Genomic DNA, 72,089 nt, shown 5'->3' with positions numbered 1-72,089 from the left:
ACTTAAAGGAAGATGGTATGATTTCACTCTCGGCGAGCAGATGACCTGAATTTTGTTTTGCTTGCCTTTTGTCGCGGTGATTTAGGGGTATTTTTCGGCTTGATAGCCATGGAGTGTTGAGGTCAGGGCGTCATATATAAACCCTCTGAACTTGCCGCACATGGCAGGGTGACAGCCGCACTGTCCGGAACTTGAAAAGAAGTGGCTCGTGGACCGTCGTGGCCAAATGGTTCTTGCGGAACAAGTTAAAGGCTCCGGATTAATGTCACAGCCATGGGTCACTCGCTCATTCTTTTAGTTCTTTGTAACGTTCGCCTATAGTGCACTGCGAAATGTTTCTATCCTGCTCGTTAAAAGAGACGTTTCATGTCTGTTTCATTGTACAGATGCGCCAAGGTTAGTCACAGGTTAATATATACGAAGGCTTTTAAGAATGCTCTCATTTTGTTCTCTTTGCTCTACACGAGAGGTGCGCATGAGCGCAAATGCAACGCCTCCACACTCGCTTGCAGCGAAATTTTATATATATATATATATATATATATATATATATATATATATATATATATATATATATATATATATATATATATATATATATATATATATATATATATATATATATATATATATATATGTATGTATGTATGTATGTATGTATGTGTGTGCGTGTGCGTGCGTGCGTGCGTGCGTGCGTGTGTGTGTGTGTGTGTGTGTGTGTGTGTGTGTGTGTGTGTGTGTGTGTGTGTGTGTGTGTGTGTGTGTGTGTGTGTGTGTGTGTGTGTGTGTGTGTGTGTGTGTGTGTGTGTGTGTGTGTGTGTGTGTGTGTGTGTGTGTGTGTGTGTGTGTGTGTGTGTGTGTGTGTGTGTGTGTGTGTGTGTGTGTGTGTGTGTGTGTGTGTGTGTGTGTGTGTGTGTGTGTGTGTGTGTGTGTGTGTGTGTGTGTGTGTGTGTGTGTGTGTGTGTGTGTGTGTGTGTGTGTGTGTGTGTGTGTGTGTGTGTGTGTGTGTGTGTGTGTGTGTGTGTGTGTGTGTGTGTGTGTGTGTGTGTGTGTGTGTGTGTGTGTGTGTGTGTGTGTGTGTGTGTGTGTGTGTGTGTGTGTGTGTGTGTGTGTGTGTGTGTGTGTGTGTGTGTGTGTGTGTGTGTGTGTGTGTGTGTGTGTGTGTGTGTGTGTGTGTGTGTGTGTGTGTGTGTGTGTGTGTGTGTGTGTGTGTGTGTGTGTGTGTGTGTGTGTGTGTGTGTGTGTGTGTGTGTGTGTGTGTGTGTGTGTGTGTGTGTGTGTGTGTGTGTGTGTGTGTGTGTGTGTGTGTGTGTGTGTGTGTGTGAAGCGCGGGACCAAAGTGATGTGCTCACTCACAAAGACGACGACCGAGGAACGCGGGCACGACGAAGCGTTGAAAAAAAGGATGACGCTGACAAAGTGAATACTGCACGGCTACTGAAGTCTTAGCGTCGAGATCAGCCCATCGCTGTGCCGTTACATTAAGTACATCCCCGTAACATCTTGGTGGAGGTGCGGGTTCGACACAATCTGACGCTGGATCTCCGCAGTGGCCGTCACCTCGGAACCGTCACGATGACAACCGACGCGGCTCCATCTACCTCCGCAACTCCAACTGTCGTCGTAGCCCACCCCCGTGACCCTGGCCCATTCTGCGGTACAGATGAGGTCGATGTCGAGGACTGGCTTTCGCTTTATGAGCGTGTTAGCCAGCACAACAGGTGGGACGCCACGCTGATGCTGGCCAATGTCATCTTCTACCTTACTGGCACGGCACGCGTGTGGTTCGAAACATATGAAGCAGATATACCCTCCTGGGATGTTTGCAAACAAAAACTCCGTGACCTGTTCGGAGAACCGGTTAGCCGTCAACTCCCCGCCAAGAGGGACCTCGCCACATGTGCCCAGACATCTACCGAGCCTTATATTACGTATATACAAGACGTTCTGGCCCTCTGCCGAAAAGTTGATAAAGACATGACAGAACCTGATAAGGTGGAGCACATCCTCAAAGGCATAGCCGACGATGCCTTCAATCTTCTACTCTGTCGGGACTGTTCTATGGTTGACTCCGTTCTGCAGGTTTGTCGACATTTCCAGCAGGCCAAACAAACGCATTGCACATCGCTTCAATCGGCTCCCCAACACTGCCCCTAGCTCCACGTGCGAGGATCTGCCGACCCTAAGGCAACCTTCCAACACTGAAAATGTGACACCCAAAATGTGGTTCACCGAAAATGTGAATATATATATATATATATATATATATATAGGGAGGGGGTTGAAGCTCAAATGGGTCCGGTAGGGCATAGACTTAAAGTAGTTGACACACGGTAGAAAAAACAACACTTTATTCCGACGTTTCGGCCGGGGTCCGGCCTTTGTCAAGGAATGTACATTCCTTGACAAAGGCCGGACCCCGGCCGAAACGTCGGAATAAAGTGTTGTTTTTTCTACCGTGTGTCAACTACTTTAAGTCTATATATATATATATATATATATATATATATATATATATATATATATATATAACATACTTAAATAGTTAAATATCTTGCTCGATCAGAGCTATAGGTTTTTCGTGGATATTTAATTCGTTCGTCAGGTTCTTAATGACCTTCAAAAAAAATTCAATAATCGGAGAAATAACCCTGCAAGACTTTGCCGGAATCCTAACGAAGTTTACGTGCTTTCCAGGACCGGTGATGAAGAGTCACTCGTTGCAACTCGCGAAAGTGAAAACAGAGAAAAGCTACTTCACAAGACCGGGCCGTTTCGGCAATATCGCGCTGGAAGTGACCGCTCAAGGTAACTGCACATAGCTTCCAGCAGTGTTTGTGTCCTTTTCTGTACGAGCATATACACGGGCAGTACTGCTGGTGAATGGGGTATCACAGCTCGGCTTTCCTGTCTTCGATTAAGACCATAGGCATACGGAATATCGCAAAAAAACTTCATATGCACTTGCATGTACGAGCTGCAGGCGTTTGTTGTTGCGCTCTTCGTGCGGCCCGAAAGCAATCACGAAAATTAAAGTTGCAAACGAATTGACCAAGTTTCAATGCAGAAGTGCATGCAACGCACGTTAGCCGCGAAGGCAGTCCCTCGCCAAAGGTTCTGCTGGTCGCGCTTAACGCCGCTACCCTTTTTTCTCTCATCTTTATCTAACCGCAACAATCATGTGAAAACAGGTGCCATTTTCTTTGTGTGTGTGTGTGTGTGTGTGTGTCTCGTGGCGCAGCCAGTCGCACCACGGCCTGAAGGAAAAAATTCGAGGACACCTTGGCGGCTAAAGTGATGAAAGGCGAAAGCCTGAGTGCTGCGCCAAATTTGCGCCTGTCCTAAGTGCAAGCATTTCGGGGAGATAACATCAGCTCATTAGCGACGAGATCGCGCTCCTTGTATTTTCGCAGTTCTACGTTTGTTGTGTGGTTGATTTTGTCGGGTGTGCGGCATTAATTAGAAATTAATAATTATTTGCACAACTGCCACTAATTATTAATTATTAATTACGCAATCGGCACTGATTATTAATTACTTGATGATAAATAGTCATTAATTTGTAATTGGTCATTGCTTGGCATATGACCATATAATGCATGCATTCGCGCATACTTTGGTGGTGCTCTGTAATTGGTCGAGACCTCCATGACGTCACCCCGTCTCGATCAGTCAGAGCCGCCTAATTGTTATGCTCGAAAATAATCGAGCGCCGTGCATCCAATGCAGACGTCTTGGGCTTTTGCCTGCACCCCGAAAGTCACTGCTGTCGCCAGCGCCGCCGCATCTGCACTGACATCACGGGCTGCGCTTGTCTATAACGTGTTTGATCTTCGTGATACGGGGTCAATGACCCTTTATTTTTCTTCGCATTTTTTTTTTTCCCCAGAGAGCCGACAACCAGGATGAAGTTAAAGCTTGTGCCGGCTGAAAAAAGAACGGTGAGCAGTCGGAGGCACTGTCTCCTTGCCCAAGCATGACTTTTCAACTAGTCCACCACTTTGTTATTCAACATTGGCGCAGCTTTGACCTCCAAGCGTCTTTCCCGTGCAAATACTCGGAACAGGCTTCGTATAAAACGTCAGATATGCATGGGTTCCATATCAGTCGGCGACATGTATACCTAAGCGTGTAAGCTCATTTATCTCCAGTCCCGACATATTTAGTAATTATGCACGGAATCGCTTTTCAAAATGAACCTGCAACGATGCACGTGTACAAGCGCAAGCATATGCGATTGTGCGCATTTACATAACTGCAATCTCGCGGACTGGAAGATGTACCGATTAAAGAGTACGAACTGACGGGCCATCATTCCGTACTTTCGGCTAGCTGTCAAAGACATTTGCCTCGCACTGTACCCTACCAGCGCATAGCCGCACATAGCGTGCTAGGATCGATGTTCCACACGTGGCCCGCTTTGTTTGTTTGTTTGTTTTCGCGAATATGTGCGCACAGTACGAGTGCCACGCGACGGAGCGTTCATCAAGGGTAATGCAGAGCACTTAGGCGCTGCACTGGCAAGTGGGTTTGTTATATATCGACATAGTCTGACGTTATCGCGTCTTTGCTATCTTGCCCGCCGTTTGAAAACTATGTATACAGACGTAAATAGTGACAATGTTCGTGATACTTTCTCTCTTTTTCATTAGGAGATCTCCATGCTGACCGAACTTTAAATAAGAAAGTACGCGAACAACGAGGTTAAAAAGGATAAACTACTTTAGTTAGGTAAACTGAGTGCCCACTTCGTTTGGGTAAATACGAGAGAAGGGACATGGTTAAGCTTTGAACCCCAGTGTTACGAGAAAAAAAAAAAGAATAACAGTGCTCATGGGAATGCACGAGTCTGTGAGCTCACAGTTGAAAAATAGTATGTGCGTTCTGTTGAGACGTGTTGTTTGCCATAAAAAAGGAAAGGTATGTTAAAACGAATGTTTTAGTTTTCTCTTTAGGTGAGAGCAGCTTTTTATGCTATGCAGTGAAGGCTAAAGAGGCGTAGCTTTCTGTAGAGTGTTACTGCGCCAGGTAGTTGAGTCTGGCCTCAGTGGTGTTGGTTGCAGCTTTACATTGGCATTGAAGTTGTAATCTTTGAGTTAACTATACACAAATGCATTCCTTTACACCCCTGGAGGTCCATGCGACCGTAAATAGGCGACTAATTAATAGTCCTCACGAAGGACTTTTTCAAAACAAGCGCATTCTGAAACCGCGCAGGCAAGCGCAGAGACGCGACATGGACATGCCTGTGGACAGGCTGCGCAGCCATTGGTATTCGCACAGGGTGTTACATGATATACTGGTACGTTAGCATCGTAGTATATTCTTGCTTAATAATAACGTTCAATATTCCGTAATGATATGATGTTCCAGAACAAGATCTGCGAAATTTCTGGAGGTTATATTAGGCGGAGTGAGCTTGCGTTCCGACCCTGTATAGTTTTATTTCCGAGTATAGCATTTCTATCTGAATATTCGTTCTTTGCTGGGAAGTGGCCAACTCTGTGTCGAACAAAAATATATTTCGCTATATATGTGCTGTCACTAAAATCGAAAAATTCGTTTCAGCATAATATATATGTCCAGAGAGAGAGAGGCGAATGCCATAAAATTCCCCTAATAAAAAGAAAAAAAAAGAAGTACGCTTACCACTGCTATTATTTTACTACCACTATTGCAGGCTTTGCGACCTGATCTCGTGTACACTGCGCGCAACATCAGCGTTAGCCGACGCAGCTTCTCCAGCTTCTGTTAGTAAGTTATTGAATTTTCGGCGGAAGACGAATTTCATTAAAGCCGTGCTCTGGGGCCGCAGCGGCGGCGACTTCAAAATTTTCCCGAGGAACTTGCGCCCATTGGACCGTGCAGGCGCAAGTGCGAGCGCATAATCTCGAGCCCGCATCGGCACTCGCTCCGCTGCGCTCTCTCTCGGGAAGAGTTTCGCCTTATCTCGTATGCGGCGACGGTCCGCGCCACGATTCGATGATTCGACCCGCTGCTTGAAAAGGACGCAAAGTGTTCAAAGCAGCAACGCCGTCTCGCCGCCAGTTCTTGTTATCCTTCTTCTGCTGTTCTGTCCGCTGCACAAGGACTCCGGATCCAGAACCGTTTCAACACGTCGTAAAATCGAATCAAGCGGCTGCATAACGCACGCGGAAAATGTGCGGCTCTGCGCCCGCGCGCCCACGTTGTCACCCCGACGATGGGGGCTCACGCATTGGACATATCCTTCTGCTCTCGCGCGTGCATCTAATGACTGCTGTTCGCGGCGATTTTCGTCTGCTCGCGTTTTTCTGCGAATTATATAGCCCGCTTTGGACTAGCTGACGAGCATCTGTGTGTGTTCTGCAATCCAAATCCGCTCCCGTGTAGTTGGGCGCAGCTACTTAGTTGCTTGCTATTCTCAGTTGCATATATGTTCGGGCATATCAACCGGCGAGAAGCGTTCGTGCAAGCGCTTTCGATTGCGAATAATTCCGCGTTGCACACATCCGGACTGGGTCGAGTGATAAAAGATGGTCGTAAGCAGGACCAGCGCGCCGCATGGCCTGTAATTGGAATATTTCGTGTCTGGGCGCGGACACAACAAATAATTGGTCTTAGTCGCGTATGTCACGTGTAACTAGCTTCATTACACTGACTTCATTAGTGCTATTTTTCTGCATAAAATTCACGAAGCGTTTTTTTTTTCTTTTTCAGTGGCACATATATGTTTAAACAGTCTGAGCAACGGGTAATTTCAGTGAGCACACGGCGCTGTTAATTTGGGTTCGCATTTATAGTTCTCAAAGAAAATTATATGACTTGCTGGTAATCCATCGGACGTTCTGTGCTCCTTGGAAATCCTTGAGTGATCTTATGATGCTTTTCAGAGTGTTGTACCCGCACCACGTTGAAGCATATGAATAATTTCACAGGGACCGCCGTAGCAATCCTATTGTTTTCAAGCACACCGAACTCCCCACTTGACCTCGTCCAGTCGTACAGATACTTAGGTATCACCACTTCTCATTATTTATCTTGGCCTTTGCACATGACTAACCCATGTCTTCGGCGAATAAAACATTAGGTTTCTTAAAACGTCACCGGCGGGAAGCAACACGTCAAACTATGCAAGCATGCATTTCGAGCTTCAGAACTAAACTGGGATAGGCCATCAATGTCACCATCAAGCATATTTAAACATTGTCATCGAAGCTGTTCAAAACAGGGTCACCAGGTTCATTCTCCCATACTCATACGACGCGAGCAATCATCTCTAAAATCGCAGTCCGGTTTTCCTAATAATTCTATTCGCATTGCCAGTCTTTTCTTGTTTCACAATTTCTTTTTATTCGCCACTAATACTAACCCCACCGGGGTGGTGCAGTGGTAAGACGCCCGACTACTGTCTGGAGTTCCCGGGTTCGAACCCGACCTCGGCGGCTGCGCCTCGATGGAGGTGAAACGAAGTGGCGTCCGGTTGCTGTGCGATGTCAGCGCACGTTAAAGATCCCCAGGTGGTCGAAATTACACCGTAGCCCTCCACTACGGCTCCCCTTTCTCTCTTTCCACTTTCACTCCCTTCCCTTACGGCGCGGTTCAGGTGTCCACAGAGCAAGTGTGACAGATACTGCGCTTTTCCCTTCCTGTGAACCAACCAACAACCCGGCGAAACGAAGTGGCGTCCGTGTGCTGTGCGATGTCAGCGCACGTTAAAGATCCCCAGGTGGTCGAAATTAATCCGTAGCCCTCCACTAAGCCCCCCCCCCCCCCCCCTTTCTCTCTATCTACTTTCACTCCCACCTTCATCCCTTCCCTTACGGCGCGGTTCAGGTGTCCACAGAGCAAGTGTGACAGATACTGCGTCTTTCCCTTCCTATGCACCAACCAACCAACCAACAATGCAACTGCGTTCTCCTACAACGCAGATCCCATTGTATCAGTCACCCTCTTCGAATTTTTCGTCCACGTGCCCTTACTATACTTGCTGCATTATCCAGCTCGTTATATATATATATATATATATATATATATATATATATATATATATATATATATATATATATATATATATATATATATATATATATATATATATATATATATATATATATATATATATATATATATATATATATATATATATATATATATATATATATATTTTTTTTTTTTTTTTTTTTTTGAGCAGCATCTCACTGGAACGGCCTTCTCCACCATATCACGACCATAGCGTGTTCATCAACATATTTGTGGGCTGCAGATGTCTGTGCTTTAACCAATCCATTATGTGACACCACCATCACCACCAAAGGGGTCTTTAAGGAAAACGGAGTAAAACGAAGAGAACTGAAACTTGTTCTCAAACGTCGCCATTGTATGTTGATACCTCCTGGTAAATTTTACGTCAAGCGAGGTAGAGAAGTGAAGACAGTGTTCATTTATAAACATACGCTGTCTCACAATGAGACGTCGACGACAGTTTAATGCATACACAGAAAAATTCGTTAAATCGCAAGTGCTTTTGAGAGCAGACCTGATAAAGCGGATGTTCAAAACAATTTCCTTCATTTACTCCTCATTCTTCTTCCGGTCTAAACGAGGTTAATGACAGTATCGCACGACGACTTTCATGCTATCCACTGGTCGTATAGCTCGCTCTCTTTTATCTCATTTTTAATTGGACAAATAAAAAATGGCACCATGCACATTTTCCTCTTTGTTCTAAGTCTAGAGTAAGCAGGTGTCAACTGAGTTAATTTGACTGTCGCTTAAATTGGTTTGTGTCTCGTACTATAAATTGGTATTTGCGAATTACTAGGCTTTATCTACTCTCATTTTGAATACATCGCTATGGCATATATCCTGCCGGTTCACATTCAACCTCACCGTGGCTAGTTGTGCGACGGTAAGTCGGCATGTTTTATTTAGATATAGGATATAATAAACCCTACTTCTTACACGAGTAGCTTCACGCATATACTCTGGCTCGTGGAACTTGAAGGAGTTAAAAATTTCGAAGTCTAGGAGAAAAAATACGATTTCTACGATTGCATCACTCGTGTTCGAGCTTTCGTTGTTTCCGCTTCGGGTTGGCACAAAAAGAAAGCACTGATCGCATATGTCTCGCTTTTGCAATGTCTTGTTGGCTGAACGAATTAAGTGCCGCATTTCGGTTATCGTGCTGCTGATGTCGAAAGCCTGATTAAATGGATTGAACTGGGCTCGAGCAATAAATAGCGAACGCATTTTTTGCTCGACTCGAGAAATTCCTGGGCTCGGCTGGCGTTCCCTTTACGATGGGCTCACTGAGCGGCACCTCAGCAGTGCAGTCACAAAGGACAAACGCTCGTACGAGTACGAATGCTTTCTCGAGCTAAAACCTAGCAAAATTAGATGTTCGATCCAGCCGAAACGAGATTGAACTGTAATCACTTTAGGTACAACTTTCACGCTGCATTGGAGTATGCTTTTACCACAATTCGAAATAACCAGAGGCGGCTCTACCAGGGTGGTGGTTGTATAGTTTGATGTCTTCTTACAATGGCATTTTCCAGATTAACGGATGGCGCTAAAAGCGAAAATGAAAAATATACGTAAAATAAAGGAACATGTTGAAACCCAGCTGAACATTGGAAAGCGGCGGAAATCAAATTTGTGCCATTCGATGCCATGGTTTAAGCATTAGGCTGTAGTCGTTCACGAAGGGACAGAGGAAAAAACTAATGCCCGCCGTTTTAGCTTTCGCCTCTGTTTCTATTTGTTATAACTTTTCATTTGTTCCTCCGCCGTCTCGGAAATTACAGACACACACACAAAACGTGTCTGTTTCCGTTTTTCACGGCTACAGGCAACGGTAACCATTCCAGACAACCGATTTTTCTCTGATGGGAAAGCGGAACAAAAGTGAGAATATTTTGGTCGAAGCACTTTCTGGAGATTAGAATTGTACCTCGCAGACCTGAAGCTTTTAAAAGCGATCTCTATGTGTTTTTCAGTGCGTGCACGTGATTGCCAGCCAAAGGGTAATGTGCCTTTTATGTCCATCATACCACGATCGGGGTTATTGTACAATGGTTAATTTTATTATACTATACCATAATGCATGCAATGTTAGCGAAGAGTTCGGCAGAATTCTTTCTGGTCGGGTGACAGGATAGAACCGCAGAGTGGTAAAGAGATGGTGAAACTTGTCATTATTAACTTTGATCAATGACTACGCTTTTTTTTCTTTGATATATTTTATGATATGATATACTATTAGGCTATCTGCCTATGCTGTGCTACGTGCTACCATTCTACCATACCATACTGTGCCACCATAGAATACTACACTGCACTTGACTATACTTCTATATTATAATGCATTATACAATACAATACTGTACTTTACTGTACTGCACTCTGATCCCGATCCCATGGCGTGCTTTACTATCTTACATATACCGCGCAGGGGCGGGGGAGGGGGGGCGTGTGGTCTCGACCCCCCCCCCCCCCCCCCCCTCTGAAAAAGAAAATTCTGGCTAAGCCACTGATACTACGCATGCTGTACATTGTCGGAAGACAACAGTATTTCCCAACGATATTCCGGATATTCCCAGTGTCTATTTCTACCCGCGCATGCTACAGTGGACATCCAAAGTACAACGTGCAATAGCTATACCTTATCCGGCTTTACTCAAGCGCTGTATGTGTGCAGGCGCTTTGTGATGCAATTTATTGGGGAAAAACGCTTGTTCTCGTATTCGAAAACTGGTCTTCGAGTGCAGTAACAGCGGGGTAAAACGCACTCGCGTTAGTGACGTAACCGCCACACACACAGCGTGTTCGATCCCAGTGAACTTAGTTGCAAAGCCGTCAGGAATGTAGTCATTGTGCAGCATGCATCAGATTTATTCTATCTAGCATATTATTCATATTATTCATTATAGTTTCATATTATTCATTAAACATCATACTTTTTCACGGAACTGCTATAATAGCTGCAGGACACCACTTATCGGATTGTATTGTCTGCTCATGTCAATGACTTGGTCAGTCGTGTATGTGAATATTAATCTGTTTCTTAATTTTAATTGCCTCTTCAATTTCTTCTGTTAAATTGAATATGTACTGAACTGTGCCGCGCTGGACATTAGTGCACGTACTATGTCCCGCTCGATCTACTCAGCAATACAGTACGATGCAAAACATACCTAACTGCGCCAGACCAGAAACCGATCATACGACTAGGCTGAACGTGCTAGCGATAATGCGCACGCAAGGGACAGGTAATGAGCGATCAACTCTGCTCGCGAAGGCCTCGTTGTTGGCGTCGAACGTGAAGCATCGGTGCGTTGCAGCGCGAGGACGCCGACTGGCTGGCCAAGCATCACGCCTATTACGCCAGATCTCCTTCCTGACGCCGGCGCACGCTCCTCCTCCTAACCTGCAGGGGTAACCAACGCACGCATCGTTACGGAGAAGGGAGCGAAGACGCAGCAGCCAAGAACCGGCGTGTGGCATTTTTCTGTTTGCCTGGCTTTTACACACACGGTCCTAGCGCACGTGGTCGCCGCAGCTGCCAGGCCGTGCTTCCTGATTCGATGTGGGTTAATGCGCCAGCGCCAGTCACTTTCGAACCAGGTCCCAGGTCAATGACATCCGAGAAGCAGAGCCGTTAGGCGCGGCATCCAGTCGAGACCGGTGGCGGAGGCAAACAAGCCGCCTCTCCGCCGCCGCAAAGGGGCCGTATTTTTAGAGTTTCTTCTTGGCCAGATAGGTTTCAGTGTGCGCCTGGAGAGCGGCCGGTCGACGGCTAACGTTGGCCGTTCACCGCTTCGTGGTCGCTGTTTGCACACGTCGGAGCTCTTCCTGAGACTTGCCGCGAGTTCTTGGTGCGGTGCTCGCAAACTAAGTGCAAGGGCACGGTACGCTCTCGCAGAAGTGTTTGAACGTCTGAGACGAGGAATTCGTGGTCGGAAATTTACTACTCGGCTGCAGTTGGCTTCGCTTTCGGTGTGAAGGTTCTTGAAGCAACTGATCTCAGGCAACGGTGGCAACTCAAATTCAGTGAGGATCTGAGCCAGCAGACGCAGGATACTCTAGCTTTAACACTGAATATTTAAAACCGCTTTGCATTGTTGCGCCGCAGTGTTATAGCCGTTGTTGGTTAGGGCGTTTTGGAGACCCTTCCATGGCGCCTACCCGTTGGCCTCAAGAGAAGCAGGAGTATTCTGCGTACCGACACAAGCTGGCAGTCTCGTTCTGGTGCATGTCCCCGAGTACTGACAAAGGGTTTAGTGGGTTTGTTCGTGTGCTGTGATTTTAATCAGGCGCGACGATACGCGTTGTTCACGTTCGGTTCATTTTATGAGAGAGACACAATATAATGGAGTCGCGTGACATCATGTGACAACAGCTACTATGGCCAGTCCGCGGCGGCCCTTGTGTTACGCTTTCGGCATTTTTCTTTTTTTTTTTTTTCGCCGCTTACTGTTATCAGAGTCACGAAATGTACTGCAACTCTCTTATTAGCCAAAGTTGTTTCCTGCTGATCTCGAGTGCCGAACTGTTCCACGAATTCGGAGCAAAACACCTATCATTTCCCTGTGGCTTCGCTCTTTTTTAAAAGTAGTAGAATTCGTGACACGCGACGAGAGTGGACAGGGAGGTGAAGGGTCGCTTATTAAGTTCTTGCGCTTACCCTTACAAAATATGCCATTACGCATAGCCATCATGGCAAGCGTCGGCGGCGAGAAAAAAAACAATGCACGGAGACTCGACGACTCCTGAATCATGACCTGTTTGGAAACTAAGGATGGAAATTAGTAACGAGCCATTAATTTCTATCGATGCGTGAATATCGCGTACAGGTAATCAGACAAAAAAAAATATTTTTTTCTCTCGTCATTATGTGAGTGCGAAAGTCCCTGCCAAGGAGAAGGAAAATTTACCTAGTACAAAAATTTGGAAGAAAATTGCATTGTATGCATCGGACTATATTACTAAAAATGCCTCCAGAATGCGTATGAGCGGGCCTCTGTAAACACATCCGCGCAATTCCGCTGCTACTGCGCAGGTCACTGAAAGAGTGGAGTGAGCCAAACCTAACATAACCGCATTAACTTCACAGTCCTCTACCACATGTAAGCAGGTCTTTCATTGTTTTCCTTTTTTTTTTTTATGGGATATAAACTCACAATATGCGGTGTCGCAGGGAGCGGGTCGTGGGCCTGTCCCAAGTGGCTTTCAAACCATTGCTCAACCAGTTAATGTGCGTTCAAGCCGTTCGTTATACGCTGGCACGAACTCCGATTGCACTCCACTGTACCGCTCCTCAACCGACGTTGTCCAATTTTCCTCCGGCGAACGCGGGCACAAATTAAAATCGCGATTTCGAAAACACACATCGCCGCTCGTTACAGGGCCAGACTGACCCAACCCGGGGCCCGGTCGATTGTGCAGTGTTGCGTATACGGGCGTTGCCATCAAAGAGCTGGTTCTTTCCAGCAAGAATGACGAACAGCGTGTTCCGGCCGCGGCGGCTAGCCGGGGCCTTAGTGCGTGGGAAGCGCATGCCAATTTGATGAAGCCCGTTCCGATTGCGACTTTGGTCTGCGGTCGTCGGCGTCTTCCTCGTCGTCACGACTGGCGCACCCGCTGTGTGACAGATGAGCCTCCTCCTGCGGGGGCCGCCCGGGGCGCATGTAGCGGAAGCGGCCCCACCACTTCCCTTCCTCGTGTGCCGTTGCCCCCGGCGACGACGCAGTGCTCAGTCGTGACAGCCTCGCCTGCGGAAGACTTGCCACAGATGTCAACTGACTAAGATGCGACGTTCCTGCGCCAATGTCACCTTTTGAAAGGAAGCTATCGCGCGGGCGGACTTGTGAGTTTAAAGCTGGCGCCGATATAAATTGGAGGCGCTCTGTGATAACATGAAATTTTCAAACCGTACTGACCCCCCTATTTTGTATTTCGGCGATGCATGTTGGGGAAATGTATTGTGAACCCTTCCCCCTCTCACTCTCAAAACTACCCTTTCAGTGAATAGTCCAGGAATCTACCCCTGGCTAAAAGGCACCGTTGTTCTTTTATTTTTCATTCAAAGAGGAAAGGGGGGGGGGGGGGGTAGCTTTAATTACACCACACCAAAAACACTGATGAGTGCCTGAGATGACATGGCTTATGATGAAAACACAAAAACGGAGAGACTGTCAGGAGCCTACGATATAGATTAGCATCTTGGCTGTTGCCGAGAAGGGCTTGGTGTGGACCCGTCACATACGCACTGCTGACGCGTCTTGTTGGTGCTTGTGCGCATGGTCTTCGGAATGTGGAAGAAGAACATCCTGAAGAAGCGCCTAGCTTCAACAGCAAGGGCTGTCGGCAAACAACACATAGGTGCGTATCTTGGCATTACATGGCGGAGAATTACTGAAAGAAGAGTGTCGTCTAATGGCAGCGTCCCGTCAAAAGCAGCGGTAGTGCGTCGCCTGAATCTGTCTGCTTGTCGATGTATGTGGGCTCAGTCGGTTAAATGGAAAGCTACTGAACCAGTGAATACATACCTTTCTCGAGATTTGTTTATATATTGATGTTCCCCATGTACTCTACTTTTGACTACTAGCGTATTGCTGCTTTTCACAAGCACTTCACAGCTCCATTGCAGATTTTGCCGTAAACTGTGGGCCAAGGAGCAAAGAGAAGACTTGAGTGCTGTTCTATTTGCTTAATGGAACGCGGTGATAGCGCACTTGGTTGATTGGGGTTCTTAATGGTTTCAAGGAAACCTGCCACTAATTTTTACGGATAGGCTTTTCGAGATATTTGAATAAAGCCTGTGCAGCACAATTCCACCAGTTTTGGCGTACACCAGTAAAGAAGAATATAGCGTTAAACAGTTTACGCTGGACAAGTAATTTATGATAATTAACTTTCAGCTCTTACAGTTAGCTGTCTATCAATTAGGGATTAGTAGCTGGATATTATTCGTATCAGTTTTTTTAATTTCGAAACGCCGTTACCCTCGGCGCTGTGGTTCAACGAATTTTCTCGAGACAAAAACGCGCGCTGTATCCACCGCGCCCAGTGCCGTCATTCAACGGCACAAATTTCACCTCACCTTCTCTGCCCCGCGTAGAATCTCAAAAATATATATATTTTTTTTTTAAATTAGTGGCACACTTCCTTAAAAGCACCTCATACTTGAAACTAACCTCATATAGAACAATACCTTCTCCTCTTCTGAAGAAGCTCATATAAAACGACATCCTCTATTCTGAAGAAGTCTGTAAAGTGAGTTTTTTGGGAGTCGGGATTGTATCGTATAGTATTGTTTCCTCTTGTACATTATGACATCCTTGTTTCATTCCAGGGTTTGTAGCTGCCGATTACTCTGGTTCTCCTCCAAAACAACTTCTCATTATCAACACTCCCTGTCTACTCGATAAACCCAAGATAATAACGTAGCATTTGCAGAAGGGACACACGTCTGCTCTTAGATGATGTACAGACGTGTGACCTGTGAGGGACTGCAGTCCTCGCTGTTGGCTGACAAGCAGCGCCTCCGCTACCCATCTCGTCATGTTTTCCAATCAACTTGTTCCGTTAACAAGAATTGGTTGGCGGTTTAGCTCATGGCATTTCATCCAACAGCAATCGTACGAATGAATTCTGGCCGCATTTTCACGAGACAGCCGAATCACTATGAGGAAACCGGCCATTTCGTTTTGCTCCATCAGGCGAAGTGCATTTTGCATATTATGGGAAAAAAAAAAGCACGCGACCTGAAAAAATGGTAAATTACGCAAACGATACATCACGGAAGGATCGATATATTCACTTCCTTGATTATGCGAGGCGACAGCTATTCCTAGACGGAAAGTTCAAAACTGCATACGCTTCAGCATCATTAGAGAATGTCCTTTCTCTTTTTCGCTTCAGTCATCACAAAAATGAGCTTGCCCAGAATGCCGCAAATGTGGAATGTTATCGTCAGCCCTATAGGCACGTTTTTCAGCACGTCCTTGTTTGCCCTGCGCGTGGTAATTACGTCCCAGATTTTTGAGACCCCACTGCTTGCGACACATTCAACTGCAGTAGTTGTTTCCGAACGAATTTGTTTTCTTATTTCGTGTTTACGACAGCTGTGCGAAATGTTGAGGTCTATTGACGATGTTCCCCATAATCTCACTTACGGCATCACTAACGAACACGTCTCGTAACGCTTTCTTCTGTTCGCCCCGCAGTGCTGGTGCAATGATAGGGCGCTCGACTACTCTGCCCAACGAGGCGCGATCGAATCCCGGCCTCGGCGGCCGTTTTACGATGGAGGCAACTACCAAGGCACCCGTGTGCTGTGCGATGTCAGTATACGTTAAATAACTCCAGGTGGTCGGAATTTCCGGAGTCCTACACTACGGAGTCTCTCATAGCCCGAGTCGCTTTGGGATGTTAAGTTCTATGAACGAAACGAAACTTCCTCCTTTTTCACGCGTCTTTCACATAGTTTCATTCTTTCAGCCCAAACGTTTGCTGGACACGGTCGTTTTCATTTTACATGGATTCAGCGTGGGGTACACGACCCTTTTATCCGGGTTTCTTCGTTTCTTTTCTTCATTCCAGTTAACTTGCGTCATTTGCTTCGACCAAAATCACGTGTCGACGGGACATAAGTTTGCTGCATATTCAACGCGCGTGTCCGGCTTTTTACTGCAATCCGAAGCGCACGCGCTCGACTGACCGACTTGCCTCGAGAGGAGCTCTCAGCCTCAGCACGCGCTGCTGGATCGATTTCGTTAGCATCGGCCCTCCAGCCTGCCAGAGCCAGCCGCTCGATGTATATGTATATACTGTTGGTTACACCTGCAAGCACCGCTCTACTTTCCCCGTCGCTAGAAACGGGCTTGCCTCGCGAGAATTTTGTTTCTCATCTTCTGGTCCACGTACCACTCCGTTCCCCGCTCCCTCCTCCGTCGCTGCTCCTCGCTCCCCCATTTCGTCCAGTCCGCGCACCGGAGAGTCTTCGCAAAGCAGCGACGTGGCCTTCTTCGGAGCGGCCCACTAATCGGCCTTCGAGAGCCCCGCTATACTGCCGAGTTCCAAATTCGAAGCGCGCCGTATTTATTACAGCCAGGCCACGTTGCAGCCGTGGCTGACTTCGTTCCACTGTCGCTCGCCCGCAAAAGCTCGTGTATGGCCCGCCGCTCTGGTGCTTGCTTCAAGATGGCAAACGGAGCCGCGCCGTGGCGCGGAATAAACAGCCTCTAAAGAAGCCTTGGAGCCACCTCCATCATGGATGCGAATGTGTGCTCCACGCCTTGGCCACGAGCGGAATTGCGCGTGAGGCAATAGGCCTGATCATCTAGATTCCTGCCACATGGGTCTGCAGCGTCTACGTGTATGTGTGTAATGACCGCGCCCGCGCGAACGCCTTCTGGCCGACGATGCATTGTTTGTTGTGCGGCCAGCGACACAAACGGAGAAAGCCGTCCGGTGCAGTAGATGCGAGGCTCTTAGGCGCGGCGCAGCTGGCCATGATGTCCGTGCTCTTTTAACCGCAGCGTTTCGCAACTGGCGACTGTCGGTTTTTCTTAACCTCGTTTCGCGATACAAGAACGGTCGGTGCGTGTGGCTGGCATGCCAGTACTGCTCGACCGCCCGGCCTGCGCTTTCACTTCCTTTCTTTCTTTCTTTTTTGGTAGCCTCGATTTGTAAACGGGCTCGACGGCTGGCAGAAGCCAAAACTTTGGTCTTCATTGTTTGCACACGGCTCTAACAATATAGTATGACTCAGTTTTGAAAGCAATTCACTAAAAGAAGGCCAAGAAGTGATATGTGGACTTAAGGACGCGTTTCTTTGAAAGGGAGGCCTGTGAAAACATTAAACGAGACAGCAGAAACAAAGTGAAAGCTTGTCGCGAAAGGTGAAGCAAGGAGTTCCAAGCTTCTTTTTTTGACGCCAGTGTTAGAACATATCATCACCTTGTGCAGCCCATCCAGTACTCCGTTCTTCGTCGCATCCGGAATCTCGAGTTTCTCCATACAGGCTTTTAACGTAGCGTAGAAGGAGATAGTACTTGTACATGCTGGAGGAACATTTTGATGCTTACCTTTGAGGGCACAGTACGAAAGACACGAAACGAAACAAAAAGAAAGCAGTCGAAGAACAATGCGTAAGCGAAGTAACATTTTATGAAGTTCTCTTGCAAAAAAAAAAAAAAATAGTACAACAATCAAAGCACTCGTACACTCATACGTAGCATGTCTGCAGCTAGCGTTCTCTTTCGCTGACGTCAGCGCGTAGGTTGACATCCACGTGCGAATGCACGTGATTCCAAGCACCCTATCAAAGCAGAAACCATTAACTAGCTTCTACCAAAGCCGTCAGAGCCACCGCCGCCGCAGCGAAGCTGGCTTCGAGGGTACCAAATGCAAGTTCGCCTCAGCATGGCACTGGGACGAACGGACAACTCCTAGTTTGTCGTTGGCAGGCCACTGCGCTGAGAGTCGCTTGCATCACATGCTTCCATCGGGTGACATAGATGAGCATGCAACGGCCTCGGCCTAAGCGGCACGAAGTATGCAGTAGTATTTACAGGATACAGTGCATTTCGAGTACTGTCCAGGCGTGAAGCTGGCTGCATTAGTTTTCTGAGATTCATTTCAAACATCGCCGCGAACCACTCTCGACAATTCCGAGGACAAAAATAGTGGCATGGAGAAAAGCTTAAGGCACATATTCGGTTACCATCCACGGCCTGGTATTAGGAGATGCTTTTGGGTTGAGGAAGGAAAATTCTAGCTCGAGTTAAGTTCACTCGTTCAACTTTCAAGCATATAGACTTATTCGCTGTTACTGAAATATCAATGACGTTGTTTGTATTCTCTTAATGAACGGCCGACATCCCGAACCGTCAATCTGCTCTTTGGGGCCCTATTCAAGAAACCTGCCTCCTATGAATTGGGTGTGTCCATGGTATCTGCATAACGTTCCTTTCTTCTCTGTGACGGACACTCTCATGACTTAAGAGCGGGGACTTTGTGCAACAAATAGTCGACCTTCTTTGCTTCTGCACACGCGTTCTTATTTATGTTTGGCCTTCTAGAATGTGCTGGCGTAGCGCCACAGATTGTTTTGCCGATAGTGCATACAGGAAGTTGCGGAGTGGAGGTCCAGCACGCTCTAGTTCCGTGGAGAATTCGAGGCGAAACGACAAAGGCTATACTCTCACGCGCTGTTCAGGCAGCAGTCGCGATCCACGCTGTTGGTAGAGACGACAGCTGCTGGGTTGTTGGCCTTGTCAAGCCACGTTAGAAAAAAAAAACACAACAAGGAAGCTGTTGGCGACTGGGTGTGAGCTCATCGACCGCTCCGTGAAGCACCGCTGACACACGACCGCCACGGTCTCACTGCGCGCGAAGAGAGGGGAGGAATTAGTCTCACGACATGTGTTCTCGTGATCTCGCGTGCGGGTCACCACTCATCGTCCCAAGGTCGGTCGTGGCCGGCCTCCGAAGAGCGGGGGTCGCGGTCTGGAACCGAAGCGACTCCGACCATGCGCTGGCTTGCTTTCGGGTGTCACGGCAGGTGCTTCAGTGGCGTGGGTGTCCTCGGAGGTGGCCTCCGTCTCGGAGTCCGCTGCAACTGCTTCCTCGTGCTTGGAGGCTGTCTCTGTGGACGCCGCTGAAGCCTCTTCCTTGTTCTCGGGTGTAGTCACTGGCGACGACTCCTCGTTCTCTTCCGGCTTCTCTTCTTCCTCGACCTTCTTGGCTCCGGGACGATGGCGGCTGAACGGGGCGCGGGGTCTGGGACCTCGGTTGGTACGTCCAAACAGGCCTCCAGAGCTGGGCCTTCCAACGGGCCGCTTTGGCGCTGCCGTTGTCGAAGACGCCGCCGTCGAAGACGTGCCAGATCCCCTCGTCCTGCCAGCCTTTCCGCCAAAGCGGCTGCTCCCTCCGAAACGCTTCTTACCGTTGCTTGCTGGCGCAGCGGTCGTCGTTGTGGGCTCTGCTTCAGCTGGAGATGTGCTCTCTTCTTCCTCTGGCTCTTCTTCTTTTTGGTGCCGCGAGTGAATCGGCGAAGGACGCCGGCCTCCAAACTGCAGACGGCCCGACGACCGAGGAGTCGGTCGGTTGCGCCGCAGTCCTCCCAGGGGTCTCCGAGTGGACGGAGTCGTTGATGTTGTCGATGTAGTGGACGTAGTATGCGACTTGCGAGGACCATGTCCTCTGGCGTGGGGAACTGCGCCATGAGCTCCTCCGAACCTTCTCCTGTTTCCGAAAGGCCTCTTTGTCTTCTCGGTTGTTGTCGGTTCCTCAGTAGTAGTCGTCGTGGGCGCCAGTGTTGTCGGTGGCTCTGTCGTGGTCGTTGTTGTTGTCGCGGTTGTGGTCTCTACAGAGGTTGTCAGGAGGTCAGCTCCTTTCCTACCGCTGATCTCGTTCACTCCCTGCGCATCCGTTGGTGGCGATGCCGTAGATACGGGGGCACCTTGAGGCGTTACGAGACCTCGTACCTCGGGAGCAGGTCCAATCGGAACTCCAGGATCTGGGACTAGCTTTGCACCCGTGAACTCCAAGTTGGGCGGTCCTGCAATAGGCGGACGTTTGGCCTCGAATGGTTGGCTTGGAAGTAAGACGTGCGTGCCTTCGGATACTGAGACTGAAACAGAGACTTGGGTGACTGTTTGCGGAGCCGACGTGACTCCGGCTGCTTGTTCGACAGGGAAAGCGGCAGGCGGCGCCGGTTGTTGTCCTGATGGAGGACTTGTCGTGACCGTTTTAGGTTCGAACCGATTCTGCGGGTTTGGTGAAGCAAGCCTCTGGCTGGAACCCTTGCCTTTGAGCTTGGAGCCGTCGGTCTTGTCAAAGCCTTCCAGAGTCGGCACGTCGTCGAAATTAAGAGAGAGATTGTTCTTCTTGTTGTCGTCGTCGTAGTAATAGTAATAGTAGACCACGTATTCGTCTTTGTCTTTGTCCTTTCCCTTAGCCGCCTTGTCCTTGGCCTCGGCCTGCTTGCTGGACTCAATTTCAGACGCAGGGGACTTCTGAATGACCTGGGCAGGTGGCTGTATGGAGCCGACAATCTTTCCTTGCCTCAGGGCATCCTCAGACGACGTTGACGAAGAGGAGACCGAAAACGACTGCCTTGGGAACGACTGGAGCGCAGGAGGAGGTTGCGGCGTGGTGGACGGTGCGCTGGGCGCCTGCTGTGGAAACGCAAAGCCTAGGTTGGGTTGCTGACTTCCGCCAGAAAAGCTGAACTGCTGGCGCTGCTGGGGCAATTGAGACTGTCCCTGTTGCTGAGGAAACTGCTGTTGCTGCTGTTTTGGATTAATGAACGACTGTTGCTGGTGTGATTGATGCTGCGGTTGATTACTGAATATTTGTTGCTGCTCACGGGGGAACTGTTGCTGATGCTGTTGAACTGGAATTTGAGGCTGAGGTGACTGTTGTGGGTTCTGCTGCTGGAATTGCCTGAACTGCTGCTGTTGCTGCTGTTGCTGCTGTTGCTGCTGTTGATGTTGCTGCTGTTGATGTCGCTGCTGTTGATGTTGCTCCTGTTGCAATTGCTGCTGTTGGAACTGCTGCTGAAGCAACAGCTGCTGAGAGGAAAGTGGCTGTGGCTGACGACTGAACTGTTGAAACTGCAACTGCTGTTGCGGTTGCTGTTGGGGTTGTGGCTGCTGCTGTGGTGGTGGCTGGAACTGGTGCTGCGGCTGGTTGCGCACTGAGAACTGCGGTGGTTGGGACTGCTGCACCGGTTGGGCGAAATCATTCGCGAATCGGACCGGGCTGTTGGGTGGCTGGGGCTGGGGTGGCGGGCTCGCGTGTGGCGGTAGCGCCCGCACGAACACACTGTAGTTGGGGTCGTGCGAAGGGTCTTGCGGCGGCCGCGACTGGCGCCTCATCCGCACCGGTTCCTCAGCCAGGGCTGGAGCGGTGAGGAGAGCGGCCATCGTCACGAGTGTCCACCTGCAAAAACAAACGCACCAACATGTTGTAGAGTGTATCATTTCCCTCCAGAAATAACTGAATTCTTCGCCAAATATTGCGGTTTTGTTTTTCTCGCTCGCATGACACTATATATGGTGTGGGAACACCCCTCGTCAAAACATTACGAGACACGAGATCGCTGAGGATGGCTATTTTTGTGTAGTCATGGCGCGCATTCCGAAAATGCTAGGAGTTAAGTCTGCCGTGTTTGGGGCACTTAAGCGCGAGTTTCTGTTTACATACAGTAGTCAAACGGAACTCACTTTTTTGAGGACTCGCGCTGCCGCAAGCCATAAACGCTGGTTGTACTTTACGTATGTGAAACTGTGACTGAAGTACGTTACGTCACATTCACATTTGATTTGAAGCAATTGGAATTTAATTCCTTTAGTCGTTTATAACGTCTGCGTGGAATAACCACTACATATAGTTCCTTATTTTAAACACCGTTGGAGGCATTGAAGGTCCTTTTATTTATTTTTTTTTTTCATTACAGTATAAACGGAAACCTTAGCTGTATAACCAATTTCGATTCCTGCTTCGCTTTGAGGTTACAATCCGTTAATACGAGTTAACGGCATGTACTCGAGTTCATAGGTATGAGTTTTAGAGGGAAAGAATGGAGAGGTAGTGAGTAGTCGCGAAGTTAGCAGTCACCATCGGGAATGACAAGGCCAGCGCACCCCAGTAGCCTACGTCACGACTATGGAATGCACCGTCGTGGATGAGTGAATTAAGCTACAAAAGCAGGTCTTAGTGCAGTCATATGTTTCTCTGCTCATTTGACCGACGCCCGCGCACGCAGTTTCATTTAATGACTCTTCGCTGTAACTGTTCCGAAAGAGAGTGATGGACCGATTTTGCCAAGTTCTAGGTGGTGCCGACATAACCCGGCATTAATGCGCCATTATCATGCATGCTTAGTAACAACAATGCCTCACGTGTTTAAATGTCAATACCTATGACGCCTTGGTATAACTGCCATTCGCACTTTTTTACGCCAATATAGGAGAGCAATAGTAGCGTAGCATTTCTCTGTACGTCATGACAAATTCATTGCAAACATGTGTCGTCACGCCGTTCGTAATTCTCACCTGATGTGATCATAGCGAAACAGTACTTTCTTTGTTTCTTTACAGGATTACAGCTGGAATTGACTAAGCTACCGTTAAGTGCAAATATTGCGACGTAAGGACGCCAACGCTACCTTTGAAACAGCCACGTCCCAAATAGCTTATAATTATTAGGACCTAAATCTTGATAATCAAAGATAACCTTCTGGATTGGACTCCGCAATGCTGATAGTTTGGAAAGAGCGCCTCCCAAACTGCTAACAGAAAATGGTTCGCCATATGCCGTTACTATCGAATTCAAAATCTTACATCATACCACGATCAAACCCCGCCGGGGTGGTGCAGTGGTAAGACGCCCGACTACTGTGCCGGAGTTCCCGGGATCGAATCCCGGCCTCGGCGGCTGCGTTTCGATGGAGGCGAAACGAAGTGGCGTCCGTGTGCTGTGCGATGTCAGCGCACGTTAAAGATCCCCAGGTGGTCGAAATTACTCCGTAGCCCTCCACTACGGCTCCTCTTTCTCTCTTTCCACTTTCATTCCCACCTTCCTCCCTTCCCTTCGGCGCGGTTCGGGTGTCCACAGAGCAAGTGTGACAGTTACTGCGCCTTTCCCTTCCTGTGAACCAATTTAATTTAATTTACCACGATCAAACGATCATACCAATTAAAACCATCAAAGCTAACATCCAGGATAATTGATTAGAGACTGGCAGAATGAAGGTAAAAACTACCGAAATTGCCCAGAAGTTGCGGCAGTCCCAGGTAAACACGCGCGCACTTGCATAACGTTCCTCTTTGTGCGCTAACATTTACATGTCGTTACATCACGAGCAATCGAAATGCACATCTAATCGCTTCAGGCAGCGATTCCATTGCGAAGCTTGTGTGTACGGTGCCCGCATTAAACCTTTCGCATAGGCTGTTCGCAAACGACCATAGAGTGGGTGGAAAGCGCGCATAAAGCGAATGAGTGGAAGTTTGGGTTCCCTTAAGGTTATGCGGTGCAGCACGTACCTTAGACGACCTCGTTCAAACATGCGCTCAATCGCAACCATGGCCCGTGACAGAAGAAGAAAACAATTGCTTCGTGATGCGTGTTGTTTGTTCGCAACTTGCGAAATAACACGTGGAAAAGCATTACTGTCAATTTGTTTCTTGTGGTCTTGTCGAACTCTTGCTTTCGGGGCAGCATGGCGGCTGGTTTCTGTCATTGCCGCGCTTTTGTTCATGTCCGAAGTTGCGTAAGACGTAAGCTGAGTGGTTCTTGGGATTGTCTGCGCTGCTTTGAAAGCGGGTCTTCGATCTGTGCAGCTGCGCGGAATTGCCGAATGCTTCTCCTTGCGCGTGACTGCACAGTGTTCTCTGGAGTAAAGTTTGGCCATAACGGTGTAATGGCCACCTAATGGCCATTTCTTGTCAGAACTGCTTCTCGCCCTCCCGCGTGGCGCAAAGATGGCCGGCGATTTTAATGACCATCCGAAGTGTCTAGAAAAGACGCAGCTGAAACAACTGCGAAGCTTGCGCATTTTTTTGCTTGTTTGTTTCATTTGCATGGAACTGCAAACACGTTTCTAATTTTGGAGTTTTATTTATGCCTGAGTGGCCGCTGACATTTGCTTCCGAACCAGCTGTGGGCGCCTTGGGCATGTGCTCTGTCTGTCGCGGTAAGTGTGCTGTGTTTGCGTATGATCGAATCAAACCACCGAAAAGAGGAACTAGTTTGCACACGTTTGGAGTTAGAACGTCTTATAACAGAGCGTTCCTTATCATTTTGTTGTTGGTCTGTTTACCCAGGTTGCCTCGCCAGTCTAACTTAAGCAGTTTTTGAGCCTGACTGCCCCCAAAAAACGCGGTTATTTTCGTGTTTTTCTCCCTTATCAGGTAAAACGTTGCTGTACGTATTCGAGTACAAAGAGGGGGATCTCTGAGTGTCACATCGAAACTAGTTGATTGCTAAGAGAAGCTCCTAAGGTAAAAAAAAAATAAAACTTGTGATTCTGAAAATCATTCGGAAGTCAGGCAATCCGTTAAGCACATGATCAATCAATCAACATACTTGGAAAAATCAGGCGCAAGCAACTGCTTGCATAGATATAATGGGATAGCCATAACACTGGGTCGAAATATTTCAGCATATCAATTATTATGCGCAGATGCTTGAGCAAATAATCAAGTGCGCGTGTACTATCATATAACTGTTGAAGTAGAGCGCTCCCAGTTTTTCGAAAATATATCACCTTAAATGTGCAGACCGCTTATTCGCTATGTTGTGTCTAGTAAGTAGCTTCAGTGATCGTCTAACGAAACTGACCGCATCAGATTAGGAGAGATATTCGAGCAAGGGAAGAGGTTGTCGGCGGGCATAATTTCTTAGAAGGGGATGATATGGCGTCAACAGGCGTGGAGGTCACAGATCGCGCAGGAGAGCTTGCAGCTATCAAGCATCAAACTGGCAGGACGCCCGGCAAAATTAAACTTGGCATTTGCTAGCAGTGCAGCTGGCCGCAGGGGGTGCTTGCCACTTCTGATTTCCTTAATTGGCGAGGATGTACTAATTACGTAAAGGATGTGCCAATTGGCACATGGGAGTATCCGCGCTTTTAGCGATGGGCGCCAGATTATTTAATAGGCCGCTGCAGTGCTCGCATGCTTTCGGCGGCGGGATTAATTATTTACTGTCGGCTCCTCCGTGTAAGTTCAGACCTTTCATTCGTGCCAAGCAGCATTTACATAGCCGGCTTGTAAACCAGAAACAATGTGAAAAAAAAAAAGCGGGAAAGAAAAGAAAGATCAGGAGATGACGTCTCGTAGCTCAAGTTAGCGCCTATCGAATGAAGCTCCTGTTATTGCTGACTTGGCAACAACAGTCTTTATGGTTCCTCCCTACCACACCTTGCTCTCAGTTATAGAACCGCTATAGCAGCGTGCGTTCGGTCCTGTCGAGTGCAGAACTTCGGATGGTTCCAAGAAGCTGCAGCAATGAAGCAGGAAGTGCCGCATTAAACGATCTCAACTCTCCAAGGCCGTGTAACGGCGTCTATCGATGGTTGCGTGGTCCTTGTTCGGCAGAAGCTTCTGCAACGCTGTTTCTTGAGGCATTTCTTCTTCGCGTGCATTCTTCAGGACATCATCCGGCCATCACGAATTCCACCCACGGGCGTGTCTGCTGCCTTTCAGGTTGCAATGTTTTTGGCAGCGTGCTGACGCCAAACGCCGCTGATGACGCTGATGAGGCGTCATACGGTATACATGATAAGGGAGCAGGTGCTTCTTTAGTGAAACTCGTCGGGGTTTAAAGCAATAGGTGGAGAGTCCACATGGGCAGCTATAAGGATCTTCTTCCCGAAGGAAAGGCAAACATATCTCGTCCCGGTTGGTACCAAGAAATTGGTTGTACGGACTAAGCGATGCAATTTTTTTTTTTGTATTTTTTAGCCCAGTTCGACGACTCTGCTCAGAAGAAGTCGCCAGCCTTGGGAACAAAGACGTGACCAGGGAAACTTTAGTGTTACGGATAAAGCGAAGGCTTGCGTTAAAAAGGTTTCTCGTTTCGCAAGTTTCGATACCTGGAAAACCTAGCTTGATTTTGAAAAATGCTACACCATAAAGAAAAAAAAAAGGAAGTGAAGCAAGTAAAGATTGAATAACCGCGAAGAAAGTGAGAGAGAGAGAGAGAAGCTGAGGGACGGAGCCGTACGAGTACGGTATTCAGGAAAGCGAATCTATATAAGAGCACGAAGTGCGGGCGAGCGAAATTTATTCTTTCGTAAGAATGAAACACGGAGAAATGTTTCTCTTTTGCCTGGCAGGCATAAAAACGCATTGTTCACACTACATTCTTTAACATCCTGAGGGGCCGCTGTTGAACAAAAGCTTTGTCTTAACGCGCCCCTAAACTTCCACAAAGCGGCGCACTTTTCACAAAGAATATGAGCCGCATTCCGCTTGCCTTGTACGCTCTTGTTTTCTTAGCAGCGAATGAGCCGGTATGTTGATTAATAACTTTCCTAATTTCCACGCTCTTAACGACGCTAGCTTTTCTTTACTCTAAATTTTCCTTGCGGACGGTTTTTCTATGTTAAACAAAGCGTCAGTTCTCTTGGATGAGGTCCGAAAGTAATCAGGAAAAAAAGTTACTTTCTGTTTGTAACAATCAGTACAGCGGACATTTTAGAAGAGACGAGTTGAAAAATAAGACGGATACGTGCGAATGGCTGCCTTCGCTTGGACATACGAAGCTTAATGTCTGCAAATTTTGCAAACGAAGAAAAAAAAAAATCAGAATTAGCGAAGGGGGAGCCACGAGTTGCTTTTTTATCGCTTAGCTCTTAGTCCTCGAAAGGAGTGCGCCATGAAATATGAAGCATGAAGCGTTGCGAGGGGAAATCGCGTTATTCACAGTAATACTGTACCTGGCACGCCTTTGTTACGCTTGTAGCTAGCCCACTTCTGAAACTTACAAGAACGCCGACTAATCTGGTCGTTTTCGTTTTGCCGCTTTTTCTTCTTACTGTTCTGCGATAAGCGCGCTTTTGCGCTCTCTTTTTTAAACTCGTGATTAACAGCTGCTACACAGACGCGCAGGCCCTCCACAATTGACGGAGTGTTATTGAATTGCATTTCTTCTTGTTTTAATGCGTTTCAGAATTTCTATACTGCGCGCTCGCCTTTGAGTTCCAGTTTTCAAATCTTTCAGCTCTGTTAAACATCAGATTTTGTCAGCACACCTTGATCAAGGGTTTAAATCTAGCATACTTCCATCGTGGGTTCTCTATTCGACAGCAGTCTTTTACTGCATTTATTTCCATTATATTTTAATTTTACTGCATTTTAAGTAGTTGCATAAACTTTCCAGCCGATAACTTGAATCCGAACAGCGTACCAGAACTTTCGCAAGTCCTATCGAAAACCTGTTGGACAAGTTCGAAATGTTTTCTAAAAAATATAATAAAAACAAATTTTAAGTAAGACTCATGGTGAGAAAAATATGGCGGAGGAACTCAGCACGTGCATTGCATTTAATTTTCTTTTGATGTTGAGTTCTTCTCCACGAAGAAAAGTTAAGCAATCAAAAGTAATACCAGACAGACTTGTTTCCGCGAAGAGCGAGACGAGTTTTGCGCCGACAAGAAAATAGAAACACGAAAGAACGTACTTATACCTGCATCGAAAGACTTCGTAGTGAAAAGATATTTTGCGACAATCAATCCCAGTTTCAGCGGAACCCAAATTCTTCGCGTTCTGTTCTGTGCGGCTTGTTTTACGTGAAAAAGACCGCCATAATATTTATTACCTCTGAATAATAGAACGGCTGCGCGAGCGCTTCAAATGACCTGTTTGAAGCGGTGGTTTATAATTCAAACTACAGCCTGGACGTCGCTTCTGTCGCTCTTTGCAGAAAAGAATTGTTTGTGCTAAATCTCTCCGTATTACTCATTTCAAGGTTTGTGGAGATGTAATTCCTCACCCGTGCTCTTGGAAAGCCAATGGTAAATGGGAGGAGGTGCCTGCAGTTTTCAGTCGAGCTCTGGTTACCTAGGACAGGCCCAGCTTTTATGTTGTATAAACGTATAAAATTTTACGCCATCCCAAAGCCTCCTCTATTTTGAGATGCCTGGCATATCGGCTGCGCTTCTGTTGTTCACCTGGTGTCGCCACGCCTTCCGTCTTCCGCGAGATGGCACTAGCATCTGGCACTACGTGCATGGATACACTATTCATGCATCGTTGGCTTCGGCGTAGAAAGGCATTGCTCCTGTCCCTCCCGGGAGGATTTTCAACTCTGCAGTAGGAGAAATGGTTTTCTTGTAAGGCTTTCAGACACTGTTTGTGATCTAAAAGGGCAAGGTTTCATAATAGAAACAAGCACGTTCATTAAGCGATTTAAAATTATCACAGTGTGCATTCAGTGTTGCAGGCAAACAACTCCTCTGTTCCGATGCGCTCGCAGGAATTAGCCGGGAGAGATGGACACCTTAATGAATGCAGATGTTTGCCTAGTAGTTAAGCTAACATGCTACTCCTCGTGAGGATGAAAAAGAAATTAAAAAAAAATAAAAAACAAGTTGCTCATATATTCATATATAGTGTACTCTCAGACACAGACACAAACGAGTTTTAAAGAGTGTGCATTAATCTGTGTCCTTAAGGTAAGTAGCAAATAAATTATGTTTCTTTGCCTGATATTGCCTGTCTATGCCAATTCATTAATAGCCATTCTCGCTGGTATCGGGGGACTATATCGTACTGCTTCTACGGTTGCTACCGGACGAAAAATATGTGGCTGGCAAGAAAAGCCAGCAAAGCGTTTGCTATCACCGTATTGGTCATACGATAGCTAGTCCAGCCATTAATGGTAAACGCTGCGTAACGAGCTTATGAGACAGTGCCGACATCAGGTGTGAAAATACCTGGCATTTCACCATCACAGGATGAGCATGTCGGCGTCCACTTTGCTGCTGATTATGCACATTTCAGTTCATAATGCTCCTGTACCTTCGCGGCTTCGACGACGCTGACTTGAGGTACGAAGGGTACGAATTGCCATGACGTGCTTACGCATCAAGTTTCATCAGTTGTGCTGCTTAGGGTCTCTTACCGGAGGTCGTCGTAGCAAAACGGAGGTTAAATCTGAGTAGGTCGATGTCGACAATGGCGGCCAGTTCTTTGCTGATATAAATTTAAGCCCTTCTTCACTGGGCGAACGAAATCTATTGTTCTGCGCTAGCTATCTTGGTATAAAAGATGGCCGTAGTAGTGCTGCGTGTGATTGCTTGCAACGCTTAGCTGTCATTATAAGGCTGCATATTCATGCGGCAAAAAAAGGCACACGTAAAAAATTAGCGCACAATGCAGCGAAACGAAAACGTTAAAAAAAAAAAAAACGACCATGTGTTCTCCTAGTAGGGTAACACGCGCGCTGCGCGGGTGTTCGGAGCGGACGGTAATAGAGTTACTATGTAAGCTTTGCCAGAGTTGCGCGAAGGTGCCGCATAAGCAACCAAGTTGTGCAGCGAAGCCATACACCGTCTTCGTCGGAGTCGAGCAGAGGGACTGGAAATGCAGTGGAGAAGTGATTGCTTTGGCTGTCCTGATCGAAATAAGTCACCGTCGCCACAGCTCGCACATAGCGCGGCACGTCGTCCTCGACACGAGAGATGATGCAATGCAACCGGAGTTCCCGTCGAGTTGTCTTCGCGGTGGTACACGGTTGTTTGGCGGCGAGAGAAACGGAACGCGCAACTCTAGGAAAGCCTATATAGTAAATCTAGGCAGTGTGCTCCCTGAGCAGTGTCAGAACACTGCGCCGCTCCTAGACGGAAGCGCGCGTAAATATGAAATGGCTGGCCGGGTGACTCGGCGCTGACGCGCCAGGCATCTGGTTAATGTGGTTATGCATGGGCCATACGTGGTAGTACCCACACTTCTATCTCATCTTTGTTCACTCCCTTCATACCATGCAATGAGAGAGAGAGATCGGGCTGCTCCTATCATATCTTCACACCCTCCTTCTTGTCTTGGATACTTTAGCAGTAAGAGCGGGCCCTCTCTCGGTAGAGCTCACTCTATCGAAGAAGCAGGGCAAACACCTGGGCGCCTCTAACTGAGTTTAATCCCCGGCTGTCCCCATGGCTGTCAGTATAGCAACATGGTGCTCAATCTTTCCCGTGCGTCCCATTCGCAAACCCCGTCTTTCTTCCTTATCATCCTTCTTGCAGATTTCCGCACCAATCTGCAACTCACTCTACTACCCAGCCAGCGCCACGGTCAGCGCTAACATTTGACACAAGTATACTGCAGTAGCGGTTTCGTAATTTCATCTCTAAAATACGTGGTTCTCGATAGCACAAAAACATTTCTTCAGAGAACTGCGCGTTTGAGCTCACAGTGAAATGTGCATTTATCTTGTGCACGGCCTTTCTGTCAACTGAACAGAATCATTCGAGCGGGTCAAGTGGGATGAAGATGGCTCCGGTATATCATGCCGGGAGAAATAAACGGCATTTTAACACGACTTAACAAAGGTCGCGCTACACAGAAGAAATGCGGCGGCGGCGTAGTCGTCGGTGTCGAGAGCGAAAAACCACGAGCATGCCTTAGGCTGGTGGTAGCTGGTGGATGACATGGCGTGTCAGAGTAGTCTTCGTGTTGTGTGGAAAGGTCGATTTGACAAGAGCTGCCAACTCGGGTAGCTCTTTTAAGATGGGAATGTGAAATGGGAATCGAACCCTCTGGGACTCCTGGATTCCTATTCAGATACGATACCCTTCCCAGACGGCACATTTCCAACAGAGAACCTATATAATGGGCCAATGGTTCGGCTGCCTGGATTAGGCCACATAGGCGCATTCGTGCGGCTTGGCTAATGTGGGGATTCATGACAATGCCAGGCGGCTTTGCACATACGACTTACGAACCTACTACTGTGCGCTGATAATAAGTACATGCTAGATAACGGCAGCACAAACTAAGTAATTATTGATTAGGCGAATAGCGAAGTGCAGATGCGCGAACGAGGAATCGCTAGAGGTGACTCAGATAAAACTGTAGCTTCGTAGCCTTGAAGGCGGACTTTTAGAGTCCCTAAATTTATTTAAAGCTTTTTGTATTAGTCTCGAGCAGATTTTTCTCTCAGCCTATGACGACTAATATTTAAAGCCGCAAAAATAATTAAAATAGTAAAACCAGTGGTCAAAAACCCGAAGGACCTTCAAGACGTTTGATTGTCCAGAGATATAACTGACCCAGGTGAAGGAGACGCGTGTACACCTGTACACAAGCTTCAGGGCAGCGTATAACGCATATTACGAATGGTATTCAGTTCAGTGAACTGCCGCAAGGAGGCCGAACTACGGCTGCTAAGAATCTGACTGCACTACTGGTAAAAGTAATAATTTGCAGTGTCTAGACGCTGCTAACGTTGCCGGTTTTTACACGGCAGACTTCCACGTTATGAAAGTCTTGCATATGGTGCGTTGCTTGGCAACGCTATATACCTCGTTTCTCGGCGCATCGGCACAAACACCGTCGCCTGAGTTCATTACGGGGGTGCATTGTAAACACGGTGCATGGCGTGCAATCACGCTATGACAGGCCGCAATATGCGCGTTAAGGACGTGATCGATGGCTACGGTTTTAGCAGTGACACAAGCTGACGCGAGTCACCACAATTGAATTGTAGACATTGCCCTTGTGTAGCGTGTTCGGGGCAGTCCAGAGACAGAAAGAAGACAATTTCTGGAAGTGCCTTATGAGTCTGAAAAGAAACCGGCTGGACGCTATAAGCACAGCATGGCGTAGGATTGTTCATTGAAATTATTTTGCTTTTCTTTTTTAATTTATTTTTGTTTATTTATTTAAGTCCGCGAACCCCGCTTACCTAAGGTTTGCTCGTTTGCATATTGCGCAAGATTGGGATGGAGCGCATTTGGCAAGTCCTCGCATATAATTACTAGCAGCTTACTGATGTAGCCCAAGAGGAAAGTATGAGCAGTTGCATCTTACCTGTGCTCACCTATTGGACTGAAACGTGGAGGCTAAAGAAAAGTTCTATTTAAGTTGAGGAAAACACAGAGGGCTATGGGTTAATAAATGGTAGGTGTACCGTTAAGAGATATGAAACATGCAGAGTGGGTCAGAGAAATAATTCAAGGAGAAATACTGGAGAGGCCTTCGCCCTGCATTGTTTATTGTCCGGCAGATGATGATGATGATGCGTGTAAGAAAACTGGTGTATATTCAAATTCTTTCTCATCGCGGTGATTGACCACATTGTTTTATTCGCCAGACATCGTTATGTCAAGCGTGCGACCGCACACAATAAAATGCCGCAGCGGTCTCAGCACCCTTTTATCAAGCTTGTTTTGAACGGTGACTTTTTTTATCTTTTTATAGTTTCACAGGCGAGTAAACGTTTGTATTATTTTTAACCGCACTATATATCCTTAGTAGGAATGCGTACTAAGAGCCATTGTGTTTACTCGGGATAGATTTTCGTTTCTTGTCTTCTCAAGTGATCTTTACACTATTCATCCGATCGCATAAGTGATACCTTCATGTTCTCTATACTCGTGATGCGTCCTGTCCATCTATAGTCTTGAGTAAAGTTTGATTCCGCAGGTGTCGTCGGGCGTGCAAATATGACACGTACTATTTCAAGCTGAAGAACAGCTGACTGAAAATTTTCTGTTGCCGCATGATGGCATATTGTTGGATAATTCCTACTAAAGATACCTAAAATCTACACTCGCTAAAAAACAACCCAAGACGTGTTATATAGTTGCTTCATACTGTAGGTGTCCCGCGCTTTCTTCCCACAGCAGTTGTTTCCTCGATTTTCGGATCACTTAGTCTTTTAAATACGAACAAAGACGCCCACAACCAAGAGCTGTGTCAACATAGCAATTACACACGAGAAGGAGAGCTACGTAGTAAACCATCGCGCTGTGTCCGGGAGGGCACATGCAGGGCACCTATTATCGCGGTAATGAAAGTCTACACAAGTGCTTATGCCGCTAAAGACACGTTAAGTAAAAGATGTCAACAGATGGCGCACTGTGTTTTCGTGTCTGGCAGCTTATCCAGGCAACATTTGTTATCCCCCACGCAGTTCCACGAGGACTGAATTGGCGGTCTCGAGCTATGTTTCTCTTCTAACAGATGAAAAATACTGAACCCGAACAGCGCGACCACTACCACTGAAACTCTGCCTCCACGACATCGATAATGTTGAAAAGGCTCAGTACGCGTCGTCCAGCACAAACCCTCCAGTGCAGACGGGCGTCTTTCAAGTGCCAGACAAGATGTTCTCACGCCTAAAATTCTACTGTGTTAATTTACGCAATGGTCCTATAGTTTCTTCAGCGACAGATGCAGCAGCTGCCACTGACAGCGGCACAACAGTCTGCGGTGTAAGCGGGAGGGAATTAAGCAGGAAGTATGGATAGTGTTCCTTGACGGATGTCTCGCTCAAGCGTATCGTTTATCCTCTTTGCATTCACCGTTCACCTTTGACACCTGAAATCCAGCTAGACACTGTCCTTGACATAGTCCCAGAAAAATCCTGAACTGCTAAGTTTTTGTGAATATTTCTGCAGTGCGCATTCCACAGAAAATATAGCGAGAATTTTAAAAACAGGACAGCAGCCCATGGCCGCGCACACGCAGTATATAGAACGATGCGGACGCAGATGTAAGCACAACGTCACTTATTTTATTTATTACACCTGCAGGACACTACACAGCACGCACCCGAAATTCGACGGCACACACTCACAAAAAAAAAAAAGCATCTATTTTGAAAGTGCTGCACTTGCAGTGAATCAGAAATAATATGAGAAACGTCGAATTCGTTTCTAGGTTATGTCTCATGATGAAATGAGTGAATACAGTCGATCCTACTGTCAACACACAAGTAAACAAAGCTTGCACTCTATGCATTTTAGGTTGTACACGCTCATTTTGCAAAACTGTGCAATTGACGCGTGTGTTTACGAGGGCAAAGTTCACGACTGCATCCTATAGCCTGCGTCTGCTGGCACAGGAGCATGCTTTCCTTGATGGCCCTCGCCTTGTGCGTTCACCATCCGTGTAAAGGTCGAAAGAAAGTGAGCGCTATGCATTTTGCTTCAGCTTGGATGAACCACAACGACGCTGCCAGTTTGAGCCGCTGCACTGTGCAGCTCGGCGCCCGTACAGCTACAGATGCGAGTACAAAATGGCGCGTTTGCACCATTTCTGTCCCTTGGTATGCATCCTGCTGAGTAAAAGGCGCATGTCGAGCGTACACGCGTTCATTCCTCTAGCTGGCTGTGAGGGATTGGCAGTGGACCTAAACTTGATTTCTAATTGTTGGACAGCCTGCAGCAGTTTGGTTCGAAGTTTAGCAGCTGAATTATCTCATCACGGAGGAGCATGAACATTTTTAAATTGAGCCTTTCCTCCTCAAACATTCCTCTTCGGCTTCAGCAAGCTCGAAATGCCAATCCACCTTTTTTACAAAATGTGGCACTCTCCGAGGAATGCGTGCAAGTTCGTCTTCTACCCAGAATACAGTTTGAAAACAAAAGGCGTTGGAGAATCAGGAGCAAAAGGAACGATCCTATTCCATGAGGCGCCGATAGCGGCTGGTGTGTGTACGATAGCTGCCGCCATACGTTGCTTGCACCGCTCACTCGCGTGAACTGAGCATGTGCGCTACAAGGTCGCGATTTGTTTTCAACCAGTAAAGCGCAGTAGAGGTCAGAATGGCCGCTTAAGAAATGCGGATTTAAAGGACCATTTTCTTTTTGCTCCGAGCTAGGCTTTTCTTTCTGCATCCCAGCCTTTTTAATTTTGATATCAGGCTAGCCTTGATTGCCGCTCTCAGTATTGTACACCAAAATACAGTTAACACGAGACACGTTTCTCCACTCTCCTTTTTCATCCCATTAACTAAATTCACATTTCGCCTAGGATATTCAGGTACTGAATGCAACTATCTTTTTTGTGTGTGTGTGTGTGTGTGTGTGTGTGTGTGTGTGTGTGTGTGTGTGTGTGTGTGTGTGTGTGTGTGTGTGTGTGTGTGTGTGTGTGTGTGTGTGTGTGTGTGTGTGTGTGTGTGTGTGTGTGTGTGTGTGTGTGTGTGTGTGTGTGTGTGTGTGTGTGTGTGTGTGTGTGTGTGTGTGTGTGTGTGTGTGTGTGTGTGTGTGTGTGTGTGTGTGTGTGTGTGTGTGTGTGTGTGTGTGTGTGTGTGTGTGTGTGTGTGTGTGTGTGTGTGTGTGTGTGTGTGTGTGTGTGTGTGTGTGTGTGTGTGTGTGTGTGTGTGTGTGTGTGTGTGTGTGTGTGTGTGTGTGTGTGTGTGTGTGTGTGTGTGTGTGTGTGCGTGTGTGTGTGTGTGTGTGTGTGTGTGTGTGCGCGCGCGCGTGCGTGTTTGGATGTAGGAATAAACGCTGCTGATGAAAGTACCATCAAAAGTTTGGATACCTGCTTTAGATACAGTTTGAGTGAGGGCTTTACCATTTTTGCCCCTACTTAGAGGAAAAACTGTGAGAGGTCGGTACTGCCTGTAAAGGCTGTGTTCGCTAAAGTGGACCACCCTATCGTGTTCTTCATTTCCCCCATACAGAGCGCTAGTCAAACTTACTCCACTGGAGTGGTCAGCATGCAAGAGACAACAACATACAACAAGCTCACTCGTTGAGCAGTGCATTCTCGCATGTCATTAAGTTTCTTGCCCTCTTCGTCGCCTTTTTTATTTCTTCAACTAGCTCTCTAAAAAACTATAGCACGGAAAAGCCGAGACATTATTTCTGCCAGCTTGCTTCATAATTTCGACGCCGTTTCATCGTCGTTTTGCCGACACGGTCGCCTTCTCTTTCCGCGACGCCGAAACAGCGTTCTCAGTGTTTACCACCAGCACGCGAAACGTGTGCGTCGTCGTGGCCTTGGCGTGACACTGGCACCGGTGGCGGCGGGAGCGAGGGGGAGCCAAGCGGCGAGGGTGCCGGCAAACTAGGCCGTCGTCTTCGCCTCTTTCGCTCCGTGGACCGCGCAGCGAGACTTTGGGGGCCCGCGGACGCACAACAAACATGGTCTAGCGGAGTCCTCTCACCGGGCACTCTCACGCCACGTCGGTGTAAACAGGGAGGGTGTGCTCGCCGAGGGGTAGCGGGCCGCGGAATTCAGCCCGCGACCCCCTTACACCGCGGCCCCCGCCACTGTAATAGCGTTTGCCCATGGGAGCCTTATTGCATGTAATTCGGATCCCGCTGCAGCCGCTGGGTGTTGGCTCCATGACCCGATTGCGCTGCCGTTGCCACTTGCTGCTGCTGCTGCTGCTGCTTCGGCGGGCGACCTCTGCCTATAGCGGCCAGGACGTATACTGCGTGCACCCGCCGACTGAAAACACCCTGCTTGACATGCGTCAGAGAGCGCGGACGGGCACTTTCCTAACCTTCCAGCGAGCGCGGCTGCAGGGTTAAAGCGGGGGCATGGTTTTTAAATGCGACTCAGCCCTCCATTTAAACCGGAGTGCCACTCCGGGAATGGGTTTGACTGGTCCACTGGCGAACGCTTGCTGTGGCGTCGGCGGCTTTACTTGTACGATAGCGCCGTACAGATACCTATGCACGCTCACTGCCAAGAGGCGTGAGCGAAAAACTTGTTTGTTTTAGTAGAGAAGACATGAGATATGAGAAGATATGAGCTGACGTCTGATGAATGGTCGCTCTAGTTTAGTGAAGTAGCGATGTTTTTTATCTGCCTTGTGTTTTTACATACGCCGTCATGAGACATCTTTGAAAAAGTCCGAATTACGAAAGTAATGCAAGTTTATGATATCGTTGTTCTTCATATTGGAAGCAGAGTCAGTCGTATTGAGATGCAGTGCTAAATTGAAGTAACTACGATACCCAAACCGCGAAAACGCTTTTCTATATCTCAGAGGTCACCTCAGTCTCATCTGGCTCAAATCTTAGCGTCATCTGATTGAACGCTCTTCGATTATTGTTTTAGCTGGCACGGCGAGAGCATGAATGGTGCTTACCTTTATGCATCTCAATTCACACTGTACTGTCAGGCACCTCTTTCCTTCTGCAGTGAAATACGAACGCTTTCTCTCACACAAAAGAAAAACATGTCTACTTTCTCACATTTCTCACGCGACAGGCGCTGTCAAGGTGAAAGCCGTTGCCTTGCGTCCCCGGACGTTTCAACACCACCTCTTTCCATGTCTCGCTCGACGTTTCAGCAATATGCGTGTCTTTTTGGAACAGCGAGAAAAGCTGGCGTACAAGAAAAAAAAAAGAAAAAAGACACGGGCTCGCTGTGCCCATCGATGCGATGCAGCGAGCCCAAACTGCCGCTGTCCACCACGACTTGATTCAGTTGGTACAACTGCACGGTGCTGAATGAAGTCGTTTTTTTTTTTTCTCACTAAATCGCCTTCTTACAGGCTGCGTTCCTCCTCGCGCGATTTAATTCCCATTTCGAAATTCTTATCGAGCCCATCTGTAACCCAAGGGTTTGTGTGGACATATTACAATTCGGTCAAAGAGCTTAACGATTTGAGAGAAATCGCTAGCTATTCTCCGCGTTTCCCACTACACGTGCCCCATGAATCATAAAGGTATATGCAACAGTGTATGTATTACCGTACATACATACATACGTACGTACGTACGTACGTACATACATACATACATACATACATACATACATACATACATACATACATACATACATACATACATACATACATACATACATACATACATACATACATACATACATACATGCATGCATGCATGCATACATACATACATACATACATACATACATACATACATACATACATACATACATACATACATACATACATACATACATACATACATACATACATACATACATACATACATACATACATACATACATACATACATACATACATACATACATACATACATACATACATACATACATACATACATACATACATACATACATACATACATAGTGTATGTATTACCGTATCTCTTCTCCTGCTAACCAGGTTAAAAGGCAGCCGGACCAGTTCTACTGCCAACAGATCCTCTATGTCCAAGGCCTCACATAATGAGTTACATCCTGTATGCGGCATAACCCATTTTATGCAAGGTTGAAAATCTCGGCCTTTCTTAATTCCGAGAACTAGGATTTCCGGTCCTCGAACTGCTGAAAGCATATAGTCTGTTTTGTCACTTTCCACTGCCGTAACGCGAACGCTTCACCGTGAAAAACACTGTGGCATGACTTCGTTACAGAAAGTAAGGCAAACTAAACGCAGCCAGCGCGTTTTCCCATGAATATGTATGAAACAAGTAAATCAGGTACGTTCCCCTTAAGCGCATGCAGTCATCTCGGTAATGGAGCGGCAGCGTCTAGATGAGGCACCTGCGTTGAATCATTTTTTTTTTTGTTTCCTTTAAATATTTCTTGCCTCATAACGAGTCATTATGGATCTTTTCCGAACGAGTTTTTTTTTTTTTTTTTTTGCATAATTTATTCGGGCGGCCCTGTTGCACGCGTCTTGTTACGCGAGCTGGCCAGAATGGCGGCCGAACTTGTAGTTGGCTTCTTCCTTCTTATCCACTCTCGGGATGCGCATCCAACACGCGATCAGCGCACTCCGATAGCGTCAGCCGCCTGCCGCGCTCGAGGCCCACAAGGCTGGCGCGAAGAGCTGGAATGCACGAGGACGCGCGCTGGCCGAAGGGATGCGCGATGCACGACCGATATGGGTGAAGGCTGAGCGCGCATTGCCACCAACGCCTCAGGGTGAATAGCGCATCCCGGGTTCGCAGTGAAAAGGAAAGACTGGCAAAGAGCACACCGGAAATTGCGTCGAAGCCGCACCGATGCTGACGTTACACTCAAGAATAAGCACGCTCTAAAATAGGGAAATGCGAGACCGGAAGACACTCGGTTAGGCGCTGGCCTGACTGGTCTATATTTTATTTCCCAAAAGCAGTGACATGTAATGAAACCTTAGTAATTCCAACCTGCTTATTTCGAACTTTCTGCTTATTCGAACGGACTTTCTGGTGCTGTCAGCGTCGCGTGTATTGTAAACGCCCCCTTTGGTCTGAACTCCGCATATATAAAGCGTATATTCAATTCTCTTCTAGTCAGAGTTATCCAAAGTTCACTTACGAAGCTCCACGCGGAACTAGTTGCAAAGGAAGGCAAAAAGTAGCAGTCAACCTAGCACGTGTGGGTGGCGCAGGCCAACCTATAGTTGCAAAGAGGCTTTTTCATATACCAGTCAATAAAAGGCTAAGATCTAAAAAAGTACTTTATGAACTAGAAAGTAGAAACCAATTTACCCGCGACTCAACCTTCCTAACCTAAATAAACTACGGGGGGTGCGCACAGAAGTAGCATTCCACTCTCGAAGTATACAAGCGTAAGGAAAGAACCAAACCATCATGTAAGATTCGAAATCGTTGAGTTCGCTGGAAAATTTTGTCTGCGGGAGAACTGAAAAGGAGGCTGCTGTCGGAATAATATGGGGTAGTGTAATGTTTGTGCAATTTTTTTATCGCGGAAGGCCTCAGTACTTCCAGCCAGTTCGTGTGCTTCTTGTTTTTATCTTTTTTAGGCTATGTGAAAAGCTGCCTACATCAAGAATGCTTTGCGACGTAAACACTCAGCTATTTGTTTTCATCTGTGAAAACAAAGGTGCTTAAGATATGCACTCTAGCAAACTCATAGGCCCAAACATGTTCGTCATCAAATATGTGCATAAGCAACAACGTTGCTACGCAATTGCGAGGTTTTTCTTTTTTTTTCAACCTTTTTTTCTTTTGCATTCGCTACCTGATAAGATTGCACTCACCGCAGCCTTAAATTTCATTCTTTATGATTTCCCTGTCTGGACAAGCTAAGTAAAGCGCAGCTTTCTAGCTTCGTGCATGCGCAAATCAGAAGCTTGGTGTCTTAATTTTTACGTACACTTAAGTTTATGGTTGTTTATAAACCTTGACTGCACTCGTCAGCGAGGCTTGAACTCATCAATATGACCGTCAATTGGACTTTACGCTTGTTCTTCATACGTTCACTACATCAAGTTGTTCACCTTCACGAAAACAAGGCAAAAAGCCTTGCACCTTGGTCTGCTCCCAGTAAGTCTGTAGCCTCATGATTTCCAAAGCTGGCAAGTCATTTTAGAACTAAATAGAATTAGCCCAGCCCCCCACCATTTCTGTACAGGAATACTTCTGCACTTGTCAAGAGTTCCGGTTATAGTCGAGACAAATCAACGAACGGATATAATTCGACTCACGTCCCTTGGGCTACCTTTAAGGTAGTTCTCCGTACCTGCATTACAAAGTATTCTGTTTATTGCATTTCCCGTTTCTTTTCCGTACTTTTCGCATAGCTGTTCACGCGGCTCAAGCGGAGTACAGCCTAAAACACAACCGGCCAGCGGAGATGTAGGTGACACCCATAACACTTCAGTTCTTCTTGCACACTAGGTGCAAGTAAGGCACTAGTTAAAATAGGGGAAAAAAAAGGTCATGCGTTTACTGATCGCTTCGAGTGCCACATGCACTAAGAGACTATCTTTTCTCGCACTGAAGCAGGCATCGGGTCATAAACGGTTGCCGATATCGGCGGTGAGAATGCAACGGCCAGATTTTTTTTTTTTTATTCTTCTTGCTCACGTTGGTCGTATTTATTTTGTTCTGGAACACGGAGGAAAAGACGAGCACAGCTTTTTTTTTTTTTTTTTTTTTTTTTAATCCGTGATGTACCATGCTTTGCCCGCATTGCTTGACGTATCCTTTTTGCTAATTCTATCTTCTTCATCTCAAAAATTGTGCGCGTTATGGTCGATAGGGATGTCATAAGGACAAGGACTTTGTTTTACTATTGCAGTTGGTTTGATCTTTCCTGCGCAGTGGAACGTAAGAAAGCGTAGTTTAGCAAACTAGCTTATTAGCATATCATGCACATGCGATGAAACACTGAAATCAATGCAGATTTTATTCTTAAAAGGCATTTTAAATTCAGTGATGGAGTACATATACGCAAAAACCGCTACATGAACCAGGAGGATATCACGTAATTTGAAATTCTATGCGTCGAATAAAGCATTCATTATAGGACCTATTTCATTTTTAAAGTACATGGAATGAAAGAGAACGGGCTTTATTACATGCAAAATATGCGCAGCATGAACATTACTGAGCAGCAGCCATGGTATCAAGCTGTTTCACCGTAGATGGCACTTCGCCTACCCGCTTTGAATGATAAATCAAGCACTTCAGTGGGCTGCCCTCGTTAACTTAGGATGGAGGGCGAAATAGAATCTGGGTTTTGAAAATTTTTTTTCTTAAATAATCGTGAAAAAGGCTATACCACGAAATTCGCTTGCAGTCTTCTAAATGGATATAGCTTGCATTATACCTCGAAACTCGGTTAAAGGTTTGCTACTATTGCTAAAGTTTTAGAGCGCAGTTCACATGCGGCTTTTCGTCGGTTGAGCCGCGTCACATCGGTACCGTTGCCGGTGTAATTCGACTGAAATTTAAAGGGAGTAACGGGCCACGAACCACAGAATGTCGCAGCTCTGTTCCGCTCCCTCCTGGCTCTTCTTTCTCTTCTGAGAAATTTTCTTTGGCTCGCGAGAAAAATAAACGGTACTTTTTAACTGCACAAACATACAATAATCTCACAAATTCCTTGCCTAAATATATCACAAAAACGCTGAAATAGCTGTGGTCAAATTTCTCATTTAGGAATATCGTAAGATCTCTTTTTTTTTTTTTTTTTTTTTTTTCAGCTGCCTTTTTCTTATAGTCTTCTGAATGTAGAGTCTTAAAAAATGGCGCGAAAGTACGAACGTTCATGTTATGCAATCGCGAATAAAATGTTGCTACTTATGCAAATAATAGGCTCATTTACGTATTTTTCATCCTTTGTGCAATAAGGTTTCCACTCACGCTTTTCTTTTTCAGTAACAAACATACTAATTAAGCAACTTATTCTAATCCTGGTCACGCAAAAGGAATCGATTGACATAGATGAATTTTTGTTTGCTTATATTCTATAGTTTCTGGGAGAAAGGTACATAAACATAAAAAACAAATTTGTGATTTCATAAAAAAAAAAAAACAGGTAAATCTTCTATAAAATCCTATCTTTCCGCACGGCGTGGCGATTAAAAAAGATGAGAATAACATTTTTAAAGTCGTGAATACGCAGGTGAACGCTTCAGTGTTCTGAATTCTGAAGAAATTCTCCATCAAGAGGTTGCCAAACCTGAAACTTCATTTTTTTTTTTTAATAAAAAAATGCGAACAAATCTGTTAAAGAATCCCACTTTTTGGCTCAACATCATCACGGAAACCGACCGGAGAAACCGTTTTGAAATGACGAATACCCAAGTGCAATATATTGACTGAAAGTACTAGAACTGGTCGATCTTGACGTTGCACAAAATAACACTCCGTTTCGTTTCTCACGAAACCGACTCTCGCGCCATTTTAAAAAGCCGTGGCAAAAGACAAAGACATACTCTGCAATCGTTTAACGCGAACGCCCTAAAACAGGTCGATAGCGAGCTAGTAACCTGCTTCTTATCTCGAGAGGTGCTCTCTTCAGGGTGGCCGGGGAGAACGCAAAGCAAATCAAAGACACTTTTTATGCCTCCTTACATTGATATGCAGCGGAATGTTTTCGCGAAATGCAATTTCACTTAGCCTCGCTGACTCCCTTGGAGCGATTACCATCAGTGCTTAACGTCTTGCGGGTTATCTCACACGAAATGACGTCAGTGCATGTTCACTCCTCGATTTCATGTTTTTGCTGCTCCGTAGCATTACCAGACCTCTCCGCTCCCGCAGCCTCCAGGAGTTCTTCTCGGTCTCCCGTGATTTTCTTTTTTTCTTATTTTCCCGTTGACCTGTTCTTTATCCCATCCGTGAGCTAGGCGCTACTAGCCACAAACGGCATCTCAGACGGCCTTTGTCCCAACGGATTTGCAAACGAAGCAAATAGCACGAAAAGAGAATGCCCCTTCAACCACCACCACCACCACAAACAGCGCATATATCCCCGGACTCATATAACCTAACAAGAAGTCGTGCACACAACCGGGTACAAAAATAACGTCCCCGTCCGTTTCCGCTAATAAAACTCGACGGCACGCGGGATAAAAAAAAAATAAAAAAAAAAACATTCGTGCGGAAAATCCTCATTTCCTCGTGCACTTCTTTTTTACACAATCGCGCCCACTTGGCCGCAGCCACGCGAAGAAGCACATTGCATCTGTTTCTGGCCCGCACGCGTGGAGGGGGCGAATACTTCATGCTTCCGCGTATACACGCCGAGTCGCGTTTTATTGTTACGAGCCACGATTCGCCGTTGGTGCGTGCGTTGATCCTCGGCTTCTCCTTTCTGCCGCAGCTTGGCGCGCATACAGGCGCTGCGAAAGCAATCAAGCGGTGCAGGCCTCACGGGACGCCTCACGCAACCCCTGCGTTCGCTGCTCCACGACGCCGGATTGCGAGAGCGCAGTCATGGCTGCGGGTATTTGTTGCTGCTCGAGACGCCGAGCTTATGCGGTACACGCAAGACCCCCCGACCAGTGAGAGCTCGTACCGGGGTTTTATTGCAGAGGCCGTCAGAGGGGGCACAGGTTATGGGCCGAGTGTTGCAGGAGCGCCACGTATGAGGTGAAGCCGAAGTGGCGTCGGGAAACATTGTGACAGAAAGAGAGAGACAATGTGTATATCCACTTTTCACTGAAGAGAGAGAGAGAGCGGTCTGTAAGATTTGACCACAGCAGATCGGGTCCGAGACAGGATGTGGAGAAACAAAAATCGGCAGCCGTTTGATGGGTGGCAGAGAAGCGAGCATAAACTGAGAGGGAAGCGGTGGGATGGCACAGAAAACCGTTCGCTCTGCGGAGTTCTATAACTGGATCCCATGTTACGGAAATCGGCAGTCGTGTGCGGAGTCAGCAGAGAAAGACGCTGCTTCCCTCCCTGCTCATAGCTGTTGCCCGCGGGTGGCCGAAGCTCTGGGGTCCTTATGCCTCTTTCCTGCCTTCTCCGAGAGACATAAGTATGCGCGCGCGCGCGTGTGTGTGTGTGACCCGTTTCGGACTGGAACTGGGAAGAGAAGAGTTGCGTGCACGAAAATAGCGCTGGGAGACTTATGAAGCGCGGCGGTTTCCGTTCCTTTCACACTGCAGCGGGCGTTATGGCTTGTGTTTGTACGCCTAGCCGGTAATCAGCTTTCCCTTACATTTTGTTTTATCAGCTCTCTCACGGTGCGTGTCATCACAGCCCTGGAATAAAAACACTTCCTCGACTGCTTTCGTCCGATGTACATTTCCTTTCCTTTACTCTTTCTCCGTGTCCGGTTTTATTTCCTTTCTCTTCGAGGTCCAAGAAAGGACTCCGAATATTATCTTCTTTCTCGCGCTGCTCGTTTCTCCTTCCTTCTTTCTTTTTTTTTTTTTTTCTTCCCCAGCTGTTGAGGGCCGGTAGAGTGCAGCTAGTGCTTTATTGCCCTACACGCGATGGGATGGCATGCAGAGCCCTGAGCGAGCTACGGGAGAAGATTGCCTCGGGAACCGCGGGATATCTTCGGAATGCTGGTTCCACACCCTCGCGGTATGCGCATGCACTTTTGCTCACGCCCACTCGCTTTCAGCAAAGTCGGCGATTTTATTTGTATGTTTTTGCGCTTTCTTTTTGGTCGGAAGCTTTCGAACTTTCGGGATCAAATATGCCGAAACTTGAACTAAACAACGCAGCTATACAACAATAGAGGGAGCACTGGGTATGAAATTCCGCTATATTCTGCTTGGAGCTGAGTGATCCAGGAAGTATTACTTTCTCTCTCTCTCTCTCTCTCTCTCTCTTGCATTGGCTCTTCCTAACATGAAGTAGATATTTCAATAAAAATCGGTGCCTCATAATTTAGAATAAAGTCTATCTTATTTTTCAATCTTTTCTTTCAGTATATCCTCTGTAGCCTATTTTTAAGTATTACGGCTAACAAATTACCTTGAGAGGAAGTGGAAGCTTGTTCGAGAAAACAATAATAATAATAGGGTTAGTTCAATCGTTCAATAAAATCATCTAATGTAGACAAGATTTGTAATATGGGAGTAACTGCCCATTAGCATCCATGTGAAATCACGTGCCTACTGAGTAATTACTCCCATTTTCGCAAACATACTTCCACGTAAATTTTCTTAAAAAAGAGAACGAAAAGCGCTCCGCTCCCATCTGGAGTTAATTGTCAATACGTTGTCAGCGTACCTTTCGAACATCATCCTGATTTGCTCATTTCGCGGAGCAACTCTCCCGAACCAGCAGCCTTCCTTGATTCGAACCTCAATTCAAGGATAGGATATTCTTTTCTTACTTGAAAGTTTTCGGGACATTTGTATAGCTTTTCTTTGTAACCCTGTGACAACGCTTGGGTTTATGCTAGTGAGTTAATTACTCGCTTAACAACAACAGTATGTAATGAAGTTGTTTAACACACCCAAGTACAAACTATGCGTGTTCATTCAGTGTCTGAAAGTGATGAGAGATTGAAATTGAAGAAGAAATTGAAGTTAGGTTACTTCGACATGCTATATGGCATTCTAGCGACAAAGAGATCACTCTCCGAAATAGAGAACTACAGAAAATTGACAGAAAGAACCAAAAAACCTCGTGATTTAGCAAGTAAAATGCTTGCGTTGACATCGAATTTCGGACGCCGATCACAGAGGCCATGGCTACGCCGTTGACGGCGGCCAGTCTTCCTCGGCATAGACGTCACGAGTTTGTAGACGCTGTAGACCCGTGGTGTAGGCGTGATTAGACGGCGCGGGATATTTTTAAATTCAACCTTTTCTAGTCATAAACACGTATTATGTTTATGGAAGAACTTTTTCATATCTCGTAAGAGACAAAGGATCAATTTTTACTGTGAACTATGATTCAAAAGAGGTGACCCAGTGTCTCTTCAATTCTAGTGCTTTCTGGCGCTGAAGTGACAAACATGGCTAGGCTGTCTCAGTAACAAATCAAGATGAACATATGATGTTTCACAACCAAAAAGCGTCCGTACTAATACGCAAAGCAAGCAGAGGTCATGTGTACCGCGTTTCTGTCGTTGAACATGCATTTTCCTCCCCGCCGGGGTGGTGCAGTGGTAAGACGCCCGACTACTGTGCCGGAGTTCCCGGGTTCGAACCCGACCGCGGCGGCTGCGTTTCGATGGAGGCGAAACGAAGTGGCGTCCGTGTGCTGTGCGATGTCAGCGCACGTTAAAGATCCCCAGGTGGTCGAAATTACTCCGTAGCCCTCCACTACGGCTCCTCTTTCTCTCTTTCCACTTTCATTCCCACCTTCCTCCCTTCCCTTACGGCGCGGTTCGGGTGTCCACAGAGCAAGTGTGACAGTTACTGCGCCTTTCCCTTCCTGTGAACCAATTTAACTTAATTTATTTTAGCGTTCTAAATATACCTCGGGAACAGCGACTTTTTTTTGTCAAAGCGTCGACTAGACGTATGTGTATGCATCCCAACTGTATTAGTAAGTCATCTAGCATTTTTATCAAACGCTAAGTCCTGGTCATGTCATACTGCCGGCAAATTGGCGTGTGAAGACATATGTGGAAGTCTCTTATCCGACAAGGTTCTCTTTATGGTTCTTGTCATGCCACATGATCACTAGAGGGATGCAGAGTAATACGCTTCGCGAACTGAATTCGCTTTACCCTCCGTGGTCACGTTTTTTCAAATTGATGTCGAGTACTGAGATTATCATTTGAAGCCATACTATACTTTACAAACATGTATGCCAGTTATTCTAGTTATCTTCTCGATTACGCATGATTTTACATTCGTGCCAGACCTACGCATGCAGATCAAGGAAATGGTCAGGAATTTGTGTCATTACTGTTTCTTATTAGTTAGCAGTGGCCACGCTATCCAGGCTGCAGTGTGCCAGAAGGTCTCAGAAATTATTATCTGGACTCCTTCGTGCATGGCTTGCATTCCCAATTGCTCAAGCTTCGTATGCCGAACTGCAGGAAAGGTGAGTGCCGCCTATGGAGGCTCTTCCCAGGTCTTTATAACCATAACCAGTTTATTTCGACACCAGTCCATTGCCTCCATTTGTGCAAAACGTTATGTATTTCCCGAAGACGCAGTTATGGCGACGATTACTGCGACCGCGTTATCGGACACACGTAAGGTAAGTGCCTGTTTTCGTATGCATTAACATCTCGATCGCATTAAGCTGCTTATGAAGGCTTCTACTACAACGTTTGGCGTCTGCAGATAGCAAGACACCGTGTTTTCTGGGGGGTTCGTGCGGGTAACAGATACGTGTTTTGTTTACTCTTGGGAAACTGGGCAGCCGTAAGTTCCACATTCAGAGCGGCCAGCTCAGAATAATTGTACATGAATGCCCTTAAGCCACAACATCGGGGAAATACGACTGATTCAAGATTGCTTCTTTCTCTCATGCCAAGCTGGCGTCAGAGTTCAAATTTCCGCCAGCTCTTCACCAAGTTGAGGATGCTTTCCCGCATGAAGACATTATGTGCGGAAAAACCTGCTTTCACACTTGCCTTGTTAGTTTTCGCTCGAATTTAAGCATGCTGCCTTAACTAAACTATTACGCAAAATAACAAAGATGGGGTAGAATATTCAAAATAATAAGATTATATCTTGTCGTTCAGGTATACTGTGCATACCAACTGTCAAGAAGAAAATTGATAGCGTTGGAAGAAGAAGGCTTGCTCGGAAACCAGCCGCGATAGGGAGGACGTCATTGAAAGTGGATCGACTGCTCCCTCACACATACGTAAAAGCAACCATTATTGATCGAGTAGTCAAAGAAGGTTGCACGTTATTTGCGGCACACATTTATAGTCTTTGACGCCTAAAGGCAAAAACAGCTAGAGCACAGTGCCAAGCAAAACAAAACAAAGAAGAAGAAAACGCGCGGACCGGAAGTGTCATCAGAGAGAGAAATGAGAGGAGCGCCACCTACCTGAGCTGCATTATCCGGCCGTATGTTGCGCTCCTCGGCGGCTTCGGTGGGGACACAAAAAAAATATATATATATCAAAATGGACGCAATCCTTTCGCGAGCACGAGCGGCACCTTTGTGACCGGCTGCGTGGCCTCCCGGCGCCCTTCAAACAAGCGATGCCGGCCGAGATGGGCGCGCAAATCCTGTCGCCACTGCCGAGCACTTGGAGATAAGGCAACGAATGTCGTGTCACTTGCACAATACCTCGTCACCTCACTCACTCTCACTGGCACAAGAGGCCGTTGGTCACGGCGGAAATTCGCAACTGACGACGAGCCTTCCTGCTGACTCTTGTCTTCCAGCAGTCACCACGGGGCACCTAGGGCGGCACGGCACGCCGGCCGGTTAGGTGGAGGCCATCATCGCGGACACGTCGTCGCAGAAGGACTGCCGGTCACGGCGGTGCTTGGACGTTCTCTGCGGTCACCAGGGGGCTGGGGGGACACACCGACTGCTCGTTACTAGGATCTCTTTCTCACGTCGCCGCCTCTGCCGGGGGCTACGTGTGTGTGTGTGTCGCGCAAGGGAGAAAAACGCCGTTGTTCGGCCTGCCCTGTAGCGGTATATCTGCCTACCCGCTCTCTCGTTCGCAACGTGCGCCGCGCTAAAGGAGAGAGACGCCCGCGCAAACCGGCTTGCGTTTTATACGGGCGCTGGCAAGACTAGCTCGCCGACAACTGGTCTTTCGGGATTTTGCTTGCCGCCTGGAACGGTGGCGGAGAGTTTCTCTCGCTGCGCTGACCCCGTTTCGGCGTGCACGCCGACGTCGAAAGCGCTCGCCACCAACACCGCAGCGGGACCACTCTCTCTCTTTCTATGTGTCTTGCCCCCCTCATCGCCCTTCCTCTTACCGCTGGAGAGTCTGACCACCGCCGGCTAGCCAAATGCCACCGATGCCTTCCTCTCCTCGCGTCTTGTTCTTTCGATTATATCCAGCACGTTGCAAAGAAAACAAGCTACCTTTCGCTCGCTCTCCTTCCCTCTCTGATGGCTTGGCTGGTTATTCTTGCTTTTTATTTTCCACTCTCCTTTCTTTCTCTTCTTCCTCTCCCTTAAACTAGCAGCACCACGAGCCGCTGCATCGGCGATGAATAAAAGGTCTTCGAAGGTCTTCGCGGAAAAGAGCCTTCTGAAATAAACTTCTGGAGATGACGTCGCGTCTGCGGGCCTGCAGTTCAATTCCTTTCTTCTTTTTTTTTTGTTACTTTTTTTTTTTCGTTTTCTGGCATGTCGGACTTGAAGGGACGAGTTCTGTCACTCGCGTTCATTCTTTTTCGCGCGAGAACAGAGGGCCCGTCCCATTGCGCCCTTTTATCCGCGTGCGTCTTTGCGTACGCATGTTGGTGCGGGGGCAGGGGCTTGCCGCTTGGTCGGCCATGGCGAGACCGTTCACTGCTGCTGTCTTGTTTGTGTCGGCCATACGAGAAGCCTGTCCGGCCTTACCCTGGCTCCTTTCTTGTCTTTCACTTCTCTTCGCTGCCCGACAAGTATTCAGCGGCCCGTTTCCATTTCCCACGAGGGTTTCCTCCGAGACCGCCTTCACTGACTCGACTCGACCTGTGCGGTGGAACACCGTTGTCTCGAACGACATCGGAAAGCAGCTTTGACTTTGAAGGTCAAGTCTGCTATGTTTATCGCCGATAATTCCGTAACCTTCGACTGTGTTTTGCGGGACGTGTACGTTGTGGGAGCCGAACGCTTTTATTCGTTCGCCTTCCATGGCTGGCGGACGACGTCACTCTCTGTTCTCGACTGGAACGCACCGCTCTCACTCCACGATGGGGTGTGGGTCTGCGAGTTGCTTGCTCCTGCTGAAGAGGAAACCAGGGCATTCTTTTATTATTGACAGTTTCACTGATTGTCGCTTTACTGCTGGAATCACACAATTCTGAAATTGTTAAAGCGAGGCTTTCAAACCTCGATAGTGAGGAAGGCTGAGGAAAGGTAGAGATTTGCTTCTAAACTATAATTTCACTGATACCTATTGGTTTTTCGTGTTCCTACGAAATCCACAGCTGCTTGACCTTGAAGCTTTCGGTTCATGTGTAATCCTGCAGGAAGTTGAACCACCGCGTTTCTATATGGGCATACCTGCAAGACAATTTTTTGAGGGGAGAAACACACAGCTTGAAACAACAGCGGGAAGCTTGGCGCTCTGAAGGACATGGCCATGGCTGCCCGATTCGCTAACATTCAGCGAACAGAAACTTTTATACTGGCTTCATTTTAAAGAAAAATTTTTTTTCTGGGATAAAAATGTTGTCAGAGTTGTGCATTGCTTTTTAGTGGGTTTTCTAAACAGTGACCTAACATATGGGGCCACGCTCAAAGAAAAGGGTGTTTCTTCTTTTTTTTTTTTTTTTTTTTTTTTTTTTTTTTTTTTTTTTTTTACCGCGGAAAATGCGTAGAACCATACGATCAGCCTCTTATTCAGGGACAAAAGTTACCTAAAGTAATTGCTCACAGAATTTAAAGTCTTACTTTACTTCAAGGGTACTCCCTAGTAACTCGCACGTCACGGAACATTAATTCTTGGAGACTGTTACCTTAAAACCCCTTGACAGCGCATGTTGGGAGGCAAACGGTCAGTCACTGTCAAGTCGTATTATGCGCTGTGCAATATCACAACTTGTATTACGCGCTGCACAATATTACAGCTTGTAAATTATTCCGCGTCATCCTTCCGTCTCTGAAGGGCTGCGTGCACCCTCGTTTCTCATTGCCCCGTTTCGTTGCTGCCGCTAGTCCTCCTAACGTGCATTTTTGAGCGACTTTTAGGTAATTGTGCATGACAATGTGAGCACGCTGGATAGAGTCCGGTCAATCTTCGTCTTTGGCTGCTCTCCCGCGCCTGGCTTAACTTGATCCGCGAAGGTAAGTCGAGTACCCAATTTATGGTTTGCTTAGAAAAATTGCGAGCCACGCTATATTTAATTTATGCAGCAGGGAGCAGTTACGGTTGTGCGCCGTATTACATCTGACAAATAACGCCACACCTTCCGAGCTAACTACAAATGTTTGGTGGTGCAGCGTTTGTTTCTTTTTTTTTTTTTTTTTTACAAAATTCCCGTTTTTTTCTTTTTTTTTTTTACTTTATATTCTTCCAATGCAGCAAAAAAACGAACTAAAGACAAGCATAATTTACTGCTGCTCAAACGACCGCTGAGCACTTGTTTTGTTGCTGTTGTTGTTTTTTGTGTGCTTAGTTTTTTTTCTATTCAACTTCTTTGTTCGCTCTTTTCGTCTACTTCCACTGTGATGTCTCGACTAGGTGGCTAAATTACTTTCCATCATTCTAGAAGCTCGCATTGCACTCCTGTAGTGCCATCCAGCACATGTATTTTTAAGTCTCACTGGAGTGCGTTTCAGTGCTTCCATTCTTGCGTGCCTGACGTCTAGTGATGCTTTATTCAGCTCGCTGAGGGAAATAGAACAAAGTTAACTCCTCCGTCTCTATATTTGATGGAAGTTTTTTTTTTTTTTTTTTTTTTTTTTTTTTTTTTTTTTTTTTTTAGTGTTGTTTTACGTGAAGCATATACCACTCGTTCGGTCGTAAAAGCGTCGCCGTCGCCATAACCCAGAATTGAGACAAACGTGTCGGAAAAGCTGCACACGTGATTACGCTTCGAAATCGTGACGCAACCGTTTTCTGTGCAGCGTTCAGAGTGGTGTCATATCAGGAGACTAGTTATCCAGAGGGATTCGAACCGATGGCATATCTGCCTCCTTTCTACTTCATATCTCCACTTTTTTGCGGTTAATTGAAAGTGAAAGTGTTCGTCGATAAGGGAGACAGATACTGCGCCTTCTTTTTCGCAAAAACGAAACCAACTAAAGACGTTTCATTGCCATACTCTGTGCCATTCGCTGAATGCCGAAAATTCACGGAAAGAAAAGGCGGCGTTAAGTTTTCTATTGTGTCTACTCTGAAGACGAAGCTTTTCTAGCCTTGTCTTTACTGGAATGTGTTACGTCATGTAATGCCGATATAACTTGATAATATAGGGAACACGGCAACCGCTCCACCAAAGTGATAGGTAATATTTATTTATTATTTTGCTGCTTGTTTACGTCATTGTGTAACCTATCTGGTTACTTTTCTTTTCCTTGTTCTTTTTGCTAAAGCGCTAAACACACAATGCAGTACATTGCATTGTGTGTTAAGCAATATGTTTCCTCATTTGTTCTATATATATAGGGTTTTCTGTCCAGGTGTCAGGTACAAATTAAGTTGCTGTCATGCACCACGTGGCTGCCAAATGCCATCTTAGTATTAACCCGCCTCATTCGCATTCTACTCGGTGCTCATTTTCGTCAGACGAACCGCGCTACTGAAGTTTTCACTGAATGTGTCAACTGAAGCTTTTTTTAACTTTATCGCAACATGATTTACTTCCTGTCCATAAATCCATTGTGCTTAATATTGATCTTATTCGTTTTTGTTCTTTTGAGCTTATACGTTTCGAGTTGTTCTAACTTTCTTTGGAACATTTGGAAGTCTTATGCGACAACATTTCACTTTCTTTCATCTCGTCTCTCATTCCTCATTCAACGGCACTAACTGTTAAGAACAGCTAGACACTATGACTGTCATTCAGGGCTGTGGGCAAGTCTCGAGCTACGTATCATCTGAATTCCCATTTGAATTCTGAACTTAGGCCGCAGTATTCAATCCATTCTGCCGGCGTCAGCGGCAAGGAAAGTCAGTGGAGGACCGGCTTTTTTAGACGTGTCCGTTTCCGTCCGACGCTGAGGCGCGTCGACGAATTTCGAAACAGCGCTGCTCCTGCTGACTTCGAAACGGTCATCCCACGCGGCGAGTTTTTGACGTCTCCATCCACTGCTGCTGCTGCTTCCTTCGCTGACTTATAGTAGTAGCATTCTGGTCGCGTTTGTCCTCTGCCTAGTCCCGCCTCATTCACAGCAGCTTCACTCCTCTGCGTGACATGCATCGGCGATGCTGTCCGCGGGTGGTTTGGATGTGTTAGGAAAAAAGGAGGATAAACGGAAAAGGAAACACTCAACGCACAAATAAAAGATGAAAACTAACAAAGGTTATATTGCAAATACATTCTTCATCGCGCACTATTTCTTCGTCAAACGTCCGCTCCTCTTGACGACGCACTACCGTTCAGAGTCCCGTGATTGCACTCACTAGCACCAAAACATGGGGACGCTGTCTAGGTCCACTCAAAACCATCCCAAACAAAGGAGCGTAAACAGGGAGGACACGGCGCCAGCCACCGCGGCGCCGACTTGCCGGTGGCGGATGCGCGCTGCAGGCGGGAGTTATATGCTGCGCGATGCAATCCAAGACACACACTCTGGACGCTCCACGTGAGGTTCAAGGTGCGCACAGTTGCCGCCCAGGTGGGAATAACCGACGCAAAGAAGTCAACCGCTTACAGATGGGTTCGCGTATGGTATAAGCCAGTGTGATGTGTATACAGTCGTGCCTTGTTAATATGGACACTTTGGTTCGCGACCAAAACTGTCCATAAAGCGAGTCATCCATAATAACGAGTCATGAATTAAAAACAAAAAGGATTTTATTGAGAAAAGAGAATTGCAATTAACGACTGCTTTTGTACATAACGGTGTGCACTGGACTCAAAATTTCACAGAACACCGGCACTTTTGAGTGCATTATCCTTGTCATTGTTGTCTTCGAAAAATTGTAGTGCAGCCTGAAGCGACTCGCTTACCATGACACCCGTGATGTTGGGCTTTGTGTTGGTCGAACTTTCGAGCACGAACTCCCCACTGGGCGATGAATCAGCGCCTGATTCTCTACTCACCGCCACTTCCAAAATGTGCTCTTCACTGAGCTAAGTAGCCGCTAAGTAGCTGCTTGAGATTTTCCTGTGGCGAGGAAACAGCTGAGCTGTCGATACTAGTCCCTCGCAGCTTGGATTGACTGAGATGGCTTTTGCCGCTTGTATTCACAGATTTCTTCGCGCCTATGTTGAGCTCTGTTCTTTTGCGTTTAACTCCCGCCATGCCAAAAGCCAGACTCAAGTTCAGGGCTACAGGCTCCTGATGCTGTGCAGTTTTGCCTAGTTAACCTTTCTGCCTTTTCGCGTTCTTCTGATTCTTTCTTTTTTTGCCTTGTACTGTTTCTGTAAGAAAGCGAAGGAGTCAAGCTGGCAAGCTGCTATGCAGAGGGCTATCGAGCATCCCATCTTCTTGGCGCCGTTTTTATGTGTTCCCATAAAACAAACACTGCAAGCTGAAGTACAGTTTAGAGCGACGGCTAGCCGACTACGAAGAGCTCAGACCTTGTCAAGGCCGCATCGTTGACTCAAAGCGATGCCGACATACGGACCGCCTAGTCTGCAAAGTTTGGCCGTTCGACAGCGCAACAAGGACGAAAACCAGGAGCATGAGAGGGAAGCGCGTCCAGGACGGGACGCCCGGTCCGGGTTGCGTGTTCGTACGTCGCCTCTTTTGTCGCTGTACTTTGTGAGCGTGTCTTAACTCTTACCGAAAAGCGTTAACGGCTTCATGGAACACACATTGCGCTTTGGGAAAGAAAACTTCAGTTCCAACCGCCAGTAGGCACTTGTCTTTCTTTCTGTCATTTCTTTTTTACGCTTTTACTGGCCTCTCTGTTCACGTTCAGCAGAATTTATTGCAACCACATGTTGCGTTTTTCCCGACTGCGGCCCATTTCGGGGTCTTTCTTACGCTGGCCCTCGGTTTGCTGTGTACGCTCCTCTCCGCTCTTGCGCTTCCCCCCCCCCCCCCCCCTCCTTCCTTCCTTAAAACGGCGACACGCCGGCTTTGGTTCTTTCCAACCCCACAGGACTCGTTCAGGCATCCCGCCGTATCGGCTGTCGCGTAGGTTCGCCGGCGGCGCGCCCTTCTTTAACTTGCGTTCGGACTACTCTGCTTCTTTTCAAGCACTGTCCATATTAACGAGACAAAAATACATGGGCCCAAGTGGGGCGCGTGCATTCTTCCCCTGTCCATTGTCCGGACAGCGAGTTTCCATATTAACGAGGCATAAATACATTGAAAAGGTTTCGTCCCCAGAAAAATTGTTCATAATTCGGGTCGTCCATATTAACGGGGGTCATATTAACGGGCACGACTGTATAGTGCTGACATTTTTCGAGACGCGCGATCGTAAAATGTATTTGTGAGTTGTTTTCTTCACGCTTACAGCGAACCAAAGCGTCTTAGTCAAAATCGTCGGAGCGCTTACTAACCCAATACCAGGGAGGGAAGCTGAATCACTTAGAAATTAGCCTCGAAAGGAGGGGGCAAGGCATCCAAGAGAAGCACCAACCAAGGAGCTTGGTTCTTTAAATATGCTTCCGCACGCACCAACAAACGCACGCGCACGCGCGCGCGCGCGCGCGCACACACACACACACACACACACACACACACACACACACACACACACACACACACACACACACACACACACACACACACACACACACACACACACACACACACACACACACACACACACACACACACACACACACACACACACACACACACACACACACACACACACACACACACACACACACACACACACACACCGCATGATCTCGGAACCTGACGTCGGGAATATTGCTGCTCGCTTTGCCGACGCACGGATATCCGGAGTCGTCTTACGGGCGGCATGGGCGGCGTTGCGTCGGTGACTTGAGATCCGCACCAGCCAGACATTTCGCTATCCAGGGTCCGTGGGATACGAACAAAAAGGCACGCACCGGCGGCACCGCGCGTCGGCTCTCGAATAGACACAACACCGCCGCTGCACTGCCGATGAGCGGGCGCCAACCCAGACATCGACGCTGTGGTACGTCGCGTTGATGAGCGTGACAGTAAGTTTAGGTGACCACCGCGCTTTCATTATCGGAGCACTGGTTTTTCCGTCATTCATGCGCTGGGCGCACTGCTGGTATTGCGGCGAATGCCTCACAAGGCTCGCGAGGCACGAAATCTGAAGCTGCAAGGTTGTCTTGAATATGTGTCCACAAAAAGTACTAGCAGTCAGGTGATCACAAGAGCAGGAGAGGGGGGGGGGGGGGGGTTGATTGTGGAAAATCATGAAGTTAATGAGGTATATGTAGCTTGCCGTAACTAGTGTTCATGATGTCATCAAACTGTATGGCATAGGCTCATGGCAATGATAACTTGCTAGCGATGACGTCATTAGTGTCATGACAATTGTATGACAATGAGTTCTAAAATAATGGAGTGGTACATCATAAAAACAGGCGATAACGCCTTCAAGTCACATGACCAAGAGAACGCAAAAGGCGATGCGTCGCCAAGTCACATGACCAGGATACCATGCAAACGTGATGACGTTATAAAATCACGTGACAAAGCTGAGTGACCATGATGTCATGCAAAATGCAATAACATCAAATCACGTGACAGTCACATGACTAAGATGACTAATAAAAGGTGATGACGCCATCAAGTTACTTGACCAGGAGGAGGAAGGAAAGACGAGGAAGTTAACCGGCAAAAAAGCCGGTTTGCGACCCTGCGCTGGGGAAAAGGGATGTAAGGGCAAAGGAGAAAATAGAGTAAAGGGACAATGGTAGTCAGCTTCTCGTGAAGGCCCGACGCTCAATGGCTCGCAAAAAGTGCTGACGTCATCAAGTCATGTGCCAAAGTAACATGACGGGGATGACTTTTAAAATGGCTCCGCCGCCATGGTGGTGCAGTATTTATGGCGCCCGACTACTGTGCCCAAGTGTGCGGGATCGAATCCCGGCCGCAGCGGCAGCTTTTCGATGGAAGCGAAAAGCAAGCGCCCGAGTGCTCTGCAATGTCAGTGCACGTTAAAGAACCCCAGGTGGTCGAAATTTCCGGAGCCCTCCACTACGGCGTCTCTCTCTCTAGCCTGAGTTGCTTTGGAGCGCTAAACCCCACAAACCAAACTTTTTAAAATGACGACGTCATCATGTTACGTGCTAGTTTCATGACCAAGATGACTTGCAAGAAAAGGGATGGGGTAACCAGGCCATGCCAAGGGTACTTGCAAAAAACGGTGGCGTCATAAAGTTACGTGACAAAGTCACGTGACCAGGATGCCATGCAAAAAAGTGATGACACGCCTAGTGTTGCAATAGCACCAGTAACGCTCAGCTTTCGCACTTCTCCAGTGCGGGCTTCGGAGTGCTCTCAGATTTTTGTTCTGGCATTTGTGGAAGTGCAATACAGAGCTCACGCTGCGGATCTCGCCGTGGTGTGACTTACAGCAAGTCCTTGCATCACCTTTTTCGTGAGAAAGCCTTATTTGCCTCAGAGGGGGCGTGAACGGGTTAGGCTCGCCGCAAGTCATTAAATCATCTCACAGTCATCGGCCATCTCTCTCTGTTCTCTGTGTTCATCGGCTTGCCGCCCCGTAACATTTGGTTAGAGGTGCCGGGTAATTAATATCTCCCCATCCTGGCCCGGAGCTTCGGCGCCCTGAGTCTTCTTGCGCCGTCGGCAGAAGGCCTAGAAGACATCGCTTGGCTGGTCCCCAGCCTGCCGGGACCACAAGAGACGACGAAGGAGAGTCTGACACAGACGCCACCCACACGACCACAAGACACGACAAGAGAGCTGAACACCGTATAAAGCCACTGACCCGATGTGCCGAGCAAAGACCAAGCAAAGACCCCACGGCGTCGGTTTCCTTCCGGGCTTCCCATCTCGACCCCCTAGATCAGGATCTCGAACTCGAACCCGCGTATTCTTTTAAAGACATTGTTCGTTATTATCAATCTTGCCATAGTTTTTACCCTCGCCCGAGTAAAGGTCTATCTAAGGTGGAGGAGCGGCTTCTAATCCGTCTCTATACCAATATTCTGCTGTGTCCGGCAGCACTCAAACGTTTTAATCCTTCCTTCACGGGCAGTTGTCCGCGCTGTGCAGAGAAGTCTTCGGACATCTACCACATGGTGTGGGCTTGCCCATCCAACTCAGCTATTCCTCCTCACTCCAACCCCACTAGGGAGGACTGGGAGGCGACTCTGCTTGGCTGCTATGACCTGCAGGCCCAAAAGGCCTTGGTCGAGCGCGCCCGGGCAGCGGCCGACGCCACTGGTGTCCCCTCCCCACCTAGTATTTGTAAAGACCGGATCTTCTAGCTAAGATCCGGCTTATGCATACCTCCGCACCTTTTGACTCATTAAACGTTCCACCACCACCACCACCACTACACTCGAAGACATCACCCCTGCCCATGCCATGCGGTGCATGCCTGGGCCTCCGCCATCAGTTCTTGCTGTGGCCCGAAAGTGTCCTACGCCAGGCTTCATCGGGAATCATCGTGACGGCAAGCTGTTGTTTTCTTCCTTCATCTTTTATCATCAGCCATCCAGTCACGCAGATCATCATGCCATGGATCTCATCGACATCGACAAACTTCCTCGTCCGCGATCGGGACGATCGCTCGGTGGCTCCGGGTAATGTTACGGACGAGGAAGAAGCGGGTTGTGGCGCGGGCACGAGCGCTCGTGCTAGGCCCACCGCAGCGGCCATCTTCTCTCTCTGTTCTCTGTGTTCATCGGCTTGCAGCCCCGTAATAATATAAAGTTATTTTGTACCGAAATTGTGATGCAACCGTCCTCTGTCTAGCGGTCAAGGGGTGTACGTCATACAGTTTCGGTTCCCATTTGGCATCTGTCTGCTGGCCAAGATATAGGCCAGCTTGCGATAAAGCTTTAAATCGACGACGCATGTGCCTCCGATCGTATCCCGTTAAATGTAAAAGGTGTCCAATAATGCGTCTTTCGTTTCCTCAAAAGGAACCAATTTTAATTTCAGGGAAGGCGCACTTTGCCAAGCTCTTTGCCAGTTTCTTCATGCTAAACCGGCAAGGAAAACCATACCAAGCCATGCCTAACAGTGGTTTCATCATCGGCCTGATTATACCCACTGCAGGGCGAAGGCCTCTCCCATATTTCTCCACTTAACCCGGTTCTGTGCTAGCTGCATCCACTTGACCCCTGCGAACTTCTTAATCTCATCCGCCCACCTAACTTTCTGCCGCCCCCTGCTACGCTTTCCTTCCCTTGGAATCCAGTTTGTTACCCTCAGCGACCATCGGTTATCCTCTCTTCGCACTACATGTCCTGCCCATGTCCATTTCTTCTTAATTTCTACTAGAATGTCGGTAACTTGAGTTATTTCTCTGACCCACTCTGCACGCTTTCTATCTCTTAATGTTACCCCTACCATTTTTCGTTCCATAGCCCTCTGGGTTGTCCTCAACAGTGGTTTAGCACGTTTTAATCAGTTTAAGCACAGTAATGCCCTGGCTATTTTTAAAAGAGTAGGGACATCAAGTATCGGTTAAAAACCCTTCTTTTTACAATTATCGAGGCTCAAGGCGTTAGTTAGCATATGTCAGCATACGGTATTCGCCTGCATCCGGCAGATAAACAACTGCAAATTTTCAGTCATGCCATTGTGGTGTCAGCAGCCGAACAATAGCTGTATCACGTCACAGATGGCTTGAAACAATTGTGAGGCATACAAAAACTCGGGGAACTCTGGAATAAGAGCTTTTATGCATTAAATCTCTGACGCAGATATTACGTCTCAGTTGTATCCTGGAGGCTTTTATGCGGATCTCTCCACGAGATCTATGCAGGTTCATAGCGTAGGCCTTCCATGTCCGGTCACTTGAGTCAGATGCCCATGTGTGGTCGACGCTAGGCACGTGACCGCTTGCCTCTGTTGCGATAGGCTAAGGTAGTCCAGGTTGTCACAAAGTCTGCAGGTTTCGGACTTCAGCTGTGTAGGCCTTGGCGTTCTAAAAAGCCACGTAATGGCGTAGGCAGACGGCTTTCGTTGAGCTTAGCTTAGCGCATAACGTGGCAGAGCGCAAACACTTGGCAATTTTCGTACCCCTCTTGTTCCCTTAACGTTGTCTCAACTTCGTTATAACGTTGGGACCTGAATTCAATCAGCATGAGAGAAGAAATTGAATTACGAATTATCTTGGACGGTGCAGGTGAGTTTCGCTTTGTGATCCATGCACTGTTCCGAGAAAAAAAAAAAAAAAAACACTCTTCAGAAAATTTACCGTTCCTTCTCTTTTACCGCACGCTGGCTGCGTAGCCTTAATCAAATAAAATTGTTTCGATCGCTATAACGAATATTCTGTTCCCGCACGGCGCAGATGAGGTAAGTATGCACACGAGCATCGAGGTTATCCAGAGCAGGAAATCAGCATTGGAGAGATCGTTGTGAAACGTGTTTCGGCATCCGGCGACGGCCAAACAGAGCAAGCACTCTTCCCCGGAACTCGACCTTGCCCGGCTGTGGGGGCAAGTTTGGTTTCCGGTGTTCGTCTGTTATTCGTCCGCGGCCTTCCTCGGCGCTGGTATTGTGGCACTCCCTGCCCACACAAGTCGCCTTACCTTGCGCGTAACGGGTCTTCTCCGTTACCGGAGCTGTCAAGGGCAAACCTGAACCCATCCTCAGCGTGGGATGGACGGATGTGCGCATCGCGGGCGCGCGCCTCCGTCCGCGCGCGCATAACTGGCTCGACATGCGTTCGTCTATTACTTCCTCGTTGCGCAGGCCTAATACCCTCTCTCCGCGACTGTTATGCGTCGTCCTTGAAAGTACCAGAATACCGCTTTCCGTTGCCCACGCATGCATCTCGCTTCGACCTTTGAGACTTTTTCTCCACAAGCGTACATGACGAATTCTCTCTATTTTACTGGTGTCCTGACGCGCGTTTCAAAATTGGCCACGGCCATGTAGTCGATGCCTGAGCCGTCACCATCACCATTACCGTCCCCGTCATCTCGCTTTCTGCTTCCGTCTCGATCGTGCCTGAAATTAACGAAGTGGGCGTTGTGTCCACGCGCCTCTGTTATCGCGCTGGCACAGCTATCCCAGGCGTCATCAAATCTCTCAAGCGATGCCTCTGTGTAAACCAATGTGGCGGGCTGTAATAAAGAAGGCCCAGGCAAGGTCAGGCAAGCACGCCCTGCAGTTTCCTTCATTCCGGAAGAGAGACAACACGAGGACAATAAAGAAGCCTCTAAGGCCAAAGTCTGTCGATACGCAAGCCATCTGCGTTCCTTGGTAATAAAATCAAAATGTCGGCTCTTACTTTTTTGCTTCTTGGGATGCATATTGTAATCTTTTTTTTTTTTATTTATTTAAGTTGAGGCTACCTACACGGAAGAAGGAGTCTTGAGGCTGGAGCCAGTCCACGCAGTTGGCCGCTTGCGGAGGCGACTGTGTTCGTCCCACGTGTCGCAATCTATGCGTGCCGTTATAAACAGCGACGATAGCTGCCTGTGCGTGTGCGGGTGTGCCTTGTGCATGCGGCTCTGCAGAACTTGTTGGCGCGTGCGCGCGCACGCAAGTTGAGTTGGGAGGTTGCGTTTGAAGAAAATAAAAGAAAGCAAACGATCTTCGCAGTTCGCAAACGCGCGCGCGGGGGCATCTGCGAAGACGTGGCTCTGGCGAGGTACACCGCGCTCTTGCGCAATTTAAGGAAAAGGGCTCCGTTACTCTTCGGAGATAAGTTGCCAGCTTCAAGCGGCTTCTTTATAGGGGGTGTACTCTCGCACCGAGATGCTGGCATACTCTCCGTGGGTATATATCATCGCTTAGTGCGGAGCATCTACTCAGAAGCGCGCGTCTCTGCAGAGTGCGTCTGCATTTCGCGCAGTAAAGGGAAGTAACATTTGTCTTTCGCACCCCTCTTTTCCCGACATACCAGGAGTTGAGCTGTTTCGCAGAGCAGCGCTGGAGCTCTGAAAAACTGGCGTCGTCGTGATACGCAGCACTGGCTGGAACTGGCCTTTGCAGTATACAGACTATAACCATAAACACTCCCACTTAGAGCGTCTTGTCGGCCGTATACGGGAGTAACGTCCGTGGTTAGGGATCGTCCCCACGACGCTAAAGGCAGACGCGCTGGTTAACGCAGAAAACTCTATCGCATTCGCGACGGCAGAGGGATCTGTCTTCGAGGTTATCCAACGCATTTAGCACAGAAGCCGAGGATACGTTTTAGTGAGAGTCGCATCGAGCAAGTGATAAGAAAAACTTTCGTCCGGAAAACAGACTTTGTCGGGACGATGGTGGCAATCAAACCAACCAAAGTGCGTGGAACAAAATAGAGTGTCTAGAGAAAAGAACGTCGAGTCGAGTAAAATATATATAAAAAAGACAGCAGAACAACTAAAAACAGGAAGAAAATTCTTTATATTGTCGACGAGGCGGCGGCGAACTTTCCGCATTCACACCCACCCACCTAACGCATCTTCGTTACCGAAACACACTGCACAGAAAGCGCGGGTTGAACCACACATAACACCTGCGCAGTGCGCTCCTGTCCTTCGCCAGGGCAGTTAATTGCGCTGTCCCTGTGATTGCATTGGAACGCGTCACAAACAAATGGTTCCCGGGGCTCACATTTACGATCCTGGACGAGACGATTACGACGACGAAGCTTGTCTCAGAGGCGTGTTTCTGTCTGCATGCTGCAGCCTTTGCGTTCGTCCTTCGTCCTCTGTTTTCCCATACAAAGATCATGTGGACGCGGGTTGATGGGCCTCGCAGTCCAAGGCAAGGTCGGCTTTAGGTGATGATGGGCGCACCCGTCGCACTGCGCTCGTCGAACCTTCCACCGCTTGACCTCGAGATCGCTTTTGAGGACGCCGGGGATGTATGATCAACGTATGAGACACGTATGCGCGCTTATATCTGTTCGCTTCTCAATTTGCACTGAGTTATGTAATGACCGGACATTCCTGCCTGATGCTGAGATTTGACGCCGGCGCTGTCGCTGGCTATCTGTGGCCCGGTAGCGACGTTGGCCAACGCGGTTACATTGTAGGATCGCCTCATGTCAAGTTCTTGCGTTTATTTCTATCCATCGATACCCTTCTTACTTACGTTAACGTGAGAAATTGGGCTAATTGGAAAGTGTTCATGGTACGTGACTTCTGCGGGGTCGGTTAGCTTTTGTCTAGTCGGTGGAAGCTACACTCGACCGGCCGCAGCTTTTCATGTACTATATACGCGAGTGGCAGGCATGCAGCACAAATACATCGCCGAAAGAACGCGATGTATTTGTGCTGCATGCCTGCCACTCATGAACTCAGAACCCATGAACGCGAAATTATGACGTATGCTTCGCTGAGCACCCACGCAGCATTTCACGCGATGCAGCAGGTCTACCCGTTCGTTTCACTGTATAGTTCAGCAATACGGGCAGTGCACGGAGGATCCGAGACAAAGGGCGGCTTTGCCAGACGGTCTTTCAAGGCTGCATTTTGAGTGATTGGAAGCGAAATTCCCTTTGATCTCCACGGTGCATTATGCGCGTGCACTCGTCCGCGCTGAGGGTTGAACGCCTGGCATCTAAAGACATTTTCTTCTCATTGCACGTACCCCCGCCTTTTCAGTGAGCGCTCGGGAGAGCTCTGTGTCGAGGGGAGGAAACCATCCTGTATTCATCTGTCTCCATCGCAGCTGACATCGAAAGCAGCGTATGCTTTGCAACAACAGGCGCGCATCGTCTTCATCGGCTTTGCATAGGCTGAAAATAGTAGCAACAGCGGGCTCTATAGGACGGTATAGCATATATTAGTGCAAGGTCTTATTGATTTTCTATATATAGAACCAAGTTTCTTTAGTCAATGTGCAGCATGTGGGGGGAGACAACGTCGATGTCTCCTTTTGTATTAGTAAGCCTTTCAAACATGTGGGGCGTGTTTGTATTTTCGAGCAAAACAATTTCATTTGGCGTTTTCATGGCTAATGTTGATTTTTTACCGTGCGCTCTGATCAAGATGCTTAAACCTGATGCCAGGCAGTGGGCACGGCGAAAAACGTCTACGCGTTGGCCAATTGTTGCAGTAATCATGAATGAACAGTTAGTCGCACTAGGTATATTTTCGGCATGTTAACAAATTCGTGTAACAGCTTCAGCGAGTTTTCTTCTTTTATTTCTGCTTGAATGTTAGATTCCTTCAAATTCTCTCCAAAGTGTAGCAAAAAGCCTATCGAAAAGATTCTTATGAAAAAAAAATGATGCGTGCTGATTAGTTCCAGTTTGTTCGCCAAAGATTTGCCAAAATAACGGGGCATTTGATAACGAGTTTGGCAATGGCAATTATTAAATCAATATAGTGCCTGTTACTGCCTTCAGTCGCAGAGTTTGTGACATTTGAAGCCATTTCTGGTTCTTGCGTCCTGATTACTCCTGGCTTTGCGGCAGGCATAATGAATGAATATGGACGTGACCACCCTTATATATAGCTGGGCCCGCTCTATCGACAGATTTTATTTTGAAAGTGGTCCCAGCTGTTGGGACGACGAAGTGATTGGGCTTCATGACGTCTACGTAGAAGTCGCCAACAAGGGCGACTAGTCAAGACTCAAGTGGGATGCAGAGTGCGAGGGAGAACGACGACTATCTCCCTGTCCCCAAGTGTTTATCGCTGTCTTGTTTCAATCTCGTGCATCGCGCTATTTTCGTCCTCGTCGCTACCTGCAGTGACGACGCACTGGGCTGCGTAAACAGGATGGTCATTTGATCGCGTACGAGCCGGCGCTGTGCCTGTGCACTGAGACTGCAACAGCACTACGCGAAGCGAAACTGAGGAATTAGCATTGTTAAAACCCCTCCTTGCGGTACTGTCCTCGTTGTCAGGTTGTGAGGCCTCAAGGAACGCAACTACGAGCAGCAGGATTCTAAACAATTAGGCGCCCAGAATGTTATATATATAAACATTGCGTAAAAGGCTATTAGCACCAGCGGCCAAGTCTCCACTCGTGCGTGATTACACCTGGAGATTTTTTGGCATCTTTATATACAACCTGTTGGTGTTGCGTGTGCCAAAATTATCTCTTGCACGAAGCTGCACAGGACATTTTCGTTGTGAGTATGGTGTTGGTGGATAATATGCTCAACTCTCTTACTATTTTTCGTTTCGAATTCGAACCTGGGCGTATACGAATTTTTCTGACTGTCTTCCTGGTCAATCAGAAGCCCTTTCTTTTTTTTTTGTTATTTTACAGGAGCCTCGCCAAAACATTTGCCTTTGTGATCATCATAGCCCTACCTATTGGTAAACATTCTAAGTCACAAGTAGTAATTTATCAACTGTACGCTTTTAGAGAAAAGTTTGTAAAAATTGTATCGTGCCAGTATACTATATTCTGTATCTGAAACTGAACTGCGTTTTGGACAGGTCATTGAGCATGAGATTAAATTAAGGAGACGCAGCAAGGAAGAAAAGATGATGATGGTAACATTGCAATGCGAGTTAATGACATATTCTAGCTAAAGTCAAGAGGGGAAAATGTACAAATTAAAAAGATAACTGATTCCCTCATTATTTCCTTGGTTTCTATGATAACTGGTTTCCTTCATGGGCAGACAAAACTTGTCTGCGAAGAGCAGAGTACCGATACGCGCTTAGCGTTGGGGAATCGAAGCCAAGATAAGGGCAATTTTACTTGGTAAAGGCAAGCTGTCTTGCTGGCAGATAAAATTAGGAATTTCCTGAGATGGGCTGACCGCAGCTGGTGCAGGACAGGCTTTGCTGGAGATCTGTGGGAATCGCTTTTATCTTACAGGCTTCGTAACTGGGCTGATCATGACGATGGTGGTGGAGATGGTGGTAAGTCGGCTCTGCGTGGCGTCACTGACCGCAAGCCTGCAATATCAAGGCAGAAACTGCTCCGCCGTTTCGCGCTGTTTGGGCATTTCCTTCGGGCTGTATTCGTTTCTAACAGTAGTGGATCTTTCTTGAAATCAAGACCAGTGATAATAAAAAACACTATAAAATTGTTAAGCTGTATGCAATTTAGGCGAGTGGGAAGACGGGGTGAGTGGAAATGCAGGGACGGTGTGACGTCCCTTCACGTTTCATACGCAGCGTCCGTGCACTCTCTACTCGCGGTAAGTTTGCCGCCGGCATTCCCACCACACGGCAGGTATACAAACAAGAGACTCGATCCTCCTCCTCTCGCTCATTCTCGAGCGTCACGCGATCACACGCGGCTTCGCCGCACGCCTTGAAGAGCGGGAAGCCGCCGCCACCCCACCAGCAGCGTGCAACATCAACAACAGGCGTGCAATCACGCTTTCGCGCCGCCGGGCGTGAAAGTGGCCGCTTTACGGCCACACGTTTCGGTTCCCGACCGTGTTGTGCGGACACCGTCTCCCTCTGAGAAGAGAGCGACCGAGGAAGGAAAGTGCAGTCTGCGGTTCCTCGTTACCTGCGGCGGCATCCCGGGCTCTGTTTCTGGGAACGAGACGACGCTGGGAAAATTCTCTGGCATGCGTCTTTATACTTAGTGCGCCCATTTTTGCTTGTTTGTTCTTGCCTTTCCAGGCACAGGTTGAACGGAAGGAGGATATTTATCTGAAGCGAGGCCATGAGCTTCAACTGTCGGTTGAGTACCGCAGATCCTTGGGAAACAAAGAACCGTCTACTGCTGCATGTGATATGTGTTTTTTCGCGGTTGGGATTTTTGTATATTTATATTGGACAAAACTCTGATAACAGTCCTGTGATCATCATACAGAAGGAGCTATACTCTTTCCCTAATAAGCAATGATCTCTGTTCGGCAGCTTCAACAGAAAAGACCACTCCTCCCCCCCCCCCCCCCTCCCCTCCCCTCAAGCCAGTCAAGACCGGCACGTGAGCAGCCGCCTTTCGCAACCTATAGAACGTATCCGAATCCGAAAAGCGCTTGAGAGATGTGGACAAACAATGATCCCTTCGATTGGGCTTGCGCCCAGTTCTTTTTAGGGCAGTCGTTTTGCGTAAGAATATATTTGAAGAAGTATTCTCTCATTGCTAATTAGTTACGTCTCATCTCATAGCGCTGTAACGGTAAAATTCAATCTGCCATACAAATGCGAGTCTAATGTCGTTGGTATTAATAAAGGCGAAATCCTTTCTTTCCTCATGATGAAAATCTCGTGTGCGCGAGATCTGTCCGCAAAATTCCGCGAGATGTGTTCTCCTTGTCTAGCGTTCCTGCTGTCTCCATGGCAACATAGGGGGCGTGACGATGAGCGCAGCAGCGTTCAGGCTTTCGCAATTCTCCAGTGCAGATACTGCAGTACTCTCGGAAGGGTTTTTTTTTTTTTTTTTCTTGCTTGCTTATTTATTTTTGTGTACCATGTGGCGAAGCCCGCTTTAGAGGAGTTCCAACAGCTGCAGCTGTTATGGGTTTGTTCCTTGAGTTCGTATCGGTGTTGTGGTGACGGTATAGGAATAGTCGTTACAACCGGAGGGTTGCTGCTACGGGGACGATCCGCAAGGTTGTCATCTTGGGAAGAGACGAAGAGGGTCATCATGCAATCGGGGATGCCCACCGATTTCATAATAAAGAACGTGTGGTAAAGGGTAATATTAGACGAAGAAATAAAGAGATTACTAATCGGGCTAGCAGCAAAGTTTATCGCTATCGTGCCTTGCCCATGCAGGCGGATATTAAGTTTCCCGCCATTTTTGTTTTGTTTTTAACGTCTATACTTGCTCCTAAAATAGATTAAAAAATTAAAGTAGATTTTTTTCTTGTTAGATCAGGCAAGCTCTGTTCTAGTTTAATGGTCGCTGATATAGCGCTTGAGTGCTAGTCTGCTCGCCTCTGTTAGTAGTATAATCGCCGACCGTATAAACATATATCCTGCGAAAATAATGATTGGTCGATCCTATTGAAACGCCGAAGCTAGAAATTTTCCAGTCTAAAACAGGGTGTTATCTTGCATTCCTTCCCGGTACTTTTTAACAGAATATAAACGCAGCCTTCTGTGTGGTTACGCCTCTGTAATACGGTCGCTTTCGCTAATAGTAACTTAGTGGGTGCGTCTTTTCTCACACGAAGAGGCGACAGAGTACAGTGCATTTAAAATTCGCGCGAAAAATGTAACATATGCACGTCAGCTTGAGAGAGAGCGCCATATTTTAACACGAAAGCATTACACGGCTGATCGGCAGCGAAACACGGCGTCGTCCGGGAAATCTGTGAGGTCACAACCACATGACTTCGCGCGGGAATTTCAAACAGTCTGCAACGCTCACGTTAAAGGGGACGTGACGCGTGCGATGAAAGTGAATAAAACATGGCACGCAGTGCAAACTATTAAAGGCCTCCACATGCCTAAAATGATTTTTTCTGAAGAAACTGATTTCGCATAAGGAAAATTTTTAGGGTTTCGGTGGGAATCGAGCTCACGACCCCTGGATTGCGAGCCAGACATGTCGTAGCGACTGCGCCATGCAATACTTTCTTTTTTTTTTTCAACATGGTATTTATTCCAGAGATGCAATGTCATGCGCACATGAACGTATAGGAAAGAAACTGCGAGTCAACACGACGTGCAATACGGCACAGTCGGGCAACAAAGTCATGTACTCTGCGTTGCCTCTTTTCTAGTGTTCGCCACAAGCGCTTGTACGACTTGGGAATAAGTGGAAATTTATAAGTGTGTCGTATGATGAGCCTCACGACAGATCTCGTGATGAGACATTACAGCTTTCGTACTACGGCACATAGGTAATCTTAAATGCCCTCTGAAAGTTTTTTTCGTATGGCCTTACCACTTTTACACTCTAAGCAGCACTGTCAAAAGTTACACGAACAAGATGACAATGTAGTCTCTGGCAGTCAAAGTTATAATGATGCCAATGAGCATGAAAAAAGAAACTCGGGAAACGAAAACCTCTAAGAAACATCCACTCACTAGTGTTAACAGAAGGGTGGTTAAATTATGTTTGCCTGCTACTGCTTTATTGTCGGAGGTCTAAGAACTGCATCCTGTCTCGAGAAGACCATGAGAAATGGCTATTAAAGCCACAGTGAATCAATAAAAATGGGGTCATCGATACGGCCAGTTCTCGAATAGCCAACGTGGTACAAAAATAACACCCAGTAATATGCTCATACCTTATTGTTTCTTCCAATGCGTGGCCCTGGTAGAAAACAAAATCTAATCCTGCCGTGCTCGGCTATTCTTCATTGTTTGTTGTCATTTTCGAAAGTTAAATCCAAACCGACAGCACTGCCGTATGGTTATTTGCTCCCCCAAAACTAATTATTTCCAAACTGAAGGGGCTCGAAAGCCAAGACAGTAACGAGTTTTGGTTGCCGCCTGCGCTTTGCCGTATACCTCTGCAAGTCGTTCGCGAGTGTATAATAAACGAACCAGGGCGCGGTCACCGGCTGTAATATGCCGCACGCATCAGAGGATCACGAGCTTGCGTGCAATTCGTCAGGTGTGCACCGACCGTACTCACTGTTCAGCGGACAAATTGTAGACCGAGAGCCGTATTGGTGGTCTCTGTCGCTGTATAGGGTTACACCTGAGAGTTATACGACCGCCTGTCAGCCGTCCATTTTTCATCTCGGCGGGAACAATAAACATCAACGTCGGCCCCTCTTGAGCGAGAGAGGCAAACATTGACTCATCTATCTTCATCTTCCGGATGTTCCAGATCCTTCACGCAGGAAAGGCAGCGGTGCGTTTTTATACGCTTTTTTGGAGAGCGAAACGCAGTAGCAGATTTCGGAGAATACGAAAGCATGGCTTTTGTATATATAACTACCGTCGGCCGTGATGACAGTGTAATCCCTTGCGATCTTGTTTGTTGACTAAAACAAGGTGCTACATCTTCTTTACATCATGTAACGATATAATAGTAGTAAAAGACATACGCTGCTACTTCCAAATGGCACATAATGCAAAAACACGAGGTGAATACTTAATGCACGAAATACACGCATCGCAAGCTCGTAGATGCCTAGACAAGGATATATGAGAGATGTGACATTACTTATGCGGACTTCGTAACCGTCTGCGGGTTCCACGGTTCCATAGAAAGGCAAGGCATCTTCCTGAACCGAGGCAAAAGGAGTGGAGTCTGACGCTTCAAATTGAAGTAAAATTTAAAACGGGCATACAGTGAGCAGAAAGCACGGCGACAGTTCATCCACAAAGACTAAGGCGACAATCCTTTCGGAGAAGCGGGAGGTCTCGGGGACGCGCGGTACCTTCACCTCTGAGCAACAAAGCAAACTGAAAATGATGTCCATTTTGCCCCTTTTTAAGCCACCTGGCTCTAACGGATGAGGCACTCGCGAACGCTGGTTCACGAGCGTAGAGCCGGAGGCCAAACAGGACACACCGAAAACCCACCGAGTAGTGCACGAACAAAGCAGGGACCACGTATACACCACACTCTGATCCTGCATTGCTGCCATTTTGAAGCTAAGAAAAAAACATAAACAAGCCCGAACTTTGGTTCTGCCTAGGACGATTTTGGAAAAGAAAAAAAGCAAGACACAGTCGAAAAAGCAAGCACGTACGCTATCAGCTTCGATCCTGCTAAGAGTCACCTTTCAGGAGAGAAAATTTAAGAGTATACAAAGGAATCTCAAGATTTTGTCCGTATTGAAGGTGATTTTGAGCTGAGAAAAGCAAGAGAACCTAAAGAAGCTGAACGCTTGTATCCGCTCGTGCTCAGTAGAAGGAGGAGGGAGAAAAGGGGTAAGAGGGGAGGGAAAGGGGGGGGGGGGGGGAGGGTGTTGGAGGTGTGCTATAACTAGAGAAGTAAACAACCCGAACTGAAACGATTCTTTTCGTAACCGTGTATTCCCTACGCACGGACTAGAGACACTTACAGGCGACGTAGACATAAACGTAGAAAAACACGAAAAGCTTACGTATGTTTACCTAAACAAAAAGACATTATGCATCTATAAATAGTGCCACTATTGTGACAGCGAAGTTTCCTCTTCTTTGGTTTACGTGATATGATTCCCCTTGGTAACAGTGCATGCAAGTCAAACTGTGCCTATACACGTGACCGCTATTGTACGTCTATAAACTTCGAAGCGATGTTGAACGGGACCGCTCGTACTGAAGTTTGTACATTCGACGAACTAGATATGTCGGTTTATTTGTTATGCTGTGTAAAACAATCAGTATACCTTTTATGGTTGTGTTTATCTTTACGTATCGGGTGTTTCCGTGAACTTCCAACTACTACGGTGAATGGGAATACCAAAGGGGAAGAAACTATTTTCAGGAACAAACTGCAAGCCACAGCACAGTTCAGTTGCTATAAAAATTACTGCATTTAGTTAGAGAGAGAGAGATATTTTAATGGCAACAGGAGATGTCTGCCTAGTGGTAAGCCTAGCATGCTACTCCTGATGAGGGTTGAGGGATGAGGGTGACAGAGTGTGGGAGGGGAAGGGGAAAAAAAAAAAGAGAATCGGTGTCGCACACTTTCACAAGCACATAATCACACACAGATGAGTTTTGAAGGGTATTGATCAACCCTGTGTCCTTAAGAAAAGTTAACTTTCACACGCACATAATCACACACAGATGAGTTTTAAAGGATATTAATCAACCCTGTGTCCTTCAGAAAAGTTAGTAAGGCCTTGGTAGCTCGCGCAGCAGACGATCCGTCGCACCAAGGACCCAGGACATGTTCAAGGCGCAAG

The 72,089-nt window shown here is 47.2% G+C and overlaps 1 protein-coding gene across 1 annotated transcript; it reads right to left on the bottom strand.

Annotated features, from left to right (window-relative positions):
- Nucleotides 1–18,145: 18,145 nt before the first annotated feature.
- On the bottom strand, nt 18,146–49,226 carry LOC146198588 (uncharacterized). Its single transcript, XM_084594085.1, has 2 exons — nt 48,566–49,226; nt 18,146–21,936 (listed from the first exon to the last, which is right to left on the bottom strand). Exons 1-2 carry the CDS (start codon nt 48,574–48,576, stop codon nt 19,446–19,448), a joined length of 2,502 nt encoding a protein of 833 aa, XP_084450211.1. The 5' UTR covers nt 48,577–49,226; the 3' UTR covers nt 18,146–19,445.
- Nucleotides 49,227–72,089: the final 22,863 nt, after the last annotated feature.

The sequence above is a fragment of the Amblyomma maculatum genome, chromosome 2, assembly GCF_055883805.1.
Source record: "Amblyomma maculatum isolate TAMU_Amacu chromosome 2, ASM5588380v1, whole genome shotgun sequence".
NCBI lineage: Eukaryota > Metazoa > Arthropoda > Arachnida > Ixodida > Ixodidae > Amblyomma > Amblyomma maculatum.
Note: the sequence above shows the minus strand (reverse complement) of the source record. Positions and strands in the feature narration are given on the sequence as shown.